At 43.8% G+C, this 70,695-nt stretch overlaps 5 protein-coding genes and 1 long non-coding RNA gene across 7 annotated transcripts in view; 3 read left to right on the forward strand and 3 right to left on the reverse strand.

Moving 5' to 3' along the window:
- Positions 1–6,964: 6,964 nt before the first annotated feature.
- On the reverse strand, positions 6,965–13,431 carry LOC100191974 (uncharacterized). 2 transcript variants are annotated; one of them, XR_002268596.2, is made up of 15 exons: positions 12,885–13,431; positions 12,103–12,225; positions 11,916–11,985; positions 11,604–11,714; positions 11,273–11,356; positions 10,566–10,616; positions 10,006–10,035; positions 9,102–9,164; positions 8,927–8,992; positions 8,656–8,772; positions 8,514–8,549; positions 8,084–8,203; positions 7,777–7,947; positions 7,583–7,677; positions 6,966–7,487 (listed from the first exon to the last, which is right to left on the reverse strand). XR_002268596.2 is itself a non-coding variant. In NM_001137398.1 (14 exons), exons 1-14 carry the CDS (start codon positions 13,193–13,195, stop codon positions 7,377–7,379), a joined length of 1,464 nt encoding a protein of 487 aa, NP_001130870.1. In that variant the 5' UTR covers positions 13,196–13,279; the 3' UTR covers positions 6,965–7,376. The 2 variants fall into 2 exon arrangements, 1 of the variants encoding a protein (NP_001130870.1); NM_001137398.1 differs by lacking the exon at positions 7,583–7,677 and having other exon boundaries at positions 6,965–7,487; positions 12,885–13,279.
- A 59-nt stretch (positions 13,432–13,490) lies between these two features.
- Positions 13,491–21,717, forward strand: LOC109943508 (cytochrome b5). Its single transcript, XM_020546725.3, has 4 exons — positions 13,491–13,730; positions 13,862–13,965; positions 20,981–21,047; positions 21,299–21,717. The coding sequence occupies exons 2-4, from the start codon at positions 13,879–13,881 to the stop codon at positions 21,547–21,549; spliced, it is 405 nt and encodes a 134-aa protein (XP_020402314.1). The 5' UTR covers positions 13,491–13,730; positions 13,862–13,878; the 3' UTR covers positions 21,550–21,717.
- Positions 21,718–36,382: 14,665 nt separating this feature from the next.
- On the forward strand, positions 36,383–37,429 carry LOC100276059 (uncharacterized). The gene has a single exon (NM_001149940.2). The coding sequence runs from the start codon at positions 36,470–36,472 to the stop codon at positions 37,022–37,024; it is 555 nt and encodes a 184-aa protein (NP_001143412.2). The 5' UTR covers positions 36,383–36,469; the 3' UTR covers positions 37,025–37,429.
- Positions 37,430–54,525: 17,096 nt separating this feature from the next.
- LOC103652530 (uncharacterized) lies at positions 54,526–55,113 on the reverse strand. Its single transcript, XR_002268478.1, has 2 exons — positions 54,812–55,113; positions 54,526–54,719 (listed from the first exon to the last, which is right to left on the reverse strand). It is a non-coding gene; the product is annotated as an uncharacterized lncRNA (long non-coding RNA).
- A 6,521-nt stretch (positions 55,114–61,634) lies between these two features.
- Positions 61,635–62,629, reverse strand: LOC103651298 (uncharacterized). The gene is made up of 5 exons (XM_008676918.1): positions 62,344–62,629; positions 62,172–62,256; positions 61,967–62,091; positions 61,805–61,876; positions 61,635–61,711 (listed from the first exon to the last, which is right to left on the reverse strand). Exons 1-5 carry the CDS (start codon positions 62,534–62,536, stop codon positions 61,635–61,637), a joined length of 552 nt encoding a protein of 183 aa, XP_008675140.1. The 5' UTR covers positions 62,537–62,629.
- Positions 62,630–65,577: 2,948 nt separating this feature from the next.
- The window catches only part of LOC118473163 (trifunctional UDP-glucose 4,6-dehydratase/UDP-4-keto-6-deoxy-D-glucose 3,5-epimerase/UDP-4-keto-L-rhamnose-reductase RHM1-like), a 5,310-nt gene continuing 192 nt past the window's right edge, over positions 65,578–70,695 (forward strand). The window contains exons 1-4 of the mRNA XM_035961894.1: positions 65,578–67,483; positions 67,574–67,999; positions 68,708–68,762; positions 70,634–70,695. The exon at positions 70,634–70,695 is cut by the window's right edge and continues 65 nt beyond it. Coding sequence (XP_035817787.1) covers positions 65,789–67,483; positions 67,574–67,999; positions 68,708–68,762; positions 70,634–70,695 — 2,238 coding nt within the window. The 5' untranslated portion in view covers positions 65,578–65,788. The remainder of the gene's footprint in view (positions 67,484–67,573; positions 68,000–68,707; positions 68,763–70,633) is intronic.

Consider the following 70,695-nt stretch of genomic DNA (forward strand, 5'->3'; position numbering starts at 1 on the left):
TGTCTTTAGAAGAAGTGATGATTCAATAGCCTTTAAGGGTGTGTTAGAGGGTCAGCTATACTTAGTAGATTTTGATAGAGCTGAACTCGACACATGCTTGATTGCTAAGACTAACATGGGTTGGCTCTGGCACCGCCGACTAGCCCATGTTGGGATGAAGAATCTTCATAAGCTTCTAAAGGGAGAGCACATTTTAGGACTAACCAATGTTCATTTTGAGAAAGACAGGGTTTGTAGCGCATGCCAAGCAGGAAAGCAAGTTGGTGCCCATCATCCACACAAGAACATCATGACGACCGACAGGCCGCTTGAGCTACTCCACATGGATCTATTCGGCCCGATTGCTTACATAAGCATCGACGGGAGTAAGTATTGTCTTGTAATAGTGGATGATTATTCTCGCTTCACTTGGGTATTCTTTTTGCAGGAAAAATCTCAAACCCAAGAAACCTTAAAGGGATTCTTGAGATGGGCTCAAAATGAGTTCAGCTTAAGGATCAAGAAAATTAGAAGCGACAACGGGACGGAGTTCAAGAACTCTCAAATTGAAGGCTTCCTTGAGGAGGAGGGCATCAAGCATGAGTTCTCCTCTCCCTACACGCCACAACAAAATGGTGTAGTGGAGAGGAAGAATAGAACTCTATTGGACATGGCAAGAACCATGCTTGATGAGTACAAGACTTCGGATCGGTTTTGGGCCGAGGCGGTCAACACCACCTGCTACGCCATCAACCGGTTATATCTACACCGAATCCTCAAGAAGACATCTTATGAACTCCTAACCGGTAAAAAGCCCAACATTTCATATTTTAGAGTCTTTGGTAGCAAATGCTTTATTCTTGTTAAAAGAGGTAGAAAATCTAAATTTGCTCCTAAGACTGTAGAAGGCTTTTTACTAGGATATGTTCAAACACAAGGGCATATAGAGTCTTTAACAAGTCCTCTGGACAAGTTGAAGTTTCTTGTGACGTTGTGTTTGATGAGACTAACGGCTCTCAAGTAGAGCAAGTTGATCTTGATGAGATAGGTATTGAAGAGGCTCCGTGCATCGCGCTAAGGAACATGTCCATTAGGGATGTGTGTCCTAAGGAATCCAAAGAGCCTCCAAATGCACAAGATCAACCATCCTCCTCCACGCAAGCATCTCCACCAACTCAAAATGAGGATGAAGCTCAAGTTGATGAAGTAGAAGATCAACCAAATGAGCCACCTCAAGATGATGGCAATGATCAAGGGGGAGATGCAAATGATCAAGACAAGCAGGATGAAGAAGCGAGGCCGCCACACCCAAGAGTCCACCAAGCAATCCAACGAGATCACCCCGTCGACACCATCCTCGGCGACATTCATAAGGGAGTAACTACTAGATCTCGTGTTGCACATTTTTGTGAGCATTACTCTTTTGTTTCCTCTATTGAGCCACACAGGGTAGAGGAAGCACTTCAAGATTCGGATTGGGTGGTGGCGATGCAAGAGGAGCTCAACAACTTCACTAGGAATGAGGTATGGCATTTAGTTCCACGTCCTAACCAAAATGTTGTAGGAACCAAATGGGTCTTCCGCAACAAGCAAGATGAGCATGGTGTGGTGACAAGGAACAAAGCTCGACTTGTGGCCAAGGGATACTCCCAAGTCGAAGGTTTGGATTTCGGTGAAACCTATGCACCCGTAGCTAGGCTTGAGTCAATTCGTATATTATTGGCCTATGCTACTTACCATGGCTTTAAGCTCTATCAAATGGACGTGAAAAGTGCCTTCCTCAATGGACCAATCAAGGAAGAGGTCTATGTTGAGCAACCTCCCGGCTTTGAAGATAGTGAGTACCCTAACCATGTCTATAAACTCTCTAAGGCGCTTTATGGGCTCAAGCAAGCCCCAAGAACATGGTATGAATGCCTTAGGGATTTCCTTATCACGAATGAATTCAAAGTCGAAAAGGCCGATCCTACACTCTTTACTAAAACACTTGAAAATGACTTGTTTGTATGCCAAATTTATGTTGATGATATTATATTTGGGTCTACTAACGAGTCTACATGTGAAGAATTTAGTAGGATCATGACACAAAAATTCGAGATGTCTATGATGGGGGAGTTGAAGTATTTCTTAGGATTTCAAGTGAAGCAACTCCAAGAAGGCACCTTCCTTAGCCAAACGAAGTATACTCAAGATATTCTAAGCAAGTTTGGAATGAAGGATGCCAAACCCATCAAGACACCCATGGGAACCAATGGGCATCTCGACCTCGACAAAGGAGGTAAATTCGTCGATCAAAAGGTATACCGGTCGATGATAGGTTCTTTTCTATATTTATGTGCATCTCGACCGGACATTATGCTTTCCGTATGCATGTGTGCAAGATTCCAAGCCGACCCTAAGGAAGCTCACCTTACGGCCGTAAAACGAATCTTGAGATATTTAGTTTATACTCCTAAGTTTGGGCTTTGGTATCCTAGAGGATCCACTTTTGATTTGATTGGTTATTCGGATGCCGATTGGGCGGGGTGTAAAATCAATAGAAAGAGCACATCAGGGACTTGCCAGTTCTTGGGAAGATCCTTGGTGTCTTGGGCTTCAAAGAAGCAAAATTCGGTTGCTCTTTCTACCGCCGAAGCCGAGTATATTGCCGCAGGCCATTGTTGCGCGCAACTACTTTGGATGAGGCAAACCCTTAGGGACTACGGTTACAAACTAACCAAAGTTCCTCTTCTATGTGATAATGAGAGTGCAATCCGCATGGCGGATAATCCCGTTGAGCATAGCCGCACTAAACACATAGTCATTCGGTATCACTTTTTAAGGGATCACCAACAAAAAGGAGATATCGAGATTTCTTACATTAATACTAAAGATCAATTAGCCGATATCTTTACCAAGCCTCTTGACGAACAAACTTTTAACAAACTTAGACATGAGCTAAATATTCTTGATTCAAGGAACTTCTTTTGTTAATTTGCACACATAGCTATTTTATATACCTTTGATCATGTCTCTTTCATGTGCTATGACTAATGTGGTTTCAAGTCTATTTCAAACCAAGTCATAGGTATATTGAAAGGGAATTGGAGTCTTCGGCGAAGACAAAGGCTTCCACTCCGTAACTCATCGTTCGCCGTCGCTCCGCGCATCTCTCCATATTTTGGGGAGAGTCAAAAGCAAAAGGACTCCAACTTTGGTATAATCTTCACTCATTTATTTATGCCCAAAGGAGGAGAGAGTAATTCCTAGGGCTCTAATGATTCCGTTTTTGGCGATTCATGCCAAAGGGGGAGAGAGTATGAGCCCAAAGCAAAAGGACCGCACCACCACCAATTTCTAAAAATTTTAGTTTTTCAAAGAGTATTTTCAAAATTGGTATCTTACTTGTGATATAATTTCAAATTGGTACACCCTCTTCAAAATTAATATCAAAACCCTCTTGAACACTAAGAGGAGGATTTCATTAAGGGGGAGTTTTGTTTAGTCAAAAGAAAAGCATTTGAAACAGGGGGAGAAAATTTCAAATCTTGAAAATGCTTTGCAAAATCTTATTCATTTACCTTTGACTATTTGCAAAAGAACTTTGAAAAGGATTTACAAAAGAATTTGCAAAAACAAAACATGTGGTGCAAGCGTGGTCCAAAATGTTAAAAACAAAGAAACAATCCATGCATATCTTATAAGTATTTATATTGGCTCAATTCCAAGCAACCTTTACACTTACATTATGCAAGCTAGTTCAATTATGCACTTCTATATTTGCTTTGGTTTGTGTTGGCATCAATCACCAAAAAGGGGGAGATTGAAAGGGAATTAGGCTTACACCTATTTCCTAAATGATTTTGGTGGTTGAATTGCCCAACACAAATAATTGGACTAACTAGTTTGCAATAGTGTATAAGTTATACAGGTGTCAAAGGTTCACACTTAGCCAATAAAAAGACCAAGTATTGGGTTCAACAAAAGAGCAAAGGGACAACCGAAGGCACCTCTGGTCTGGGGCACCGGACTGTCCGGTGCACCAGAGGACTCCAACTCAAACTCGTCACCTTCGGGAAAATCCTGAGGGGCTCCGCTATAATTCACCGGACTATCCGGTGTACACCGGACAGTGTCCGGTGCTCCAAGGAAGAGCGGCCTCAGGAACTCGCCAGCTTCGGGAAATCGTAACGGCTAGTCCGCTATAATTCACCGGACATGTCCGGTGTACACCGGACTGTCCGGTGTGTCAACGAAGCAACGGCTACTTCGGCGCCAACGGCTACCTGCAGCGCATTAAATGCGCGCCAGCGCGCGCAGAAGGCAGGCACGCCCATACTGGCGCACCGGACACTCTACAGTACATGTCCTGTGCGCCACCGGACATCCAGGGGGGGCCAGAAGACAGTGCTCCAACGGTCGAATCCCAACGGCTTTGGTGACGTGGCTGTCGCACCGGACATGTCCGGTGTACACCGGACTGTCCGGTGCACCATACGACAGTCAGCCCCACCAAACGGCTAGTTTGGTGGTTGGGGCTACAAATACCCCCAACCACCCACCATTCATTGCATCCAAGTTTTCACACTTCCAACCACTTACAAGAGCTAGGCATTCAATTCTAGACACACTCAAGAGATCAAATCCTCTCCCAACTCCACAAAAGCATTAGTGACTAGTGAGAGAGATTTGTCGTGTTCTTTTGAGCTCTTGTGCTTGGATCGCTTGCTTTCTTTCTTTGATTCCTCATTGTGATCAACTCACTTGTAATTGAGGCAAGAGACACCAATCTTGTGGTGGTCCTTGTAGGAACTTTGTGTTCCAAGTGATTGAGAAGAGAAAGCTCACTCGGTCCGGGGGATCGTTTGAGAGAGGGAAAGGGTTGAAAGAGACCCGGTCTTTGTGACCACCTCAACGGGGAGTAGGTTTGCAAGAACCGAACCTCGGTAAAACAAATCCTTGTGTCTCACCGCTTTACTTGCTCACGATTTGTTTTTACGCCCTCTCGCGGACTCGATTATATTTCTAACGCTAACCCGGCTTGTAGTTGTGATTATTTTTGAGAATTTCAGTTTCGCCCTATTCACCCCCCCCCCCTCTAGGCGACTATCACAACCCCTGCTCAGGAGAAGATGAAGCTGTGGAAGGAGACCATCAGGAGTTCCAAGATTACGACGAGTTCTACGCGTGGGTTAGCGGTAACCCCCAGTCGGCTGCCTGTGAAGGCCGCGTTTATCTACGTTTCTTTTACGCACTTTGATTTATTGTAAAGACTATGTGGATGTCTCAGACATATGATGTAATCGACTATTATTTCCCTTTTTAATACTATTTGAGCACTGTGTGATGATGTCCATGTTATGTAACTGATGTGTACGTGAATTGCTGATCCTGACACGTACATGGTTCGCATTCGGTTTGCCTTCTAAAACCGGGTGTGACAGCCCTTTGCTTCAGGGATGGTGGTGAGGCAAAGCACAACTTGATGCCCATGTTTTCACAATATTTCTTGAGCACCCCACTTGTAAATTAAGTGTCGTTATCATTAAATACTCTGTTCGGGATCCCAAAGTGGGCCACAATGCCCTAAAAACCTAGCATATCAGAGTTTCTATCAATCTTCGTTACGATAGTGGCCTTGGGCCACTTGGTGAATTTGTCAATAGCTACATATAAATACTTGTAGCCCTTGATCGCCCGGGGAAATGGCTCGAGAATGTCCATGCCCAGACTACAAATGGCCATGACAATAGGATGAGTTGCAATGCCTAAGCCAAGGCGTGTATTTCTTTGGCATGGAATTGCCATGTCTGGCATTTGTTCACTAGCTCAGTTGCGTCTTGGAAGGAGTTAGGATAGTATAAGCCTTTCTAAAAGGCTTTGCCGACCTTAGTTCGAGTTGGTAAGGGCTGTGACACTCACCCTCATGAATGTCCACAAGAATATATCGTTGCCTTCTCATCCAATAAATGTATTTTAGGAGGGTTCCATTGGAGCCAAACCGATAGAGGTCCCTTCTACTAGGATGTATCTCTTATCCAACCAAGGAATGTGTTATGTAGTGACATCATTGTTGTAGAGGGTGTTGTTATGCATATAGGCATGAATATCTAAGATCTACCTATTGGGGACTATCTACATGTCATGTTCTAGGGCTGGGCCCTAGTGGGCCTAGGCTAATGGTACTCGTGGACACGGGGTTTTATTGTGCCCTCAAGACGGACTACCTAGGCCACTAAGGTATTTGTGGTATTAGGGCCCTCATCACTAAGTCCCGAGACCTAAGTGGTGGGTTCAGGGCGTCTTAGCTCAAAGTAGCTCAAAGGCCTTGCGAGAGTTGGTGCCTGTGTCGATGTTAGGACAGACAATCCATCTACTATTGTATTTTTTACTCTATGGATGTGTCTATACTACCAATATCAAACCAGAGCTATAACTTTTTAACCTTCATATCATAGGACCATATGGTGCCAATTAAAGGTTGTTACATGCGTAGAGCCCACGAAACTAGTTAACCACCAATATAATGCGCATATGGATTTATATATTTAAATATCGTAGTCTTTTACCAACATTTAGTGTAGTTGCATATTGGATCTGTTGCACACGTATTTAGATATTCAAAGATCGTAATCTTGTACCAACATTTAGTGTAGTTGCACATTGGATTCGTTTGTAGGATCTATATAATGGCGAATTTTCTAAATCTTTTATAAGATGTTTTAGCTTTTCTATCTACATTATATTGAAGTGTATATAAAGAGTCATATATCGTGAAAATTTGTACTCCATCCTAATTTATAATTTGTTTGATTTTGTGTCACAAGTTTGACCTTTTCAAATTTTTTTTGCGAAAAATAAAAAAATTGAAGTCACACTTAAAGTATATTACATAATAAACGATATCACAGTAAAAACTAATAATAATAATTTAATAAGACGACCTGGTCCAATTTGGTGTAAAAAAAGTCACGGAGGGACTACCATATTTTGGAATGGAGAGTATATCTTGTAACCTCTCCGGATCCTTGGCTTGATACATGTTGAAGGCCCTGCAGCCCAGCACAGCAGCGCCGTCCCAAGCAGTAAATTTAAGCATAGACCATCGTGCCTTGATACATTGTTACAGAGAAACAAAATCAAAAACTTAAGAATGTCCGATACATCTTCTGTGAATGCACAATACAGTCACACGGCCACTTTTACAAAAGGAAAACGGACCTATCGCCAATCAGTGGAAAGTAGTTACAAATGAATATATATGATATACCCTAAATGGCTAAATCTAGGAAGACTGACATCACAGACGGGAAAAATAATAACACAAACCAAAGAGGGCATTCAACCGATAAGGCTGCCGCTGAATCTCCAAAACTTTGCGGCTCTTCGGTGGCAGTTTTGCATTTGCAGCAAGACATTTAACCAGTAATAATACCGGCAAGTACGTCGCTCTTCCCTCTTGCAAAAATAGTGTAGACAAGGCGTATGGCGTCTAGCCAACTTTCGAGAGCCTCCCAACTATCGGCAACCTGTCGGGGGAGAGAAAAGGAATGGGGTGAATTATGTACTCAACACCAGTTATTTCCTCTAGCGACCATCAAATTGATGATATAGGGAATTGCACCATGTTTGCCGCCCATTAAGTTCAAAAAGGTTGGCTGTTCATTTTGTTCAGTCAATCTATTGAAGACCAAGCGGATTTAAAAGTGTAACCCATGTCTAGATATTGAAGAACCAAATGTTATCCATTTCAGCACAACAAAATAAGATAAAAAGATATGAAAAACAAACGGTAACAATAAACTAGCAGGCACATACCAAGAATGTAGGACCAGAAATAGTTTCTATACAGAGGCCAGCGCCACTTGGTAAGGTTAAATCAGCACATGCTGACACTGAAACAATATCTGCAATGTTTATTCTGACAGGCTTTCTGCCCCTGTCCAAATGCCCTGGGGATTGTGATGGAGGCTGGTCAGAAGCATCAACCTGTAATTCACAGCAACATTTGTCAGTTAGATAAGGCCAAGACAGAAGATATCAGAAACATCAGTAACTTCAAACTAAACAGAGCAGCAATGGGGATAAGCATGCAAAAAGAAAAGAATCAACTTCGGCAAAATACCTGCTGGAGTCCCTCATGATTCAAAATGAACTGTGATCTCTCCCAATCTTTGTGTGGTGCAATGGAATTGTTAGCTGGAGGAGCCGTCAAATACCCAACTTTGAGATATGGCAGAGGTAACTGCATGGTATAAGATGCAATAAGAACAGAGGAACACTGTCATAATCAAGAATTAGACAAGAGAACATCTAAAGAACAGAAAAATGTGCTGAAAGACCAGCACACAGTACCGTTCAGAGAAAAAAAGTTTGAATACCATGAGGGTTGTCAGTTATTTTCCTCAAGAATATGGGTTGCTATAGAGTTCAACACACATGGATAACTGAACTGAAAAGCAGCTATCATATCCCAGCTACATGAACTATTAAGTAATAATATCAAACAGAATAAACTAACACAGTTTATCAGAAACAGAATAAATTAATTATACCATTGAGCGGACTAATCGCAAAGCACTCCGATAGACCTGCATTTGACAAAAGATCACAGTCAGCCAAGAAAGTTTGCAGGAAAAAAAGAGAGAAAGGTCTATGGCATATGGTAGGGAAAATAACAGATGCACATATAGATACCGAGTAATTTGGCTTTAGAGCATGAGCAGCAGCAACATAGATAGCAGACTGACTATAAAGCTCATTAGGAGAGACATCTGGCTTCCCAGATCTCACGGTATCCTCAGCTAAACCATACTGCAGCATTATAAAAGAAAATGTATGTGTGTCATTGTCATGGAACTTAAACTGTATAAAAATCTATTAGAAGTTTATATATAATATAATAAAACAAACTCATTAAGAAAAATATATATCGTTAAACAGGTCAATTATGAGGCAGGAAACATACCAAAACAGTTCCAAGGTTGTATATTGCCCGATGGAAATCAAATTGCAGCTGAATTGCAGCACGGAACTATGAATACAGTAGAAGTGGATGTCAGTGGTTCATGGAAGAGATAATTTTTACAAATCAATACCATAAAAAATAATTCCTAGGCACAGTAATGAGATAGTGTATCTACCTTACTGATAGCGGTTTTTATGATGGTCTGTTTATCCCGTGCAGGAACAATTGCACTCAGCTCCTGCATTGCAAATTCATATTCAGTAAACCGCTAGCATAGGCAGGTGGAACTCAAGAGCAAATAGTTAGGGCCTTTGGCAGAGCTCCTCTCCATGATTATCTAGCTGCGAGGGCTGATTCTCCAGTAGAATGATTCTGAGTGATTCTCTAGCAGGAGTGAATCTATCTGACGAAAAACATTTGGAAAACAGTCTGTGAAGTGATTCCTGAGGGGTTGGAGAGTGGGGAACAGTTTTTTTGCCTTTTTTTCTCGAATGCGCAGGAGAACTGCACATCATTATATTAAGAAAGAATAGTCCAAAATGGACTAGAACAACACAGACACAAAGCCAACTTACGGAGACCAAAAACAAAAATACACGAATAGATCCATATCACCTAAAGAAACACGACCCACAAAGACCTAGAGACCAGTAATGGGGGCTGTGAGGAGCAAAAGATCCCTAGCCCCAGCACGACTCCACATATCCTTTTCTTGATCAGCCTTATGAATTGCCTTTTCAATGTTGGGAGATTTTTTATCAAACACACAGCTATTTCTGTGTTTCCAGAGAGTCCAAGCTCCAAGAATAATTAGAGTGTTTAGACCTCGCCTAGCAACCCCACTGATCTGACCACCCACCAAACTCCACCAAACCACAAAGCGTTTTTTGGCTCTCACTATCTAGTGCAAAACGAAAACTAGATTCACTCCGCTCCCACCATTGAGCAGGTCAGATTTTTGCCGTTTGGCTGCACAGGACTGATTCTCGCTGGGAGCGGAGCTGCGGGAGCTCTGCCAAACGCCGTCTCAACCAAACTTCAGGAAAGAAGGCTAAGAAAATAAAATTGATGAGATATACCTGTAGCCCAAGACCCCAGTTATTGAGAGCCTGCAATAAAAAAGGCAATTAAGGAAGCAGCAACACTGGCTATTAAAAAATCAAGATTAGAAATTTCAAGTTGAAGTGATATCTGAACATCTCATTTCATGCATTTGGTCAAATGCTGGTGGAGAGAAATGGACCCAAAAACCAAGATCATTTCACACAAAAAAAATCCTTAGATTAGGTTATAATTTTTTTTGGTGAAGACCACAGGAATGTAAACAATAAGGATAAGTCATGGCAAGCTCTGGTTTCTTTATCAGCAACAAGTTTTTCTTCTTTAATTGATAAAGTAGAACAGAAAAACTATCACTACAAAAGGATGTCATTCTTATTGTTTAAAAATTGTGTGCAACATAACTCTACAAATTCATACTTAACTGTTAACTCTACTGAACCATGATGGTCCTAATATCAGTTATATGTGCACATTGATCGTCCACTTGACTCAAATTGAAGCCTTCTTTTTATTTTATCATACCATCTTCAGTTCTTCACTCAAGTACTCAAGATAAATACAAGGATTTAACACAAACCTGTGGGCTATTCCAATTAAGCTGGACTGCCTTCTCATAATTCAGTATTGCCTGTCAAAGGAAGAAAAGTGTAAATAACGGATGCAATCAAATTTAATCATAAACTAAAAACAACATCAGCATGATTGGCAAGGAAACATGGTAACATTTCAGCTTATTGGCAAGGAATGGAGATCTGTGGATTATTCAAACCCCTTGGGATTTATTGTTTCCCCCCAAATGCTAAGGTTAAAAAATGAAATCCTTTTGGTGAAACTAAACCTTGCAGAGTTGGAACAAGGTTTTCAAGAAAAGATAAGAAATATTGTCATGATATATCACAAAAAGTTCACCGGCTACCGGAGATTTTTTAATGGAAAAAAAACGGTGCCGAAACATGCTGCTTGATACCTGATTTGCTATTGGATAACTTGTGAGCTAGACAGTGAAGTATTATATATCATAATAGATATAACAAGAACAACTTAATATGTGCAACATATATTGCAAGTTCATGTTTATTTAAAAAATCATAAACCCACAATTTGGGTAAAATGTTGCACAGTTTTTTTTTATCAAACAACATAATTGATGAACTGCAGAGAACAGGCACCACAAGGAAACCAAAACAAGATTCAATATTTGACTAAACCTGTTTTACTTGCATTACTCACATAATAATAATTTGGTGTTCAACATAAACAAAGTATAAGAGACATCTCACTAACCTGTTTCCAGAGTTCTTCGGCTTCTTTTGTCCGACCTCGCATTTTAGCCCGATCAGCAATCGCAATAGCCCAGTTATAATATGCCTAAAATAAAAGAGGATGTGTCAAAGCAACATCAAAATATCTGAGACAATTAGAATGATCAACATTGAGCACTATACATTAGAACCATGAAGCTTCTGCAAGGTAAGTTCAATACTTTTCATAGACCATTTGAAAAGTGTGATTGTGATGTTTTTTATTTCTTTTTTTCTGAAAGGGACAAAAGCGCTTATAAACCTTCTATAAATTTGAATTATTTTGATCGGACATAACATAAGTGAGAACTCACATCATAAAGAGTTGGACAAAGCCGGGTAGCTTCAGCATACTTTTTGCAAGCCTCCTCAAGCAATGCATCTTTAGAGGAGCTAGAATTGGGATCCACATTGTCTGCACTCTCCTGAAATAACATTTCAAAAGAATAAGATACAGACTCGCTTAAATCCAAATAGCAATTTTGCAGTGTATATGTAACGTGCATGCTATAAACAACAGCATTCAATCATGGTTGATCACAGCTACGTGTTCACTATATATTAACATGTATAAAAGACCATCATAGTAGGAAAAAGGGAGGTACAAAAGGAATGCACATGTATACCTGGAGGACTAGAGCCCAATTATAATATGCATCAGGGTCATTAGGATTTCTTTCAATTGCATTTACATACCTGCATAACAGAACCTTAAACATGGCAGTAACAAGTAATATAGAGACAGAAAGAACTATATAATATGCAAGCTAATTGTAGCAACACAAAAACTTTAATCAGGCAAGCTAAGCAAACCTTTTGGCAGCAAAAGAAAGAATCCTTTGGCGAGAATGCCCTTCCTCATCAACTCCAGTTACACTATTTATCAAGTCCATCGCCACATCATGGTGGGATGAAAACTGTTGTGTGCTATCTTGGCTGAAATAAATTGAAGAAATCAATAAAAGTTACTGTTTGGGCCATTTCAGTAGGAATTTGTGCATAAGCCAATAAAATAAATGTGAACTAGTTACGTTGCAGCAGCTGTGAACTAATCGTGTACAGAATTACAGAATTTAAGCAGATACAATGATTAATATACCAACAGGTAACAACCATCTGATACCCATTATTCATTATAATGGCGGGAGAGATTTTTCACAGCTTTTCACAAGAAGAAAGGTGCTTCCATATCCATACCTAATAATATAACAATCCTATCCTACCAGAAGATGAGGTGTAGTAGGTTCGCATTAACACCAATTTTTTTCTTTGTTGAAGAAAGATCACCAAAATACCACAATCCATGGTAACAATTGTGCTTGCACATAACCATTCTAATGCAACCAGCATTCACAGCTCAACAATTGTGCTTGTATATAACCATTCTAATGCAACCAGCATTCACAGCTCAAAATATGACGATACAGCTCCACTAAGACAGCAGCTAAACCATCAAAATTAAGCCGCAGCTGCTTAATTCACGTAGCCAACACATCCGACACGAAGTGCTGCTAAAAATGCAATGTCGCAAACCTAACAAGCCACAGTGATCCAGTACACGTAGTGAGATCTAAATGACGCGAATGAGCACAAACCTGTAGAACGAGCCCTCGGCATCATCGGATCCGACCCTGTTCCCATCGCCGAACGCAGATCTCGCGCTGCTGCCGCCAGCAGCCGTCTCGCCATCCTCTTTGAGCTCGCCGAGGAGCTCCCGCATAGTGAACGGGCGGGACCCCTCCGACCCCAGCGCCGCCGTCGCCTCCTCCTGCTTTGCCGTCGCCGATCGCGGCGGCTCCTCCTCCACTTCCTCCTCCTCAACCTGCGGCGGAGGTCCCTCCCCGTCTCGCGCGCCGTTCGCGAGATCCTCCGCACCAGCTGGCCTGGTCTCCGTGGGCTCCTGCATGGTCACTCCTCGAAGCTTGCCCGCGCGGCGGGATCTGGGAGCGGAGCCGCGAGCGCCCGCACGGCCCGGTGGTCTGTCTCCGGCTCTCCGCACCGCAATGAACGGACGGAAACCAGCGCGGGCCGAGCCGCCGAGGTGGGCGTCGCGTCAGCGGAAGGGGAGGGGGAAAGCTTACGTGTCAACGCAGTGACAACCTCTCATAGCATTATGGGCCGAGCCGGGCCTGGAAGTCCAGCACGGGATGGAAAAAAGGCCCTGTCCAGCAGCTGGCTCTCGTCGAGGGGCATTTTGGAACGCCACACACTAGAGCCGTGTGCGGTGCAGACTGCAGCGTGCAGACGGATGGGGTCCAGGGGAATGGGATGGGACGCACCGGGCTCAAATGCCGCCATATCGGGGCCAGGCCACCGAGGGCGGAAGCTGTCCAGATCGCGTGATTCCGCATCCCGTTCGCGAGCGCGACACACGCTGACAGCTCACGGCTGACCTTCCCGACGGCCTCCAGCTCCATCTTGATTCTTGAGGCGAAGCCCCGGTGAGCCAAGCCCATCGGCCAACCACTAGCAATCCAGCTGCTTCCGCTTCAACGCTCCATGGCTCGATTCAGTACGGTTTCGGAATTTGGCTGCGAAGGACTAACTCTTTCGGAGGGGGATTTTGTCTCAGGTGCGTAAGAGTCTGCCATGGCCAGCGAGAATAAGGTCTTTGGGTTCGAGGAAGTCGCCAAGCACAACGTCACCAAGGACTGCTGGATCATCATCGCCGGCAAGGTGCAGTTTTTCTGCTCTGCTCCCATCCTCGGCTCCCCTTTGTGGTGGCATAGGATTTTGGATAACTGTTGGCATGCCTCTGGTGGTTTCATGTACGATACAGTTTTGTGAAATTGTTTGGTGTTCTTGTTGGTGGAATGGTAATCCCTTTCGTTTCCTCTTTGTTTGCAAAGGTTTTACGATCTAAGGAAAGCTTACGACGCTATCTGTTCGATGATAAGGTTCTTGATAAGGTTTTATGGAGAATAATTGATGGTAGACTTGGCTTCTTACAGCAGCAGAATTGAATCAGTTGTGCTGGCATTTATTTCGAATCAGATTTGCTCATTTGCTGAACCTAAACTGGCGTACTGGGGGTGTTTGAATGCACAAGAACTAATAGTTAGTTGGCTAAAAATTGTTAGTAGAATTATCTAGCTAACAAATAACTACCTAACTATTAACCAATTTACCAAAAATAGCTAATAGCTGAACTATTAACTAGGGTGTTTGGATGTCTCAACTAATTTTAGCCAATAATTATTATCTCTAGTGCATTCAAACACCCACTAAAGATGTTTTGGTTTGTCAAATAGCAGCCCTAGTTATTCATCAGTGGGTGACTCAATCCAGGTTCAGAAACCACCTTTTAGATCTAATCCATGTTCAATGATCAGTTAGGTTGATCGGATCTGAGGACCAGGAACTGCCTTTAGAGTTTAGATCAACTTCATCTTGCTCTGTATACTTGGATGACTGTAGGACAAAAGCTTATTACAATCCACACGAATGGCATGTTCAGAATTTACCACAAGGATAGTGCTTTAAATTGAGACCTTTCTGTATATTGAAATAACAATGCATGAGAAAACAGACAAAAATATGGCTTGTTTTTATTCGGTAAATCTATAATTCCTCAAAAAAAGTCCAAAATATAAACTACATAAATGATGATTCATGGTTGATATTTTCACATCCGAATAAACATGTGGTGTACTTACTACATGTGGGCCATTTTTTCTGTTTTCAATTATATGCCCTTGGATGTACTAGTATGCCCATATATTATATAGGTTTCCACTGCACCACGAAAATAAGTTACTCTAGAAGTAGTATATTTTCTTAGGTCCAATGTTTTCCCTTTAGAAAATTCTTAACCTTTTTTATGTAGAGGAGAGGTAGTAAAAGGAGACTCAAAAGAATGAACTATATTCAAAGATTTAGTCTTGAATAGGAGTGAATAGAAAACTTCTATTCACGTGCCTGAATTTTGATTTGTGTTTTTTTTTTAACTCTGGCCTATAACAACTTGCTTTGGGCTAAAAGTCTTTGTTGTTGTTTTTCCTGTTTTCTCCTATATACGAATCTTTTAAGTTATTATTATCATCAAACATTCTGCTGGAAAAATGTGTACCATGTGCTAATTCTACTGAACTTAATTGTTTTTATTAATAAAGAAAAGAAAATAGTAGCTTGCCTTACATTTGTTTGTGACAAATGGTTTGTCATTCTCGGTGTAGCTAATGCTTAATGGCCATGCTATTTCTGGAATTAGGATTTTTGGCCCTTAGTTTACTTTGAAGTCAACCACTATTCTTGCCCTCGTATTATTATCACAAGACTTGAACATTTGCAGAGCTTCCTGACATAAGCTAACTACATGTGCCGGCTTGTTCTCCACCTTTTCCACAAGTTAGGATTTGTTGACACCTTTTTGGAGGCGTCAATTACTCAAGAGAACCAGCGGCGGTGCTCTCTGGTCAGGCGCGGACGGTCCGCGGCCCAGGGCCGGACGGTCCGCGACCTGGCGCGAGGCGGCGGTGCTCTCTGGTCAGGCGCGGACGGTCCGCGGCACTGGGCCGAACGGTCCGCGGCCTGGTGCAGGAGCTCGGGTTCCCTGCCTGACGGCCGGACGGTCCGCGCCCTAGGGCCGGACGGTCCGCGCGTGCGCAGGGGCGGCGGGAGATCGCCGGCGGTGCCTAGATCTCGCTCCCGGGAGGGACCCCGTCGGGGAGGAGAGATCCTAGGATTTGTCTAGGCTCGGGTAGACCGACCTAGACTCCTCTAATCGACGTAGAGTCGAAGAGAGACAGAGAGTTTGGGGATTGGAAGGCTAAACTAGGGCTAAACTAGAACTACTCCTAAGATAAAATGCGAAATAGAAGTTGTATTGATTCGATTGATGATACAAATCGGCCGTATACCTCTCTATTTATAGAGGAGGGGGCTGGACCCTTTACAAACTAATTTCCGAGCGAATCCCACGAATTTAGCTAACAACCGTAGCACAAAACTCGGAACCCTAATCTGTTCTGCGCACGCGCGGACCGTCCGGCCCATAGGCGCGGACTGTCCGGACCGCGGACCGTCCGGCCCCAGGGCCGGACCGTCCGCGCACTCAAAATGGTGCTCAATATATGCCCCCCTGCCTTTTGGTGGAGCTGAGCGAACCAAAAGCAACTAACTCGATATGATCACATCGATTTTCTTAGGCATCTTGCCACTTACTAGGATGGTACGCAGTGGCCTTGGTCTCGATGGTTGACTCAACGGACGTGATCCCTTTAGCTTTGATCGAACTGTCAGTCCCAACACCGCTGAGCGTCATACTGGTCCTGACCAATTCGTCACCTTGCCTTCCTAATTCTCTAAGTGTTCTGGCGTAGCTCCGTAGTCGACCAGGTCTTCTCCTTGCAGGTCGTCTTCCTCCATGGGCGTCGGTACGTCGTCGGAGGTGTCTTGGTGTAGTGCGGATGGTTCGGCCTCAGGGGTCGGATGGTCCGCGTCCTGTGCAGATGATCCGGCCTTTATAGCCGGACAGTCTACCATACCTGTAGAGAGATGCACAGTTGTCGTTTTATTTTCTATCTTTGTGGCCGTTTGATTTTTCTCAACGGCCTTTGGTCTCCATCTCTTTTGTGGTGGCGGATACTGCGGATGCGTGTCATTGAATATTCTTTCTGCCTCCTTTTCCTGATTCTCCTTTGCTCTGAGGCGCTGTAATTTTCGCTTTTGCGATCGTGTCAATCCCGATGGACACCATCGGGGCATGGAGTATTTTGGATCGGCTGTTTTGTTGACAGTCGTACCTTCTTTTTTGTTTGTGTTGGCCGATTCACCAAAAATCATCGGCCCTTCGTTACTTTGTTGTACGACGACATCTGTCGTTCCTATTTTAAGACGTCTCCTTTTTTCGCATTGTTGGAGGTTGTAGCTGTATGCCCCCCTGCCGGATTAGTCAGCCTTTGGGGCCGAGTTGTTCGGCAATCTTGTTGGGCCTGTGCTCGTGGACCAAATTGAGGGGCTCTCAATCGGTCTTGTACTGGGGATATCAACCTATTGAATACAGATGTTTGAGGTGCCCCCCCAAGCGGGGTACTGTGGCATCCCAAATGGGTATGGTGGCATGCCCCACATTTGATTTGGGACATATGGTGGAGGTATGTATGTGTATGGATATGGCATGGGTGGATATGGTGGTGGAGGTGTCCATGCAGGTACGTTAGGTCTTAATTGAACATTATGACCTCCCGTCCTTTCCGATTGGTGTGGTGGTCCAATCGACCTAACCTGCCGTCGCACCTGGGTGGGTAAGCGAGGTCCCTTTAGTGGCCGGTCGCTGGGGCCAGCCTTCTTTTTCACATATTTAGACAATAATTGATCAAAGGCCGGGCTAGATTTTACCAACCGACCAGTTGCCTTGAACGTGTTAGTTTTCCACGTACCTATTTCTGGTCGTCGTGGTTTGAAGGCACGTGGTCGCCGCGGCTCTTCGGCGTTGCCGGACCGTCCGCTGGAACGCTCCGGACCGTCCGGTGATGTTACGGACCGTCCGCGCCTGGACACCGGACCGTCCGCGATGCGTAGTATGGGTTCTCGCACATATCCCCCGGTCTGCGCTTGCCCCCAGTGCCGGAGTTTGTGATGGTTACTTTCAGTGTCTCTCCTCCATCAGGAGTCTTCTCGGCCACCACTTTCCTGCAAGAAATTTTGTTGTCTCCATCGGCCTCCCGTGAGTTGCCGATGATGACTTCTTTGTCTTTGCCCTTATCGGTAGTGCTGGGCCGAATTAGGACCCTTTTGCCCTTGAAGTCGATCATATTCATTGGAAAGGGCTCCGTGTCCTCCTGAAATTTCAATCATCCTTCGTTAATGGCCGATTGGATTTGTCGTCGGAACACATTACAATCATTAGTGGCATGGGAGAATGAGTTGTGCCACTTGCAGTATGCGCGACGCTTTAGTTCGTCGGCAGGTGGAACGATATAATCAATTTTAATGTTACCATTTTTTAGTAATTCATCGAATATCTTATCACATTTGCCGACATTAAATGTAAACTTAATTTCCTCCTGCCGTTCATTCCGAACTGACTGCAAGGAGGAGCAAGCCGAAGATTTGGCCTGCTCGGGCCAAACTATTTCGGCAGTGTAAACTTTCTTTGGTTCATCGTCCGAACTACTTTGATTGTGTTCTACTATAGGGACATTATGATGAACCGTTCTAACTAGTTTTTTGCTTTGGCTTTCACAAGCCGAAGCTCTCTGATGTAATTGTGCTAGAGTAAAGAACTGAATGCCTTCTAATCTCTCTTTTAAATAATAGCGCAATCCATCAAAGGCTATTCCCGCCAGTTGTTTATCTGTTAAATGAATTTGAAAGCATCGGTTTCTCGTATCCTGGAATCTCCGGATATAATCACTAACCGATTCATCCTTTTCTTGTCGTAGGGTCACTAAGTCTACTAAATCTAGCTCATAATCACCAGAGAAGAAATGTTCATGAAATTTTTGCTCTAAGTCTCCCCATGACAAAATGGAATTAGGAGGGAGCGTGGCATACCATGTGAATGCAGTCCCTGTTAAGGATAATGAAAATAAACGCACACGGAATGCTTCGGTGTCGGCCAATTCTTCTAATTGTGCTAGGAACTGGCCTATGTGCTCACGTGTGTTCTTTCCTTGGTCACCCGAAAACTTTGCAAACTCGGGTATCCTGGTTCCCTGTGGGTATGGGTGGTGATCAAATCGGCTGTCATAAGGCTTCCGATATGATTGCCCCCCAGGGATCATGCTTACTCCGAGCTTATCTCGGAACGCCCCGGCTATTTCTTCCCTCACTATATCAATGGCAGCCGGTGCAAGACCACCGGCTCTCTGGTCAAACATAGGTGGGGTTGGTTGCAAGTTAGTATGTTGTCGTTCCCCCCATTGGTTTGAGCTACGTGGTGCATTTCCATTTGCCCTATATGGCTCATATGTTTGATCGTTTCTTTTCGGCCTTCTAGGTGGGGCCGGAAAGCTTTCCTGGGCTCTGGATCCTGAATTAATGGGCTGGTGCATTGCATAATGTGATGGGAAGTGTTGCTGGGACGGGCGAGGATTCAGGTAATAATCCCCCTCAAAAGACTCATGCGCGGACTGTCCGGATACGTACCCGGACCGTCCGTGATTATATGCGGACCGTCCGACTGGATAGTTTAAATTCGGTGCCCTATGTGGTGGCTCGGGTACGTGTCTAGGTAACTCATTAAAAATGGGCCCGGCTGTGGCTGACCCGGACGGTCCGGACATGTGTAGATCGGCTGGTTTACTGCCGATTTGCGTTTGCTCAGGGTACGTGTCCATCGGCATCTCATAAGGGGGTTGTGACTGGTCGTGACAACCTTTAACCGATGTATTACGTGTATTATCTCCTAATTCAACCTCGTGTGAAGGAAAATTTGCTATACTAGATTTATCAAATGCACGTACTAGTCTCCTACAATCGTTTTGCATAACCCCTATGATATTTTGCATCTGTTCTCGCTGTTCGTCTATGTAAGCTTTAAGAGATTGGAGTTCGTTGGTGCTACTTACATTTGGGGTAATCGTAGTAGGTCGGAGCGAAGCCAGATCTGTCGCCCGTTGCCGAACGACTTTGTTGTTTCTGTCCACTTTGAAGTCAGCCAGGAACTTCGCCTTTGCTTCTTAGATCAGCTGCTCCTGGCGCTCCTCGAACAGGAGCTGTTCTTCAGCCGGCAAGGCTTCCCATGTCGGTGTGATGATATTACTGGTGGAAACCTCAGAGCTATCTTTTGAACCGGCCATTGAGGGCCGATTTGATAGGTCTATATGTGTTGTCCCCAGCGGAGTCGTCAAAAAGTATGTTGACACCTTTTTGGAGGCGTCAATTACTCAAGAGAACCAGCGGCGGTGCTCTCTGGTCAGGCGCGGACGGTCCGCGGCCCAGGGCCGGACGGTCCGCGACCTGGCGCGAGGCGGCGGTGCTCTCTGGTCAGGCGCGGACGGTCCGCGACACAGGGCCGGACGGTCCGCGGCCTGGTGCAGGAGCTCGGGTTCCCTGCCTGACGGCCGGACGGTCCGCGCCCTAGGGCCGGACAGTCCGCGCGTGCGCAGGGGCGGCGGGAGATCGCCGGCGGTGCCTAGATCTCGCTCCCGGGAGGGACCCCGACGGGGAGGAGAGATCCTAGGATTTGTCTAGGCTCGGGTAGACCGACCTAGACTCCTCTAATCGACGTAGAGTCGAAGAGAGACAGAGAGTTTGGGGATTGGAAGGCTAAACTAGGGCTAAACTAGAACTACTCCTAAGATAAAATGCGAAATAGAAGTTGTATTGATTCGATTGATGATACAAATCGGTCGTATACCTCTCTATTTATAGAGGAGGGGGGCTGGACCCTTTACAAACTAATTTCCGAGCGAATCCCACGAATTTAGCTAACAACCGTAGCACAAAACTCGAAACCCTAATCTGTTTTGCGCACGCGCGGACCGTCCGGCCCATAGGCGCGGACCGTCCGGCCCCAGGGCCGGACCGTCCGCACACTCAAAATGGTGCTCAACAGGATTGGTAAACTATAAGTATATGTGGTGGTGTAAGATGTTGAAACATCAAAACCTATGCTTCTGTTGACTGTATTGTTCCTTGTTTCTTTTATTAATACTCAATAAAATGGAATAAATCATTGAAAATTTTCTGTCATCTTTTTTCCAATGTGTTTGGAACATCTCATCTCTTTCCATTAACATTTCAGGTGTATGACGTCACTCCGTTTATGGATGAGCATCCTGGTGGAGACGAGGTTTTGCTAGCTGTAACCGGTAAGCATACATCAATTGTATTTCTTAATAGTTAGCTGCTAAAATTAGCCGACACATACAAACAGTCTAGTTAATAGTTCAGCTATTAGCTACTTTTAGCAAATTAGCTAATATTTGTTAGCTAGCTAATTCCACTAGCAATTTTTAGCCAACTAACTATTATCTCTAATTCATTCAAGCACCCCCTTAGTTACAGTCTTTAACCATGACGTTTAAATGTTGGGCTGACCTCTACTCTTGAATGTAACCAGGGAAAGATGCTACAGCTGATTTCGAAGATATTGGCCACAGTGATTCCGCAAGGGACATGATGGAGAAGTACCACATCGGGCAGATAGATGCTTCAACAATCCCAGCAAAGCGTGCTCATGTGCAGCCCCAGCAAGCACCCAGCCATGCAGACAAGGATAATGACCTCCCCATCAAGATCCTACAGTTCCTTGTGCCCATTATGATCCTGGGCCTTGCATTTGGTATACGGCAGTACACCAAATCAGAGTAGTAACTATTCTTAGAGGCTTGCCTTTGGAGCCTGTCTTATGGTAATGGTTCGAATAAAAACAGTTCAATAATTGCGCATTGTATTTGTCAGGTCGATGTTGTCTCATTAGTCACATGCTACTCTGTATTATGGACATCCATGTTGAAATGTGCGCTTTTCCCCCATGAACTTAGGCATACAAAGCCCCGTTTGAACATAATTATTTGTCATTTTTTTGGTCAACATACATCCATGTAAGGGTGTATTTTGACAAAAAAAATGACAACAATTATTTTTTCTCTATATAACGAAACAAACCTGGATGATCATTATATCCATGAATGGTATCATTGCTATGGAGTGTGGTTTTAATATTTTGAAGTGTACGTAGTCCAAATACAGATAAAAAAATCAACCTACGGAGGTAAGACAACTCTCGAGTATTGTATTTTAGAATATCTTCTCATACAAGTCGAGAAAAACCCTGACCCATGCCCACCCATACATAACGCATCGAAGCCTATGTGAGAATGACTACGGTTGAGGTCGAGCTTTAGACCTATGTTTAGGAGTCGAACCTAAGACCTGAGGAGTGTTACTCAGACCACCTAACCAACTCAGCTAGGAGAAATTTGCTATTTTGACACTCTTAGTTCTAGCTTTATGTTATTATGTTATCTCGTGTCTATGACTGGTCGGACCATCTGTGTCTATGATTTGTGGGCCCGATGGCATACTGACGAAGCTCACAAATGATAATAGCAAAATTGTCAATGGTTCCTCAGCTAGAGGCTCTTTCGCCAGATACAGATAGAGGAAACGTTCTTCGAATACACGGCCAAGAAGATCAGATCCACCCATTTGCGTCGAACCCCAATCACACAATCTCCTCTTCTCTTCTCTTCTCTACTCCTATAAAACACCATAGTTTATATATTGTCTCTTTTACAAAAGAAGTCATTTTAATTCTTTTTAATCTAATCTACGGTCTAAACATATCTTTATATCCTTCTCTATCTTTTCTCTATACCTTTAAAACGCGAGTTTTCTGTCGTGCGTTGTGCTTAAAGTACATGTTTCTATCATGCGTCACGCTTCACGCGCGAAACACATGTTCTAATTGTGTGTCATGCTTCACATGCAAAATATGTAGATCTGTTTTTCTTCTCTATGTCTCGCCTCTCGCCTAACAACTAGGAAGCACATAGATCTGTCTTTTTTCTACGTCTCACCTAACAACTAGACATGATAAACCTTACCTTTTCCATGTAATCATTATGCGCTAATATTTTATCAAAATATTTATTTGTTGTCGCAGCGCACGGACATTATACTAGTATCCACATAAATTTGTCGTATGTAATGCGGGTACAACAAAAACAAAACAAGTAGCAACATATCATAATGATAGGCAATGATATGATTCAAGGGGCTCTTTGCCTAAGCTCAGTATTGGAGTTACACATGTGATATGTAGTATGTTACTTTGATATAAAGTTGGATATCATTTTTAATGATTTCGATGTGAGGATGTGTTTAATAATATGATATACTATAAAGTTTTGTGGATTTCTTCGAGCTCTGTGATTTTCATATAAACTTTATATTTATTCAAGTCCATACATAAAAGTTATGGTGTTATAAAAATATAATATAACGTAGAAAAAGGTACCCATATATGATCCAAATATTTGGATATTTACCAGATAGTCCTCGCTTCGAATCCAATTCAAACTGAAGTTGCACTATCTGAATACTACCCATATTTGTTCCAAGTAAAAATGTCTGAACTCGTATAAAAATAGGTATTTGTACTTAACTCGTTTCACCCCTAGTTGGGATGATCAGATCGAAGATGGCTAGGATGTCTCGTCCGGATCGAGTTTTGTCGGCAATACTATTGTCTTAGAGCGGTCTTTTAGGCCATAATCGAGTTTTGTCGGCATGCAATACTATTGTCTTAGAGTGTTTTTAGGCCATATTGAGGTACACTGGTATGGGTGCATGCCAATATGTTTTGCAGCTATACGGTATGGTAAGTCACAAAATGTAGGAAAATGGGCTCAAAAGTTTTCATGTTGAAAGGGAAATGTGTCCTTGGGTCATTTCTAAGTATTTTGGTGATTAAGTGTCCAACACAAGTGCCTAAGTGTTAAATTGTGCCAAGGACTCAAAAAGTGCAAATCAAGATTAAAGGTATGTTTCTAGACTTAGTACATTGTTTTCAAGACTAATGTATTGTGTCTAAGTGCTAGAAACAGGAGAAACAATTATAGAGAAGTTGGCTGTGTACAGCCAAAAGGCTGCTCGGTTTGGGTGCACCGGACAGTGTCCGGTGCGCCAGGCTGGCGTCTGTCAACTGGCTGCTCTCGGGACTTCGACGGTGGTGTACAGCTATAAATCACCGGACTGTCCGGTGGTGCACCGGACTGTCCGGTGAGCCAACAGTCGGCCCAGCCAACGGTCGGCCGCGTAATCCGCGCGCGACGCGTGGCAGAGCCAACGGTCAGAAGGGGGCCAACGGCTCTGAATTTCCAACGGTCGGCTTCGCCAAAGAAGGAAAGAAATCCGCACCGGACAGTGTCCGGTGTTGCACCGGACTGTCTGGTGCGTCAGGCGACAGAAGGCAAGAATTGCCTTCCTACAATGCTCTCAACGGCTCCTAGCTGCCTTGGGGCTATAAAAGGGACCCCTAGGCGCATGGAGGAGGATACCAAGCATTCTCTAAGCGTTCCTAAGCACCAAGACTTCAATTCCGCGCATTCGATTCTTTGTGATAGCAATTAGAGCTCCATTTGAGTAGAGAACTCTTTGAGTTGTGTTGAGAGCTCGTGTTGTGACTTGTGTGCGTATTGTCGCTCTGATTTTGTGTCTTGTGTGCGTTGCTCATCCCTCCCTTACTCTGTGCTTCTTTGTGAACATCAAAGTGTAAGGGCGAGAGGCTCCAAGTTGTGGAGATTCCCCGCGAGCGGGATAAAGTAAACAAAGCAAAACACCGTGGTATTCAAGTAGGCAAGTGTTGAACTTGGCCGAACCACGGGATAAACCACTGTGTCTATCTGTGATTGATCTTCTTGTGGTTATCGTGTCTTGCAAGAACTCCTCTCTAGCCACTTGGTTTTATTGTGCTAACTCCTAATCAAGTTTTGTGGCATTAAGTTTCAAGTTTCACAGGATCACCTATTCACCCCCCTCTAGGTGCTCTCAATTGGTATCAGAGTCGTTCTCTTCAAGAAAGGGACTAATCGCCCGAAGAGATGGATCCTAAGGGCAAGGGGATGGTGGTCAATGATAGGGAGAAGGAGTACTTCGTCAATGATCCAAAGGACGACAAGCCTACTGACTCAGGCTCGGGCCACAAAAGAAAAGACGAGAGGAAGAAGAAAACAAGGCGCATCAAGGAGATAGTCTACTACGACAGCGACGAATCTTCCTCTTCCCAAAAGGACGATGACAACGACTACGAGAAAAAGAAGACGGTTAATTCAAACTTTTCCTTTGATTATTCTCATATTCCGCAAAGTTCTAATGCTCATTTGCTTTCCATTCCCCTCGGTAAACCCCCCCCCCCACACTTTGATGGAGAGGACTACAGATTTTAGAGTCGCAAAATGTGTAGCCACTTGTTCTCTCTCCATCCAAGTATATGGGAGATAGTAGAAAATGGGATGCACTTTGATAGTACGGATAGTCCCATGTTCATTAATGAGCAAATTCACAAAAATGCACAAGCTACTACTGTTCTTCTAGCTTCATTGTGCAGGGATGAATACCATAAGGTGAGCGGCTTGGATAACGCCAAGCAGATTTAGGACACCCTCAAGATCTCTCATGAGGGGAACGACGTCACCATGCTCACCAAGATGGAGTTGGTGGAGGGCGAACTTGGGAGATTCGCAATGATCAGGGGCGAAGAACCAACCCAAACATACAACCGGCTCAAGACCCTCGTCAACAAAATAAGGAGCTATGGAAGCACGCGATGGACGGACCACGACGTCGTCCGCCTAATGCTAAGGTCTTTTACTGTCCTTGATCCACATCTTGTGAACAATATTCGTGTGAATCCTAGGTACACCAAGATGACGCCCGAGGAGATACTTGGAAAGTTCGTAAGCGGGCGGATGATGATCAAGGAGGCTAGATACGTTGATGATGCGTTGAATGGCCCAATCCAAGAGCCTCAAACCATTGCTCTCAAAGCAACGAGGAGCAAGGAGGCGCTACCTAGCAAGGTGGCACAAGTTGAGGCGGCCGGGCTTAATGATGAAGAAATGGCCCTCATCATCAAACATTTCAAGACGACGCTAAAGGGTCGTAAGGAGCATTCCAACAAGAACAAGACAAAAGGGAAACGCTCATGCTTCAAATGTGGTAAAATTGGTCATTTTATCGCTAATTGTCCCGATAATGATAGCGACCAGGAACAAGGGAACAAGAGGGAAAAGAAGAAGGCTTACAAGAAGGCTAAGGGTGAGGCACACCTTAGAAAGGAGTGGGACTCGGATTGTTCGTCGTCCGACTCCGACAACGAAGGACTCGCCGCCACCGCCTTCAACAAGTCGGCCCTCTTCCCCAACGAGCATCACACCTGCCTCATGGCAAGGGAAAAGAAGGTAAGCACTCATAATACTAGTACTTACGCTTCCTCAAGTAATGAAGAATCTAGCGATGATGAAATAGACTATTCATGTTTATTCAAGGGCCTAGATAGAATTAAGGTTGATAAGATTAATGAATTAATTGATGCATTGAATGATAAGAATAGGTTATTAGAAAAGCAAGAGGATCTCTTGTATGAAGAACATGATAAGTTTGTAGAGGCACAAAAATCCCTTGCTTTAGAAATTAAAAGGAATGAAATGCTTTCTTATGAATTGTCTACATGCCATGACTCTATTTCTAGCTTAAAGAGCATAAATGATGATTTGAATGCTAAGTTAGAAATAGCTAATAAATCAACATTTTGTGTAGAACATGTTGCAATTTGCAATAGGTGTAAAGATTTCAATGTTGATGCTTGTAGTGAACATCTAGTTTCAATTTCTAATTTGAATGATGAAGTGGCTAGTCGTAATGCCCAACTTAAGACTAGCAAGAGTGAATTTGACAAACTAAAATTTGCAAGGGATGCCTACACGATTGGTAGACACCCCTCAATTAAGGATGGTCTTGGCTTCAAGAGAGAAGTCAAGAACTTAACAAGCCATAAGGCTTCCATCTCCGCCAAGGAGAAAGGGAAGGCCCCTATGGCTAGTAGTGCTCAAAAGAACCATGCTTTCATGTATCATGATAGGAGACATTCTAGGAATGTTTATAAAAGTTATGATGCTTTTGATTCTCATGCCATGATTGCTTCTAGTTCTTCTATTATGCATGATAGAAATTTGGCTAGGAAAAATGTTATGCCTAGAAGAAATGTTGTTCATGTTCCTAGGAAAGTAAACTATGAATCTTCTACAATTTTTCATACTTGCAATGCTTCCTTCACTATTTGTAGAAAGGATAAGAAGGTGATTGCTAGGAAGTTAGGGGCAAGATGCAAGGGAGATAAAACTTGCATTTGGGTCCCTAAGACAATTGTCACTAACCTTGTAGGACCCAACAAGAGTTGGGTACCTAAGACCCAAGCCTAAATTTGCCTTGCAGGTTTATGCATCCGGGGGATCAAGCTGGATTATCGACAGCGGATGCACAAACCACATGACGGGGGAGAAGAAGATGTTCTCTTCTTACGTCAAGAACAAGGATTCCCAAGATTCAATCATATTCGGTGATGGGAACCAAGGCAAGGTGAAAGGACTAGGAAAAATTGCTATTTCATCCGAGCACTCTATTTCTAATGTATTCTTAGTTGAGTCGCTTGGATATAACTTGTTGTCTATGAGTCAACTTTGTAATATGGGATATAACTGTTTATTCACAAATGTAGATGTGTCTATCTTTAGAAGAAGTGATGGTTCATTAGCTTTTAAGGGTGTACTAGACGGCAAACTTTATTTAGTTGATTTTGTAAAAGAGGAGGCCGGTCTAGATGCATGCTTAATTGCTAAGACTAGCATGGGCTGGTTGTGGCATCGCCGCTTAGCACATATGGGGATGAAGAACCTTCACAAGCTTCTAAAGGGTGAACACGTAATAGGTCTAACCAATGTTACTTCTGAAAAAGATAGACCTTGTGCAGCTTGTCAAGCAGGCAAACAGGTGGGAAGCTCTCATCATACCAAAAATGTGATGACCACATCAAGACCTCTGGAGTTGCTTCATATGGATCTCTTCGGACTCGTCGCCTATCTAAGCATAGGAGGGAGTAAGTATGGTCTTGTTATAGTTGATGATTTTTCCCGCTTCACTTGGGTATTCTTTTTGCAGGATAAGTCTGAAACCCAAGGGACCCTCAAGCGCTTCCTAAGGAGAGCTCAAAATGAGTTTGAGCTCAAGGTGAAGAAGATAAGGAGCGACAACGGGTCCGAGTTCAAGAATCTTCAAGTGGAGGAGTACCTTGAGGAGGAAGGGATCAAGCACGAGTTCTCTACTCCGTATACACCACAGCAAAATGGTGTGGTAGAGAGGAAGAACATGATGCTACTAGACATGGCGAGGACGATGCTTGGTGAATTCAAGACATCCGAACGGTTTTGGACAGAAGCCATGAGCACGGCTTGCCACGCCATAAACCGGGTCTACCTTCATCGCCTCCTCAAGAAGACTTCATATGAGCTTCTAACCGGTAACAAACCCAATGTGTCTTACTTTCGTGTATTTGGGAGCAAATGTTACATTCTAGTGAAGAAAGGTAGGAATTCTAAGTTTGCTCCCAAAGTTGTAGAAGGTTTTTTGTTAGGTTATGACTCAAATACAAAGGCATATAGGGTCTTCAACAAATCATCGGGTTTGGTTGAAGTCTCTAGCGACATTGTATTTGATGAGACTAATGGCTCTCCAAGAGAGCAAGTTGTTGATCTTGATGATGTAGATGAAGAAGACGTTCCAACGGCCGCAATGCGCACCATGGCGATTGGAGATGTGAGGCCACTGGAACAAAAGGAGCAAGATCAACCTTCTTCCTCAACAACGGTGCATCCCCCAACTCAAGAAGATGAACAGGTTCATCAAGAGGAGGCGTGTGATCAAGGGGGAGCACAAGATGATCATTTAATGGAGGAAGAAGCACAACCGGCACCTCCAACCCAAGTTCGAACGACGATTCAAAGGAATCATCTCGTCGACCAAATATTGGGTGACATAAGCAAGGGAGTAACTACTCGTTCTAGATTAGTTAATTTTTGTGAGCATTACTCCTTTGTCTCTTCTATTGAGCCTTTCAGGGTAGAAGAGGCCTTGCTAGATCCGGACTGGGTGTTGGCCATGCAAGAGGAGCTCAACAACTTCAAGAGAAATGAAGTTTGGACACTGATGCCTCGTCCCAAGCAAAACGTTGTGGGAACCAAGTGGGTGTTCCGCAACAAACAAGACGAGCACGGGGTCGTGACAAGGAACAAGGCACGACTTGTGGCAAAAGGTTATGCCCAAGTCGCAGGTTTGGACTTTGAGGAGACTTTTGCTCCTGTGGCTAGGCTAGAGTCAATTCGCATATTGTTAGCCTATGCTACTCACCATTCTTTCAGGTTGTTCCAAATGGATGTGAAGAGCGCTTTCCTCAACGGGCCAATCAAGGAGGAGGTGTACGTGGAGCAACCCCCTGGCTTCGAGGATGAACGGTACCCCGACCACATGTGTAAGCTCTCTAAGGCGCTCTATGGACTTAAGCAAGCCTCAAGAGCATGGTATGAATGCCTTAGAGACTTTTTAATTGCTAATGCTTTCAAGGTTGGGAAAGCCGATCCAACGTTATTCACTAAGACTTGTGATGGTGATCTTTTTGTGTGCCAAATTTATGTCGATGACATAATATTTGGTTCTACTAACCAAAAGTCTTGTGAAGAGTTTAGCAGGGTGATGACTCAAAAGTTTGAGATGTCGATGATGGGCGAGTTGAGCTATTTCCTTAGGTTCCAAGTGAAGCAACTCAAGGATGGGACCTTCATATCCCAAACGAAGTACACACAAGACTTGATCAAGCGGTTTGGGATGAAGGACGCCAAGCCCGCAAAGACTCCAATGGGAACCGACGGACACACTGACCTCAACAAAGGAGGTAAGTCCGTTGATCAAAAGGCATACCGATCTATGATAGGGTCCTTACTTTATTTATGTGCTAGTAGACCGGATATTATGCTTAGCGTATGCATGTGTGCTAGATTTCAATCCGATCCAAGGGAGTGTCACTTAGTGGCCGTGAAGCAAATTCTTAGATATTTAGTCGCTACGCCTTGCTTCGGGATCTGGTATCCAAAGGGGTCTACCTTTGACTTAACTGGATATTCAGACTCCGACTATGCTGGATGTAAGATTGATAGGAAGAGTACATCGGGGATGTGCCAATTCTTAGGAAGGTTCCTGGTGTCGTGGAGTTCTAAGAAACAAACTTCTGTTGCCCTATCCACCGTTGAGGCCGAGTATGTTGCCGCAGGACAGTGTTGCGCGCAACTACTTTGGATGAGGCAAACCCTCAGGGACTTTGGCTACAATCTGAGCAAAGTCCCACTCCTATGTGATAATGAGAGTGCTATCCGCATGGTGGATAATCCTGTTGAACACAGCCGCACAAAGCACATTGACATCCGACATCACTTTTTGAGAGACCACCAGCAAAAGGGAGATATCGAAGTGTTTCATGTTAGCACCGAGAACCAGCTAGCCGATATCTTTACCAAGCCTCTAGATGAGTCGACCTTTTGCAGGCTGCATAGTGAGCTAAATGTCTTAGATTCGCGGAACTTGGATTGATTTATAGCATACATGTGTTTTATGCCTTGATCATGTTCCTTAATGCATTTTTTTGGTGCTCAAGTTGTATAAGCACTCCCCGGACCTCACAAGTCCATTTGCAAGTGATGCACATATTTAGGGGGAGATGTGCTACAACTTGACCCTTTGAGGCTAACTGTGTGCTTGAGTTTGCTTAATTTAGTCTCAAAGGAGGTTTGAAAGGGAAAAGGTGGACTTGGACCATGCAAGACTTCCACTGCACTCCAATGAAAGAGTAACTGATTCCAAGTTCATCTTTGCACTCTTCTTGCCTTTTTACTCTTCGTTGAAGATTTTGGTGAGGCAATGGGGTTAAAGGGCCAAAATTGATCCCGTTTTGGTGCTTGATGCCAAAGGGGGAGAAATTAAGGGGCAAAGCAACAAATGGATCAGCTACCACTTGAGAATTTTGAAAATAGTAGTGTTAGGACTTTTGATTTGTCAAACTTCTAAATGTCTCTTTTTGTCAAAAGTTGATCTCTTGAGGGGAGAATATTTGATTATGGGAAATAGGGGGAGTTTTTGAAATCTTTGAACAACTCTCTTTATGTCTCAACAAGTGTGTTTGACTTAGAGATAGGGAATTAAGTTTGATTTGCAAAAACAAAACCAAGTGGTGGCAAAGGATGATCCAAATGTGCCAAATTTGAATCAAAACAAATTTGAGTTTTCATTTGCATTGATATTGCACTTCTTTTCGTTGCTTTTTATTGTGTTGGCATAAATCACCAAAAAGGGGGAGATTGAAAGGGAAATGTGTCCTTGGGCCATTTCTAAGTATTTTGGTGATTAAGTGTCCAACACAAGTGCCTAAGTGTTAAATTGTGCCAAGGACTCAAGAAGTGCAAATCAAGATTAAAGGTATGTTTCTAGACTTAGTAAATTGTTTTCAAGACTAATGTATTGTGTCTAAGTGCTAGAAACAGGAGAAACAATTATAGAGAAGTTGGCTGTGTACAGCCAAAAGGCTGCTCGGTCTGGGTGCACCGGACTGTCCAGTGGTGCACCGGACAGTGTCCGGTGCGCCAGGCTGGCGTCTGTCAACTGGCTGCTCTCGGGACTTCGACGGCGGTGTACGACTATAAATCACCGGACTGTCCGGTGGTGCACCGGACTGTCCAGTGAGCCAACAGTCGGCCCAGCCAACGGTTGGCCGCGTAATCCGCGCGCGACGCGTGGCAGAGCCAACAGTCAGAAGGGGGCACCGGACTGTCTGGTGGGCACCGGACAGTGTCCGGTGCGCCAACGGCTCTGAATTTCCAACGGTCGGCTTCGCTAAAGAAGGAAAGAAATCCGCACCGGACAGTGTCCAGTGGTGCACCGGACTGTCCGGTGCGCCAGGCGACAGAAGGCAAGAATTGCCTTCCTGGAATGCTCTCAACGGCTCCTAGCTGCCTTGGGGCTATAAAAGGGACCCCTAGGCACATGGAGGAGGACACCAAGCATTCTCTAAGCATTCCTAAGCACCAAGACTTCAATTCCGCGCATTCGATTCTTTGTGATAGCAACTAGAGTTCCATTTGAGTAGAGAACTCTTTGAGTTGTGTTGAGAGCTCGTGTTGTGACTTGTGTGCGTATTGTCGCTCTGATTTTGTGTCTTGTGTGCGTTGCTCATCCCTCCCTTACTCCGTGCTTTTTTGTGAACATCAAAGTGTAAGGGCGAGAGGCTCCAAGTTGTGGAGATTCCTCACGAGCGGGATAAAGTAAACAAAGCAAAACACTGTGGTATTCAAGTGGGTCTTTGGACCGCTTGAGAGGGGTTGATTGCAACCCTCGTCCGTTGGGACGCCACAACGTGGAGTAGGCAAGTGTTGAACTTGGCCGAACCACGGGATAAACCACTGTGTCTATCTGTGATTGATCTTCTTGTGGTTATCGTGTCTTGCAAGAACTCCTCTCTAGCCACTTGGTTTTATTGTGCTAACTCTTAATCAAGTTTTGTGGCATTAAGTTTCAAGTTTCACAGGATCACCTATTCACCCCCCCTCTAGGTGCTCTCACATGTCCTAGTTGATGAAGCTCCATAGATGACTTAAAAGAAATGTCCAAAAGGGTTCAGAATCAGCTAGCTCTAATGGCAATGGAGAAGTTGGAGACTTAGATTAGTGAAAGGGCATTGATTTTCTTTTGGTTGTATAATAAAGAGGGAAGTGAGGAGTTCAATGAACTTTAGGAAATTTAGAGACTTGGTAACATTTGGATATATATATATATATATATATATATATATATATATATATATATATATATATATATCATGGGGTATATTACATTAGATCAAATCTATTCCTAAGTGTGATAGTGAAAACTATGGACCCAAATTCCCACCTATGATTAGGTAACTAGTTTTTAATCTTCTTAATGATATGCATATCTTACAAGGGTCTCTAGTTTACCTTATATATCTAGTTTTGCTATGCATTTTGTTTTAAATATTTAGGTATGCATATACTAAAATAATCATATGGTAGGATTGCTCGATCTCACTCATACCCATGGAACGAACCTATATGGTCTAAAAATGATTAGGAGCATGTCACATAGCTCTCTAAAATTCCTAACAAATGATATCATATTTTTACAAGTGTTTCTTAGATTCTATTAGTGGTATCATTTTGATTTATATGTGCTAAAGTTGAAATTATAGATGGCATAGCCCAAAATAGCACCTAAAGTAATGCTACACATGACATCATCCTTTATGTGGTATCTTGACATTAAAATTTCAAGTGTATGTCTCCTACACGTATTCCAAACTTGTATGCACACTTTTGGGGAGGTTACTCTATAAATTGGTCTCCTTGAGACTAACACTTTTGTAATCCTATAACAAGTGGCGGATCCAGAAATGAGATAAAGGGGGGGCTGACTTCCCAGTGACGAGTGACAGAAACAATACAAGCTTCTTTTTTATTCATTTTTTCTAATGGGACTACAAAATTAATCAAGAAGTTTATATGAGCTATTCAGATCTGAATTCTGAGCAAGGATAACCATAAGAGGGAATTGTATAGATGAGTTCAAGCTGGATTTAAAGGCGGATCAGTTAAAATTCATAGAAAAAATTCTAGAATTCCTCTACTTGGCATCTCATCAAATTTCCCCATATACTTGAATATTTCTGAATCCATTTGTTTGCATGATGCATCGTTATGCAAAACAAGAAAAAACTGTGTTCAAGCTGCGGATAACCACAACAGCTTAGCAACTAAAAAGAATGATAATTAACCAAAAACACTTCATGTTAGGCATGAGCACATGTCATATTTGTTTACCAAAGGGTATTGCTGCATAATCGAAGCCATACCCATTCGCAGTATCATGAGAATTGAGAAGGCATGAGTATCATGAAGTACCTTTGGATAGAGGCCATGTTTGTTTTCAGGGCAGTTCTTGCTCAAATGCCCTTGCTGATTGCAGATAAAGCAACTTGCAAAATCCGTACCCCCCTGCACGTAGAAACCACATAAGCGATGATAACACGGCTAGCAGGCATAGAGCACCTGGAATGTCTACAATAAGTGTGTGAGGATTACCATTCTCAATGGGCTTGGGGCACTTGGAAAGAGAGTGTCTAGATTCACCACAGTTATAGCAAAATTTCTTCAAATTTCCCTCGCTTTTGTCAGGACAGTTCTTCAGACTATGACCCCGCTCCCTGCAAAGCAAGCAAATCTGGAAAAAACTTGTATTAATATATTTTTCAAGGAAACCGAAAGAAAACACTTCAAATGGAGCTATTCTGACTCGGGCAGTCTGGCCTCGCCAGTGCTCCGGGTCCGGGCACCGGTGGGGCGAGCGTCGCTGCGGCCTCGGCGGTGAATGATACAGCCACCCAGTCGGGCGTCGGCGGGCGGCGGCTCCGGCCTCCAGCCGCTCCAGGCGAGCTGCGCTGCGCCGCTGCGTCTGCGTGCTGCGGCGGCGGTGCTCCGGGGCTCCGGGCGTGGGGCCGTCGACGTCGGCTGTCGGGGCGTGGGGCCATGGGCCGGTGGGCGCCTGGGTGGTGCCGCAGTGGCCGGTGCCGACGTCATGCTGCCGGTGCTGGATCTGGGTGGTTGTGGCTCCTCGGCGGTGGCTGGTTTAGGGTAGACGCGGGGCTGGGAATCATGGCACGAGGCAGAGCTCACACGGAATCGTGATGGGCCTATTACTCGTGTTACTGGGCCGCGACCGGGGCTGCAACCCAGGCATCCCCGGTCGTAAATCCGCCCTTGCCTATAATGTGTGTAGTACTCTCATTGAAGGAAAATAGAATCCTCGAATAAAAGCAATATGATTCAACTACGAGTGGTACAATTCATCGGTTGGTATCACATATAATGGTATCAAGTTCAATCGGTATCATTCATATTGATATCAAGATTCTTTATCGTTTTATATGCTTTATCCATTCATTATATAGACTTTATAGTATTTAGAGGACGTTGTTGGAGAGGAAGGAGGTATAGAGGATGAAATCTTTCAGAGAATAATGTAGATGATGGATATAGAGGATGTTGACGGAGACAACCTCAGTATTTAGCACATCCAACCAACCGTGCGTCGTAGTAGCTCCACAACCGTCACTTGCGTGCCATGTTGGAGCACACTAGAGAAAGTTTGGGATCCAATTGACACAACATGTCAAGTTCGGGAGCTCAAATGACACAACATTTTAATAAGTTCGGGGACCCAAGTAATGGCACACAATATCGACGTCTGATTTAAGCAAAACCCTATATTGAACGATTTTGAATAGCCCGCCAAGTTTCAGCACCTGTTTTTCTTCGGGTTTCAAGAGTTCAAGGACCGATGTGATACAACATGCCATGTTTAAGGACCATTGATGGATGTTACTTTTTGAAAAAAAAGTACTTCCATTGCCTCGTATCAATGCAAGTGGTATGGTGCGTATTTTTGTTCTAAATTATTTTTCTCTCTCTAATTAATAACATATTTAGTTCATATCCATAATTTGCTTGGAATGTCTAACATATTTAGTCCTAGTGAGCAACGTCGGTAGACGAAATCATTTGTAGTTAGGCTATTTCTTACTGTGTCCTGTTTTATCAAGTCGTTTAATTATTAAGAACATTATTTATGTAAGACGTATTATTATCATTCGGTTCTAAAAATATGGGTATGTATATGATTTGATACGGGTTAACTTAGATAGTGACCCTAGATGTCAAAAATTACAAGCTCCGTCACCAAAAGGAACCATGCCGGTGGAAGAGGCTCGTGTATGATGGAGCAGAGGACCTGGGGTCCGGGTGGACATGGTTTCTTGCGCGTTCAGAGTGAAAACGACCGCAATAGAAAATTTGAGGGACTCAAAGCAAGGCTAATAATATAGCTAATTGCTAATTGTAAAGATTTTTACAGCCTATCTTTTAGCACATCTGTATAGTAGTTAACTTTTCACTGTTAATATATGACTTATTTGTCTCTTTCACAAAGTTTATTGGTTCTTATGTCAAAGCCAGCTATAAATTTATAACTCGATCGCTTTTTGAGTTTTTTCTCCTCTTCTCTTCTCTACCTCAGTATTCAGAGTATGTTTACAACATATTATTCTACTTGCTCTTAAGGAGACTCCCAGACCGAGGAGAGATGTGAGGGTTCACTTAAATTTGATGGCTTTAGTAGAGATATTTATTGGATTTTTTTTTCTTTTGAGGGACTAGTTATTGACTTTGCAAGAGTTGCTCTTGTCACAAGCAGATCACTAGGGTCCGGAGAGCATGCATGTCCTCGTGCAGGACACAGGGCGGGTGGCAACTTCCATGTGGTGGGCGTTTAGGTGCACCCATTCGGCGCCAAACGTCATGTCTCGCGCTTTGTTGGTCAGCTAATAACAGAGCAACCCCCAACACGATCTGACTGACCAGTGCCTGTAGCTCAACGCCCAACCACCTACTACTATACTCACTCCGATCTTGTACCTCCCGTCCTCCCCTATAAAACACCCCTCCCACAAGCCTCACTTGCACCACGCAAAAAACAAACACACTCGAAGGCAGCGAAGCCCGAGCCTTCCCTTCCCTCCAATCGATCACCCGCTCCGATCCGCTAGCTAGCTAGCAGCGCGATGGCTTCCCTCACCGTGTCCACGAAGACCGCGGCGGCCGGCGGCAACAAGCAGCGCGAGGGCGCGGAGGTCATCACGGGCGCGGAGGCCTGCTTCGCGCACTCCAAGCAGATGCTCCAGGCGCTGGGCTTCCCGGGCGGCGTGATGCCGCTGCGGGGGCTGGAGGAGTGCGGCTGGGTGCGCGAGACCGGGTTCGTGTGGATGCGGCAGAAGGCCCCCTACGAGCACTACTTCCGCGGCACGGGCACGCGGGTGCGCTACGACGCCGAGGTCACCGCGTACGTGGAGGACGGCCGGATGAAGCGCATGACCGGGGTGCGCAGCAAGCAGGTCATGCTCTGGGTGCCCATCGTCGAGATGAGCCTCGACGGGGACAAGCGCGACAAGATCTACTTCAAGTCCAACGTCGGGATCGGCCGCTCGTTCCCCGCCTCCGCCTTCGCTGACGAGGACGAGCAAGCGGAGGAGGAGGAGAAGAAGAAGAAGAATGAGAACAAGGAGGAGGAGAACGGCGACAAGCCAGCCGCCGCCGCCGCCGATGCCGCCGGCAAGTGAGACGGAGACGCGAGCGCGCGCGTGTTGTCGTCGTGCCGGGTACTGTGCGCGGTTGCAGGGCACCGTTGCGCGACGCATCTCGCGCGTAACCACGCGTGAAGATGCACGTATCTATCGTCTTTCTCTGTGACTTTGTGTTGCTTGTCCTTTTTCCTCCTTTTTTTTCTTTCAAAAAAATGTATTATTACCTGTATCTATCGATCGTTGCATGTTTACCGCATTTGATACGCACGTGAATGATGTTTGCCATGCATGGGTGCCGGAGTTGAGACTAGTTGAGCAACGGACCAGCTGTCGACCTAACAAATTTATATAGGTTACTAGTTATATGTCAGTGCGTTGCGATGTAAGTACAAAATTTAAATAAAACATAGATACGGAACGACAAACATTATTGTGATATGCAAAATCCGTGTAGCAAATGTAGAATTGGTTAGCCGATCTGTCTGATCGGCGGAGTTGGGCACCTTTCGGAGCATTGCCTTAGATGCCCTCGGGCGAGTCGTGACTGTGTCTCCCACACAAGGGTGGCCTCCGGACGAGCCGCGACTGCATCTCCCGATCGAGGGCGCCCTCGGGCGAGCCGTGACTGTGTCTCCCGCCCGAGGGCGCCCGAGGGCGAGCCGTGACTATGTCTCCCGCCCCAGGGTGGCCTCGGGCTAGTGATTGTGTCTCTCGTGAAGGTTGGCCTCGGGCGAGATGTGATTGTGTCTCCCACCCGAGGGCGTCCTCAGGCGAGGTGTGACTGCGTCTCCCGCCCGAGGGCAGCCTCGGACGAGTCGTAACTGCGTCTCCTGAACCGTGACTGTGTCTCCCACCCGAGTGTGGCCTCAGGTGAGCCATGACTATGTCTCCCGGCCGAGGGAGGCCTCGAGCAAGACATGACCGTGTCTCCCACCCGAGGGTGGCCTCGGGCAAGCCGTGACTACGTCTCCTGTCCGAGGGTGGCCTCGGGCGAGTTGTGACTGAGTCTCCCGCCCGAGGACAGCCTCGAACGAGCCATGACTGAGTCTCCTGCCCGAGGGTGGCCTCGAGCGAGTTGTGACTGAGTCTCCCGCCCGAGGACGGCCTCGAACGAGCCATGACTGAGTCTCCTGCCCGAGGGTGGCCTCGAGCGAGTCGTAGCTTCGTCTCCCGCCCGGGGATGGCCTCAGGCGAGGCGTGACTGCGTATCCCATCCGAGGTTGGCCTCAGATGAGTCATGACTGAGATACAAGGCGATGAACTCATTGGGCCTAAATTACCGGGGAAGGGGAGCACCGACTTGGGGCCCATAGACCGGATCTAAGTCAATGAACTCGTCGATGTCAGTGTTGGACCACTTGAGGAGGGGCTCGACGTGGCCATATACCTTCTTGAAATAGTCGAGGACAACGACGGCGATGCTACGCTCTATCTCGGGGAGGGAACAATCTACATGGGGTACAGGGGGTATGGGCGCGGATCTCCGGTCGTCGCGGGCACGGATCTCTGGCCGTCGCGAGCGCGACAATCTTGGGGATCCTCCGGCCACAGTTGGACTCGACCTCAGATTCGACGACAACCGCCAAAGTCGTCGCGACATACATCTCGGTCGCACGCTATGTCGTCTTCACATGACACACACTCCACCTGGGTGCAGCAAAAATAACACGATTCTTTGCACCAATGTCGTCGTCCTGGGCGCTCTTGCGCATTTGGCGTGCGTAGATGTCGGCATGATTTGGAAGCTGCACTCGGTGAAAGTCGCCTAGAGGGGGTGGATAGGCGAAATCTAAAATTTATAAACTTAAGCACACACTACAAGCCGGGGTTAGCGTTAGAATTAAATCCGAGTCCGAAAGAGAGGGAAAACAAATCAACTAAGAAATAAAGCGGATGAACACGGTGATTTGTTTTACCGAGGTTCGATTCCAAAGAACCTAGTCCCCGTTGAGGTGGTCACAAAGACCGGGTCTCTTTCAACCCTTTCCCTCTCTCAAACGGTCACTTAGACCGAGTGAGCTTTCTCCTTAATCAAACGGGTCACTTAGACCCCGCAAGGACCACCACACACTTGGTGTCTCTTGCTTTGATTACAAGTCACTTGAGAATAAGAATGGGAAAAGAAAAAAGAACGATTGCAAAAGCCAAGCGACAAGAGCGACAAATAACACACAGATCACTCTCTCAAGTCACTAATCACTAATGATCACTTGTCTCAATTGTGGAACTTGGAGAGATTGGAAGCTTTGATTGTGTCTTTGAATGGATTGCTAGCTCTTATATTGAATGTGAAGGATTGGAGTGCTTGGGTATATTGAATGGAGGTGGTTGATGTTGTATTTATAGCCCCCGACCATTTCCTAGACGTTGCTCCCTTTCTGCCGACCGCGGACGGTCAGCGCCCTTGGTCCGGACGGTTCGCCCTTGCACATCAACGACTCAAATTGCAACGGTCAACAGTAACGGCTATATCAACGGCTACTATGCATTAAATGCATCATCAGATGTCAGATAAAGCAGTCGCGGACGGTCCGGTCGTGCACCCCGGACGGTCCGCGAGGACGCTAAAATTACATTTTACCGAACCCGTCACCTTCGGGTTTTTCTGGTTTTCACCGACCGGATGGTCCGCGCGTGAGGCCAGACGGTCCGCGCTTGGTCTCGGACGGTGCTCGCTTCTCCGTCAGACGGTCCGTAGTGTAGACTTGTGTTTTTGCAGTGTTCCTGTCCGAGGGTCACCTTGGTGCCGCGGACGGTCCGCGCGTAGGTATTTTTCCAAAAAGCTTCTCCTGTCCGGAATAATCTACGGTATTCCGGACAGTCGACTTAGAATGGTTGTAGATGAACTTATGCACCTATGAAATGATCAACTGGGCAAACTGGTCAGTCCACAAGGTTTGTGATGGTCGTCAAACACCAAAACCGATTATAGGAAATATTGAGACTATTTCCCTTTCACTCGGCATTATCAAATCAGCGTCGATCGTGGCATCGATCTCCAATTGCAAATTCGCGGGTAATGGGGAGCTAACAGTCGTGGAACAAGAAAGCCGGCGTTTCCAAATCGGAGAACGGAGCCGTGCGGGGCGAGCGGATTCTCGGTGCGACTAGGCGGCTTAGCGCCGATGGGGGAAGCATGGGTAGCGGCGCGTAGGATGGGAGCACCCTCGGAGAACAGGGTCGTGGAGCTTGGGGCGCGCGGATTCTCAGCGCTGACAGGCGACTCGGCACCGAGGCCGCGGGGAATGGGGGCGGGGGGAGCTGGGCGGCAGTCGCGCGGGACGAGCGGGCGAGAGCACGGTGAGGCGGGGCGCGCGGTGTGGGCAAGATCTGTGCCCAGGCGTTGGCATAGATCGATCGTACGGTGAGGGGGAGGGCTGGGCGGAGCCATGGTATCGCTAGGGCGGCAACATTAGGTTCATAATATAGTAGTATAGATTATTACACTTTTTGTGCCCCTAACTAAGAGCAACTCCAAAAGAAGTTGTAAATGTATCCCAAAACAAATATTAGAAAAGAAAATTATTTTCCTTACTCCAATAGCTTCCTAAAAGAAAATTATTTTCCTTACTCCAGCAGCTTCCTAAAAGAAAATTATTTTCCTTACTCCAGCATCTTCCTTATCCTTCCCTCAAAATTTCCGTGTCACGCATCTGGCTTCTCTCCTCCTGCATATTTACGTGTGTGCGATCCTCCCCAATCCGCTCGCGTCGTCGCACACGCATAGGTGGGTGAACCTAACTGTCTGGCGACGTGCAGCACATTGTGTGTCTAGAAGGGTGCATGGACGTTGCCAGACAAAGGCCCATTTATTAAAGATCATACACACAGCACAAAGAAGCGCAAAGGGGCCAAGATGAAGCTCATCTTTTAAAGTTTGACCTATTTTCAGTTTTTGTTTAAGGGAATTGTTGGAGTATGCACTATAATTCACCTCTAAAATTGTTTAGCTTGCCCTCAATAATATTTTTTTGGAAACTTTTTAGCATCCTTTTAGAGTTGCTCTAAAGGTCTGCTTGGTTTAGATTATAATCTATACAGATTATATAATCCAACTTAAATAATTTAGATGAGAAATAAGCAGACATGTTATTATGTTAGATTATACAATCTGGAGGTTCACTAGTACAAAACGGATCTATGTCTGCTCTGCGCACTAATTTCTACAAGCGGTTTCAGTTATCACGACGAGCAAATGAAAGTAAAATAACGGTCTCGACTCAAGAACCGCCAATGAAAACATATTTATATTGACGGTTCACATAATAAAACCGTCAATGCAAATTTTCCATTTTCACTGACAGTTAGCTTAAGGAACCGCGAGTGAAAAATAGATTTGCATTTGCGGTTCACTTAATAAAATTGCCAATGAAAATACACGATTTTCATTGGTGGTTTTATTAAGTGAATCGACAGTGCAAATCTATTTTTACTGACGATTCCTTAATAAAATCGCCAGTGATGGTTTTGGTACAAATACCCATTCTTCCTCCTAGAGCAATACTGTTTCTCGTGGCCACCTTCCATTGAAGGCCATTTTGGAGGTACATATTTCAGAAAATACAAGGGTAGAGTTTCTAATCTTCATTTTTGGAAGAAGTTTGCTAAGAAAGTTTGTTTTATGTTTTTCTTACCTATTTTTATTCATTCTTGCTTAATATTCAGTCCTTGCTCTAGTTTCACCTACTAGAGGCTAAGGCGTCACATCAAATAGACACTACTTTTATACTATAATATATGAAGAGCTAAAATGAAACATGAATGATAGTGGCACATCATAACTAATATTTGACATTCATTTCCTAAGTCAAAGAACAAGATTATGTACAAGGGCAAACTCAAATGCAAATTAAGTAAATGGAGATAGAGCAATAAGTCTAAATACCTCATGTGTATCTCAGCTGTTTGCTACAAGTTTATTGTCATTGTTTTCAAGAATTATATGTAGGAAAAGATTATTGGGGACATCCTTCACTATGCGCCACTTCACAGGAAATTGACCAGTCCACTTATCTTGCTGCCAGTAATCTACACTTTTCTCAAAGTCCACTGATTCAATCATCTCAGCAACACCATAAAATTGTGCACTGGCACTTCACCTCACCTCTATATATATTGTTCCAATTTTTAACATTAGCCAGGAAAACTACTTAGGGCTTGTTCGGTTTCATCTCAATCCATGTGGATTGGAGGAGATTGGATGGGTTTAAATCCATAGCAAGTCAAAATGTCTACTAAAATTTTCCAATCCCATCCAATCCATGTAGTGTAGGAATAACCGAACAAGCCCTTAGTAGATAACAGAAAAATGGGATAATGCTCTTCCTTCATAGCTTCATGATAGGCTGAGTCCAATTTCTTGTTTCCATTTGTGGTGCTAGCCAAAACAGAAAAACATGGCATTTGTGTACTCTGTAACAAAGTTAGGCTTGTTGTATAACTCAGGACCAACTCCTGTAGTAGGCTTGTTATCCTTTGGTTGCTTCTTAGACTTAGTTGTAAGAAAGTCAAGCGGACCATTATTGCAGCTGCAAATAAGTGCATTACCCCTTCCCCTTCTGTGCCCTTTCTAGATCAAGATAGAACTTCTACCGTTAAGGCCAAAGCTAGTGAAGGATCCCCCATAATTACTGGCATGTGGGAACATTCCACCACGAGAGAAAACCCTTCCATAGGAGTCAGTTGTGGATCCCAAACGACAGAACGACTTTTGGTGAGGCGATGGCTGAAATTGGGGGAGAAACAGATCAATATCAAAAGGCAGATCTACATGTAAATAAATTCAGTTATTTATGAAACTGTATATTTCTATCTTTTATTTCTTCAGAAGAAAAACAGAGAGTAAAACAAGGGAACAGAGTAGCAACACAAAGCCTATTATAGCCTTGATGCAATGCTGAACTGAACTTATACTCTGAAGAAACCAATGCAGTTGAACTAATGATGCTACTGAAAATTCGAGGAAGGAAACCAACTTCTCTGTAGAAGGACATGTAGGCACGGGTTCCATCGAACTGCATACTGACTTGATGTTGTAGTAGGACTACACGAGCTGCACTTTAAATGAACTAAAAGCCAACGCAGCTGTGCTATCACTGCTTCTGAAAACAGAAGTTTCAGAAGCGACACAGTACGCAGCCTGTAGACTCAGATAGAATACCAAAAAGAACCAAACTAAAACCAGATGAAGAGAGATTTGGATCACAACCTTCGAACAGGAACCATTAAGGAAGATTGAAAAGTTGTCATGAATTTTTAGAAATTCGAAAACCCATAGTGTTGGTTACCGTAATTAGGGGCACCTAGATTACGCCTCCTAAAACACGCTTAACCCTAAGACTGCTGTTGACACCTTTTTGGAGGCGCCAAACACTTCAAAAGAACCAGCGGCGGTGCTCTCTGGTCAGGCGCGGACGGTCCGCGGCACAGGGCCGGACGGTCCGCGACCTGGCGTGAGGCGGCGGTGCTCTCTGCACAGGCGCGGACGGTCCGCAACCAGGGACCGGACGGTCCGCGACCTAGAACAGAGGCTGGCGTTCCCTGCCTGACAGCCGGACGGTCCGCGCGTGCGCAGGGGGCGACGAAAGGTCGCCGGCGGCGCCTGGATCTCGCTCCCGGGAGGGACCCCGTCGGGGAGGAGAGATCCTAGGGGTTGTCTAGGCTCGGCAGGCCGACCTAGACTCTTCTAATCGACGTAGAGTCGAAGAGAAGCGGAGGATTTGAGGATTGAGAGGCTAACCTAGAACTAGACTAGAACTATTCCTAATGCGTAAGGTAAAAACGAGAAATAGACTTGATTTGTTCGATTGTTGGGGGTTCAATCGGCCGTAGCCCTTCATCTATATAAAGGGGGAGGTCTGGATCCGCTTCAAACTGATTTCCGAGTTAATCCCGCGGTTTTAGGTAACAAATCCCGCGAGAAACTAGGAACCCTAACTGATTCTGCGCACACGCGGACCGTCCGCGCCACCACCGCGGACAGTCCGGACCGCGGACCGTCCGGCCTCAGGGCCGGACCGTCCGCGAGACACATTTGGTGTCCAACATATGCCCCCCTGCCTTTTGGTGAAGGTTGACGAACCAAAAGCATATGAACTAAACCTGATGTAAGTCACCGACTTTTCAATATTGAGATCATTTAATAAAGCATCAATGTATAACGGCCGTTTCAGATTTTATCTTTCTCGGCCATGACCGTTTGATCACTGAATCAAAAGGAATAGAATGGAGGTGCCCCCCAGTATGGATAGACAAAGGGACTATACATGTACCATGGATTCATCATCGTACCATTCCATGTTTGAACAGGATAATATACTGACGATGAGTAAACGGGTGGAAAGTACCCTGGCCTCATAGGATGAATAGGCGATGCTTGTTGTGTCGCCTTTCGGGCCGTTTTGTTTACCCGTTTCGTTTTAGTAGGTGACCGAGGTTTCTTCGTTGACCGATCACGTAGAACGGTCTTCTCGCTAGTATTCTTGAAGAGCAACTGATCAACAGTAGAGTCAGCTTTGATCAGCCGACCATTTGTGCTTCGCCGTTGTGTCTCCTTCCCTTTTAAGGTTTTGTGTGGAGGCTGACACCTTTGGGCATAGGCGGACTGTCCGGCAGAGTTAGCCGAACCGTCTATCTGAACACCGGACCGTCCGCACGTAGGTGCCAGATCGTCCGTGATGCTCAGGACAGGCTGTCGTGCTTGACTCATTAATTGTGCCTGCCCCCCGGTGCCTCCGGACTTTTTTGCCTTATCATCCGGAACCTTTCGAACAATCTCCTTTTGTGATATATTCGACGTGCGAGGACTACCAATGATGATGTCTTTGCTTTTGCCTTTATCGGCCATTTCGGGCCGAACTAAGATCTTTTTGCATGCGATATCTATTGTATTAACAGGAAATGGTTGTGTGTCCACTTGCATTTCCTGAAAAGCCAATCGACCCTCATTTATGGCTGATTGTACCTGTCGACGAAAAACATTACAGTCATTGGTGGCATGAGAAAAAGAATTATGCCACTTACAATAAGCACATCTCTTTAATTCATCTATAGGAGGGATAGTATGAGTTAATTTAATGTTGCCATTTTTAAGTAGCTCATCAAATATCTTATCGCATTTGGCAACATTAAAGGTAAATTTAATCTCTTCTTGCCGATTCTTTTGAACCGGCTGTAAGGAAGAACATGCTGAAGATTTGGCCTTTGTTGGCCAAATAAACTCAGCGATATATACATCTGCGGATTCATCATCTGAACTATCACGCTCTATTAGATGTATAGTACGGGCGACCGATTTTGATGTCTCTTTAAATCGGCTTTCACAGGCTAAAGCCCGCTGATGTAGCTGGGCTATCGAAAAGAACTGGATCCCATCTAGTTTGTCTCTTAAGTAGGATAGCAACCCATTAAAAGCTAATCCTGCTAGCTCTTTGTCTGCGACATGGATCCGAAAGCATCGGTTTCTAGTGTCCCGGAACCTCCGGATATAATCATTAACCGATTCTTCGCGTCCTTGTCGAACTGAAGCTAAGTCAGCTAGTCCTAATTCATATTCCCCGGCAAAGAAATGTTCATGAAATTTACTTTCTAACTCATTCCAGGAATTAATGAAATTAGGAGGCAGGGCGGCGTACCATGCAAAAGCGGTACCAGTAAGGGATAGAGAAAATAACCGAACACGAAATGCTTCTCCATCGGCCAATTCACCTAGGTGTGCTAGGAACTGGCCTATGTGTTCGTGTGTGCTCCTCCCATTCTCACCAGAAAACTTGGAAAATTCTGGTATCCTTGCCCCTTGTGGATATGGGACATTGTCAAACCGGTGAGTATACCGCTTTTGGTATGATTGCCCTACTCTGGCTACACTAACTCCGAACTTATCTCGAAATAGTTCAGTCATCTCTTCCCTAATTTTTTCCATTGCATCCGGTGGCAGACCACCGGATCCTGGGCCATGGGGCTCATTTGGTCGGGTATTAGTATACCGACCTTCTTGCCGTGACCGATCGATAGTGTTGATCGGTCTGTGGTTGTATGGTACGTTATGGTTTAAATATGTAGAGGGCGAAACATACTGCTGCTGTGGTGTGTAATAATTTGGTGCATGGTGTGCAACAACAGGTTCTGCGTATGCATATCCAGCTTGCCCGGTGGTAAATCCGAACTGACCGGTTGCGTTCGCCATTATCGGGACGCCATGTGGTAGTCCTGGTGCGGGCCCGGACTGTCCGGCAGGGAAAGCCGGACGGTCCGCGTAAGGGCCGGACGGTCCGGGCAGAAGCTCGGACGGTCCGACCACGTCCAGGGTCACCGGTCTGCCAATCAGGGACGGCGGTGGTCCTAAGGCGGCCCCAGACTGTCCGGCAGAGCAAGCCGGACGGTCTTCATATGGGCCGAACGGTCCGGGCAGAAGCTCGGACGGTCCGACCGTGTTCATGGGTGCCGATCTACCAAGCAGGGATGGCGGTGGTGGTACTTGTCCTGTATATGAGTTCATCGGCATACCATATAATGGCTGGGGCTGCAAATCCCCATTTGTTGCCGATGTATTAGACATAGATATCCTGTTACTAGTCTCATATGATAGAAAACTAGGAGCAACAGACTTCTCCAACGTACGTGTTAATTTTCTAATTGACTCCTCTAACCCTACAATCTGTTGTTTCATTTGATCCTGCTGCTGATCTACATACTGTTTAATAAATTGGATGTCGTCGGGTTTACTTACGTTGGGGACTTGAAGCGAAGATAGAAGAGCTGCGACGTCGGTCTCTCCATGTTTGACAACTTTCTGGTGGCGATCCACCGTGTATTGTGATAAGAATTTCTCCCTCGCTTGACGCATGTAGTCCTCGTATTGCTGTTGCTCATCGGCCGTCAGACTTTCAACAGCCGGCTTCAGGATATTGTCCGGGGAGATATCGGTGTGATCTTTAGAACCGGCCATTTGAGGGCCTGATTTTTAGTAGATCTAAACACCTTCCCCAGCGGAGTCGCCAAAAAGTATGTTGACACCTTTTTGGAGGCGCCAAACACTTCAAAAGAACCAGTGGTGGTGCTCTCTGGTCAGGCGCGGACGGTCCGCGGCACAGGGCCGGACGGTCCGCGACCTGGCGTGAGGCGGCGGTGCTCTCTGCACAGGCGCGGACGGTCCGCAACTAGGGACCGGACGGTCCGCGACCTAGAACAGAGGCTGGCGTTCCCTTCCTGACAGCCGGACGGTCCGCGCCCTAGGGCCGGACGGTCCGCGCGTGCGCAGGGGGCGGCGAAAGGTCGCCGGCGGCGCCTGGATCTCGCTCCCGGGAGGGACCCCGTCGGGGAGGAGAGATCCTAGGGGTTGTCTAGGCTCGGCAGGCCAACCTAGACTCTTCTAATCGACGTAGAGTCGAAGAGAAGCGGAGGATTTGAGGATTGAGAGGCTAACCTAGAACTAGACTAGAACTATTCCTAATGCGTAAGGTAAAAACGAGAAATAGACTTGATTTGTTCGATTGTTGGGGGTTCAATCGGCCGTAGCCCTTCATCTATATAAAGGGGGAGGTCTAGATCCGCTTCAAACTGATTTCCGAGTTAACCCCGCGGTTTTAGGTAACAAATCCCGCGAGAAACTAGGAACCCTAACTGATTCTGCGCACACGCGGACCGTCCGCGCCACCACCGCGGACAGTCCGGACCGCGGACCGTCCGGCCTCAGGGCCGGACCGTCCGCGAGACACATTTGGTGTCCAACAACTGCCATCAAGACACATTCCCCGAGTACAAAGGATCATAAACCGCGCTTCGCCCGAGACTCCTCTCAGGGGTCACCATAGCTCCGCCTCGCCCGAGCCTGCCCTCGGACAGGGTGTGTTCTCAGGAGAATACTCGTCCTAGCCGAGGTCCCCTCTCCCCCTGAACCGTTGTATCTGCCTCGCCCGAGCACGTCTAGGGTAAGGAAGACAACCCCGAGGTAGGACTCAGCCGAAGTCCACAGAGGACAGGAGCATTCAATGCATATACCTACCCCACGCAGAGTTGCAGATGAACAGAAGCAACAAGACCGCGGTCCTGTCAAGCTTCTACATATCTTTTATGTCTTTAGATATTGCATCCTCAGTGTTTTAGTCCAATTCTATTCGCATCCTGTGAACTATAAATACAAACACTACCAAACGCATTAGTTCACAGGTTATGTTGATTATCAAACACCAAAATCCTTTTAGCCAAATAGCCCGGGTCCATTTTCCTCACACCCCAAGGAGTCACATGGCCCACCTCAAGCAGCTCCACGAACTACACGCCAAACTCGGGGAGGAACAACAACGGCTGCAACAGCTTCGGCAAGTTCTCGAGCGGGAAGCAGCGGGTAAGGCTCTCGACGAGGGAGCACGCGCCAAGGCACGCGACATCCATCATCGCATCATGGAAGATGTCGAGGCTGAAGCCCCTCTGTCATTTCACAGGGCCAGTCAGAACCTCAGCGCAACAACAATCTTACTCTGCACCATGCCGGAGCCATCCACCACCAAGGGACGCCGAATCCACGGTGAGATCCGAGGACTCCTAGAGGGTGCTACGGTCCAGTAGACCGAGAGCTCTGCCTCTCGACTTCGGGATCCCGCCTCGGAGCACCGAGTGGGACCCTCTCGCCTAGAGAGGGAGGCCTATATGTGGAACAAATTGGAATAAGGATTAACATGTGAATACATTGTATCAAGTGTTTGAACGTACTAAACACATACCGAAATATAGTAATCGGCAAGCCTAGTACATGATTTAACCAATCTGTGGACATACTCCCTGCTTGCTCTGAAACGAAGTTTCTCATGCTAGATATGGTGGGTGTAAGTGCAGTCACTGCATGGCTGGATCCCAATGCAGTGGGGCCTTGTATCCAAGGGGAGTGGGCCTGATATGCGACGTGGGAATCGATGGGAACGATTGATGTGGGTGGGGGCCGAGTGCCCTGACATGTCGTGTGTTTAGGTTTACCTTGCAAGGTTAAAACTCGATTTGAATCGTCTACTTCTCGTAGCTAATGAGACTACTTGATCAATGTACTACATTGAGTAAGAAGTATAATGAGATTTATTGCAATAACTGTTGAATGACTAAATGCTTGTCGCTGTGTGTGATTGGAAGGATGCTTACCTAGAATGAACACTAAACTAGAACCTAAAAGCTAAATTTGAATTAGACCTAGTAATTTCTTTTAGCAAACCAAACCCCTGAGGCAAAGAGCCTCATGTGTCTAGAGGTAGTGGAGTAGCCTTCACACACCAGATACGTCTAGTTGAGTATTAGTGTACTCATCATTGCTTGTGGCACCCTATTTTTTAGATACTTCCTTTGAAGAAATTGTTGCTAGTGTGACTTGGCCCTCCACCCTGCCACCGGGATGGACAGTTGAGTGTGATGCAACCTTTGCAGGAGAGGATCAAGAGGAATAAACATGGTCAGGCTTCACCATACTCCTCTTTTATCATCGTTAGTTATTACACTGCAATGAATAAACTATTATTTTCATGATTTCCAAACTTCTTATGACTTGTTGTATTTATCTGGTCTCATCTTAGAGTGAGAGGTGGTTATTGATATGGTGTTAGTGGTTAATCGTACTAGATCCGATGGACTGAAAGTTTAATCTGATTTAAATGTGTCATCGTCCTTGTGGTGAGACCTGAGCACTTAAGTTGGATTAATTTGGGCGGTTCCGCCACATGTATGATATATGAAAATTTAGTTAATGTTTATGTCTATATATATATAGCTCAATAAGTTCTTCAAACAAGGACCAATGGTTAGTATCCACCACATGGACCAGAGTGTTTTGCAAGACAAGGCCACCAAATTGATGGTAAAGGATACCAAATCCTTAGCGACCCTGATTCTAGCGTAGATAGGGCCTCTCGTCGTGAATTGCAACATGACCCTAATTATGATCCATGAGAAGATGAGGTAAAGTACGCATCCATGATTATGTGTGTGTACCTAATAGCTTATTTCACAACGTGAATTACACGTGCATGATTTCTTATGTACTTTATTACATAAATATGAGGTATTGTCTCATTTTTGTGATATAATGGCTGAAGAAGTGCCACACGAAGACGCACCAGAACCGACCGAGACGACCACCGAGAGTTTAAGAAAAAGGAAGCAGAGTGATTGAAAACGAGGTGACAGAGGACTGAACAGGTGGCCATACAACACATATAGAGTCTCAGAAGTGAGCCTGAAAGGTCACCCTAGCTCCTGAACAAAGCCTAACTAAGTTTTGAAATGCATTTGGTGTCTTAGTTCAGGATAATCTTGACATCACAATCCGATAGTGGAAAGATGTGTCGGCCGATGTCAATAATCTAATTTCGGATAAGCTACTAACAATGTTCATTCCTCCTCGGGTTTAAAAAGAACTTGTAAAGCATTATGTAATCGATAAGTGTACAATCATGTTCCAAAATTAAAGGTCTAAGATGAATACCAAGTGGGCGAAGAGAGACTTAAACACGACAAATAGGTACAAAATTTCAACAGGTCAATGGACAGTCTTTCTAGATCAGAGGAGTAACCTAAAGTTCTTAGCTTCAACCGAAGCCAATTCAGATCTCGTAAAGAAAAACAAGTACCACCACTACCAAGGCACAAATGGTTACCAGCGCCAGGTTCCACAGATGGAGCAAGAAGATGCTGTGAACAAGGTCACATGGTTGTCGGCGTTATCTAAGCAACTTGGCAAAGGATTGTGAATTAGATCCGTGCTAAAAAACCAAGAGAAACCGAGACTGTTTTGTCGTTTGATGATCCAATAGTTGAAGAAGCAGTGATAGCTAAGCAGAGGGAAGCATCATTCAAGCCACAAAAAGAGAGGGACACCCTTACAACTAGTCTAGGTAATCCCGAGCATCCTGGTTATGTACGGGGCATCTTGTCCAAAGAAGGACGGAAATAAGGATTCAAACCATATTGGGAAGCTATGTACAAGAATCACGTTCAATACAAGAAAGCGACGACAAATTATTTTAAGGAGGAGGCCAAGAAAGACTTCAAAGACATGATGTCTCAAATGCTATCCAATCCTTCTCTTGAATTGATGCATCAATTGACGAGTGCGATGTCTATTCAACAAATGGCCACTCAAGCTCCCCAGATGCAGCTAGTTCTAACAACACAACCATTGGTCATAGCTCATAGAGTGTCCAACCATTCCAAGCGGTGTCACATCTATGACAAATAAGGTCCGCTATCCAGTTGACGACATCAATATGCCTGTGTCGTGCTCGCTAGTCACAAGATATGGTATTAATAATATTCATACAAGAAAAATAGCCACAGTCTTTCGATCCGGGATGTTAATATCATGGTCGCGATATTCCAGCAAAGTACTACATGGTAGAAGTGTCGACAATCGTTCAAGGATACGAGAAGGACATGCTAGACATTCCTTGTTTCGAGGGGATTGAGAAACTTGGACGGACTATCAAAAATTTCATTCTTTAGCCTCGACGGGACATTCAATTGAGCGAGCCACCACATCCTTTCCATCCCTTTATATTACCTTCATAAACTTTCACTAGGTGGATGCCCGTGCGTTGCAACGGGAAGATAAAATATCACAATAACTCATGTACAAATGTGTTATAATATTATAGAAAAAGGTTACAAATGTGTTATAATGTTTAGGAAAAAAAACAAAGCCACTGCCTGTGCATTCACTGGGACCTGAAAACATTAGGTGGACTAACCTCTCCACAGGACGAAAAGGCAATATAGTTGCAATTGCAAGCACACAAAAAAGTGGTCTGCACAAGAAAGTGTATATCATGGCAGATGTTCTTCGGACTTGAAAAATAATACACAAGAAAAAGAAGACATGGAAAATATGTAGTTCTACACGCATATTGTTGATGCACCATCGGTATTGCACGAATCAACTTGTCTTACAATTTCTAATAATAGTCAAATATGTCGACAACCGTACATTAATCTAATCTTTTTTAGCGATACTGATAAGTCGTTGTTGTATGTTTGGAGGGATAGCATAGCGGCATGAATTCTCCTCGTAACTTAATAGATCAATTACAAAGTTTCTTCGAAGAATCTTTGTATCCTACACACAAAGACATAAGAGAACAATACGTCAAATTTATATTATGTAACTGAAATGTATGTTTGAACATGAACCAAACGTACTCCACTCACCCTATTAAATTCCATTCGTCTACCACTCCCCCACATGACCATAGCTTGTAGAACGAAGTAGCTTGTATTAACCCTACAGAATAATGTTTGGCCAACTATATTATATACAATGGTTATCATAGAAAAAATTTAAACTGTTGAGAACATGGTATTAAGAAAATACCCTTTTAAGTCCAATGGAAGACCAGACCGAATTGTATGTTCCCACTTAAAAATATCATGTGCCCATCCAGAACGTTTCTTATTGTAGGCAATCTTATATTTCTTAGAGGCCATGATAATTGCTTCTGCAAACCTCTTGTATGGCATGTGTTTACACCAATCTTCAGTGGGTGTAAAGTCCATAAAAGTTACGTGCTTTTTACCATGATCGATTATGAAAAGTGCGTAGCATCCGTTGAATTTCCATGGCATAAGAACCTACAAAATACCAGTCATTAGGATTGCAACGAAGTGCCTTTTATAAATACATTCGAAATGAACACATACTTACATATTTACAACCAGTGATATAATAGTTCAATGAAGGCCAACAGTCGAGTGTTTTGGCTAACTCTTCTGCTGTAGGATCCTGATGGTACTTTGCAAGTTTACCAAAACCAACCATTCTCTAGATAAATATATATACATGTCCACATTAGGATTATATGTATAGATACAATATATTACTACATTATTGATTGGAAACAAACTTACCCAGAAGCGCATGTCCATATAATGTTTTTTATCCTTTATCATTTCATCTTTCGACATATGTGACTCTTTAATGGCCAACAATCGAACAGCCATGTCAAAACATTTTAGAGTCATATCTAGATTTACCCTTAATACGTTTTGCAGGTCTTTGACAGATATTTCTATCTTAAAAGGGTTGAAACTTCGCACCCATGTCATCCTGTAATGCAACATGACAAAAGTATATATCAAAACTTTACGTAGTTAGTACATATAAAATAGATAAAAAAATGAGCACTTACTCTAATGTCGTATCATCTTGGATTGTCATGATGTAATCACATAGAACATCTATTAAATCGGCTTTGGTCACTGGCATGTCCTTTGTGGAAAGGCCACTCAGTAAAAACTCATTAGTGCACTCATCGGTCGGGATTTTTATAGGAGTTCTTTTATCCCAATCATGAACAAACCACCTTTCTAAGTCTGCTTGAGTGATGGGGCCATCACCATCTTCCATCAATACTTTGTTTTCTTCAGATACACAAGGTAGTTTCCTCTTCTTAGGATTTGTGGGACTATCTAATATCTGAACATCAGAGGAGCATCCAGCATCGACTTCTTTGTCATACTTGTATAACGGACACCCCTTTCTCTTGTTTATATCTGAGGATAGTAATATAGCAGCCAATTTTTTCCTAAAGTGTGACATGTCGTCCTGCAAATAAGAAACAATTTATTTAGCAATTATATGTATCAATTGGATTGACATAATAATAACAGAAGACAGCAAACAGATATTCATGTTATAGCCACATGTAATGTCATAGTAGTAATAATATACCTGGGTAAAATTATCAGATAGTTCATCCCCTGTCCAGTACTCGATATAGTTTAGTAGAAAGAGGCCACACGAGGAGCTACATCAACCAGATGATAAAATGTCAAGATTAACAACAATGAATATTAATAGCAACACATAAGAATATATGGTGTACCTATCTGTTTGCTTTGCATATTCCATTTCTATTTCTTTAAGTGGCCAAGAAGCAACTCGGAGGTCTGGCCACCTATGATCTTTTAACTCCTTACGCTGAGATACCATATCAATTTGTCTTTGGAGTCCTTTTATCTTTATTATTATTATAAAAACATAGAATTAGAAGTTGAGAGTTTAAGTTAATAAGGGAGTCGTAATTGTTGAGTTTGTATAAACTCACAGTGGCAATGAGGTCATTGCGACCGGATGATGTACCAAGTGAGTCGAGCACTTGTATCTCCATATTTCTTGCATTGATCACAGCAAGATACCAGTGCATTTCTCGGATATTTATTGGAATAAACACCTACAAGTCAATTATAAATATTGCATAATAATACATGTAAACACTAACCGTGTAGATTGCAATCTCGTATTTACCATGTCATGGTCTAGATAAAGTAAAACTCTTCTTTCAGCGCTAGATATTTGTGCCATGTCTTTACTTGGATATAACTCATCTGTTTTAGTTTCAACATCACCGTCTCGCTTTAGAAAGTTGAACTGAAAAGCATTTTCTATATGTACACGACCTCCAGATCGGCATTTTAGATGCTCTTGAGCTTTTATTAAATTTATGTAACAGTCTATCACCTGCAAGTATGTAAGTTATGGTTTAAAATACCAGGCTGAGTATCTTGGAAGTGTGGTGCTCCTAGCTAGTTGAATTATCATGAATTACCTCATCACCTAGATATGCGTCCGGTTGAAATAGGCATTCCATCCACTTCCTTTCCACAAAAGCATCATCAATAAGCACGACTTCTACCCTTGGTTCACAAGGGATTTCTTTAATCCAATCGATGAGTGCAAGATCACCCTGCGTGCAAATATAATCTACGAACGAAACAGTCATGAGATCAAACATGAATCACTTGCAATAAAAACAATACAAATTGATGCAGACGATAGTATGGAAGTTATCATACCTTTCGGAACTATTGTAGTAGTCACCGATTTTTTTGGCTTGTTATGAGACAAGGACATTAGTAGAGATTCATCTATAGATAATGTATTATCTCTTTGGATGATTGTAAGTGCAACATTTTCCTCTTTAGATTCCATCCACAGGAGACAAAAACCTATAATCATTGTTACTATGTATTATTTGATACACGATTCAAATGTTTCTACTATAACCAGCTAAACAATTTTACATGCATTAGTGATAACATAATAATGAAAAATTAATATTGCAAATAAAATGATATAAACATATTGTAGAGGGGAGGCGCCGGTAGTCTACAGTTTCATTACGTTTGTATGGTCAGTGTCATTACTCATTAGCACGCAGTCCTCTTGCATATGTTCATTAAAAAGATGCTCACGACATCCGATACCAGCACACACATCTTTAGAAATATAGTGTTCACATACAGTGTTGGCCGAGTTCACAGACATTATACCAACAGAAATAAATTCACAGTACAGCTACGGCGTAAGGACCTCCTTATAGACAATATTCTTTGTGTATGTTACGCCATTTATTGTTGACTTCTTTTCCACCCCCTTCTTCATTTTATCATCAGTGACTGGAATTACAAGTACCTTCACATTCAATCGAGTTGTGGCCCTTGAGAGAGCAACATATAGCTGGCCATGAGAGAATACTGGTTCGGGCAAGTACACAGCAACATTAGGAATCGTCTGTCCCTGGGACTTGTTAACAGTCATGGCGAAACTTAGTCTTACCGGAAACTGCTTCCTTTTAAAATGGAAAGGGAACATCTCGTCATCAGAAGGGCACAGGGGTATACGAGGCAAGAAAACCCGCATTCCAGCATGCTGACCAAGGACAATTTCAGCATCGATACTATTTTTTTGGAAACCACGTACCACCAGCCGTGTACCGTTGCAAAGTCCGTTAGCAGGGTCTATATTCCTAAGCAACATGACTGGGCACCCAATTTTGAGCTTCAGAACGTGCGGGGGTAGTCCATTAGGAGTCAGCGTGTTTAGGAATTCCGATGGATAATAGTTATTAGGATCGTCCACCGCGGTGTCAAAGCTATGGTACATCATCTGCTCCCGTTGGAAACGATCGATCATCCTCATATTTATCATATCAACCCAGTCGTTCCGAGTAGTCAATATTGCTCTTGAAGTGATGTAGCTTGTATTAGACATGTTTTCGTTTAGACTGGGGTAAATGTCATCTATCAATCTGTCAAGGTCGCGGTCATCACCGGTATATGGCACACATACCTCATCTGGAAGACGAACATCACCATCGTTGTTCACTTCCTCAGTTCCACCACCGACACGCAACAAATATTCTGCAAACCACGGGTCGCTCTTTGCTCTCATGTTGCGAACAAGCTTTAGGTGGCACATTGATTCCCATAGGTAAGAACTCCGTAGAGAGGCAGCAACTATCTGAGCCCTTGACCCTTTACGTACAACAGGGAGTACTTGTCTAAAATCTCCCCCAAACACAATAGTCTTCCCACCAAAGGGCAGATCAGGGCGTCCCATGATATCACGCATGCTGTTGTCCAACGCTTCAATTGATTGTCTCTTAGCCATTGAAGCCTCGTCCCAAATAATGAGCGACGCTTTCTGTAGCAACTTTGATGTCCCACTTTGTTTCGTGAAGGTACATATAGCACCATCATCAATAGTAAGTGGTATCTTGAAGCGTGAATGGGCAGTTCTCCCACCAGGCATTATGGAAGCCGCAACCCCAGATGTAGCTGTTGCAACTGCAATCTTGTCCTGACTACGTAGCACCGCAAGCAATGCCTTATACAGATAAGTCTTTCCAGTACCACCAGGCCCATCCACAAAGAACACACCGCCATTACTGGTGTCAACAACAGATAAGATCTTTTCATAGGCAGACTTCTGCTCCTCATTTAGGGTTTCTTGCAAAGCAACATCTTCTGCCGTCGCCTCGATAATTTCCTCCTCGTAAATCTCTCTATCAATACCTTGTGAATCGTCATATCTATCGATGATAGCAGGTAGAGGGAATGTCTTTATGTCTTTACCCATTGACTGCAACATGTTTCTAATGTCAATCAAGACCATCTGCTGCAAATGGCTTTTGCTCTGAGTAATACGATGATAATCCTCGGACATTTTGTCAAGGTGTCTCTGCCACAATTCGGCCACATCATTCGGCTCGCAGAAAACCAGTATCGTTGCAAACAACCTCCGTAGCGCTGATGGCATTTGGTAAAGAGCAGCTTCATTGAGACACTCATCTATTGTGTTGTCTGCTTCAAGTAATCCCCTTCTTTGTGCTGCCTCACGAAACGATGGTAGTGTGTCACCGTCTACTGTCCTTAGATCCACATAGGAGGTAGCACCAGTAACATGATTTAGGAGGAGCCGAAGATAGAAGCGCTCCCCCTCAGATGGTAGAGCAGAGACGATTCTACCGACTTGTCCACCTGTATTCCGTTTCCTCCTTTGCCACACTTTGCCCTGCTGCCAAGTGTACCACTCAGGGAAGTCACGATACAGGATGCCCCGAGCCTCCTCGTACAGCTTATTCGCTTCAAAATATGCTGTAATCATTGACCTATCAGCACCTGGACGGTTGACGACTCGCTCGACCATTTGTCGCTCGTGAAACGTCACCATGTGCATGTTTGGAAGATGGAGTTGCAGCTGCATCACAGATGGAGAGTTCTGACTAAGCTCAAATCCATATATCCTCCATAAGGCTTCCGGAGGAGTCACCCACCTTGCATCTCTATACTGCTGGATCTCATCTACATCACCATTTTCCTTACTCGCATCTCTCATAACAACAGACGCACGATCATGGCCTTTGTATATGTACTTGAACAGGTACTTAACAGCCTTGATGCTCCCACACGCCTCAACATTGATGTGACAGTTGAAGAGCCGAAGCAGGTAAGGGTTGTAAGGGACAACCCATCTATTGTCCAATTCACATCCTCGAACCTTTTCCTTACGCCCATCATCACGACGTCTGTAATTAGGATATGAATCCTTCCCTTGCATGGTTGCCTCATGGAAATGCCGGGGGTATTGATTCTTGCACGATGCACGACCCTTAGTGCATGGGCAGTTAGGGTTTAGCGACCCGCACGGGCCATGCATCATATGCTTGATAACCATCTTTCGCAGTTCAGGGTACTTGTTGGACGGGATCTCAGCTGAGATCAAAAGGTCATACTGTTCAGGGCACGTGAGCTTGTACTTCCTTTGCATGATGAGTAGAAAATGGGCATGTGGCAACCCTCGTTTCTGAAATTCCACGACATAGACGTAGGCTCGGACTTTACCGAGTATATCCTGTTTAGTCAACCTATGCTTTAGCTCCTGTAGTTTCGCATGAAAGACACGCACTACAAGATCAGGACGATCTTGCGGTGTCTGTCCAGGTAAAAGCTCTCTCTTTATCTCATCCCAGTTAGGGTTACATGTCATGGTAAGAAAGATGTCTGGTTTACCAAACTTCCGCACCAGAGCCATAGCATCCATATATCGACGTCTCATGTCACGAGGACCGCCAATAAACGACGGTGACAACACAGTTCGCTTTCCAACCTTCTCTCCTCTAACATCTCCATCTAACATGCTATCCACCAAGCCCTGGTATAGGTCTGCCCTTAACCGATCCTGGTTCTTACGTATGAAATCTAAACGGGAGCTCTCAATCTTAATGTATGTGTCGACCGCGAACTGCTGGAAAAGTCGTTTACCATGAAGTATCGGATTGAATACCCCTGGACGTATCTGAAATTTGTAGCAGTAGTAATCACGCACGGACACACATAGATGGGTAGGAGGTTCTGCATACGCAAGAATCGATTATTTAGTGATGCCAAAAACATATTTAATAATGTGAACAACGTAGAAATTACAAAGAAACAACTAACCCGCATCTTCATCATTTCCATTACTTGCCCTATGCGTCGCCCGGTATGCATCCACTTCGTCCATGGATACACCAACCTTTGGGATATTTGCATGCCATCCAAGCTCACCTCTAGGGAAGAACAGTGGATATGATAGCGCATCGTAGCATCCATGGTATGAGCGGATGCCGTGGCTTGACCTATCCTTCCCATGTAGCATAACACTCTTGCTGAACTGGCCTCGTCGTTCGCTCCCCTCGATCCAGACAGCGGCCACCTCCGAAGTGAGAGGTGTGTTATATGTCTTCTGGTTCAACGTCTGGTCAAGGTTCAATGCGATGTGATAGTCAGCAAGGTTCTCAACATGACCCATGCTCCTTAGGTGCTCAGAGTACGGATTTCCACGAAGTATGCCAACTATCTGTTTAATAACCTCTTGGTCTTTCTGAATCTGATCTTCACGACACTTACGGTATCGATGCTCGAGACTGGGATCATCATCGTAAAAGTAAAGCTCCAGGTGTTTGTGCTCTGCCCCACATTCACTACCGAATGACTTGATATTATGGTACATCATGCCTTGTGCACGGAATGTGTATATACCAGAATCCCTCATATTAGTTGTCATACTGTCGAGGCAACAGTACAGGGAAGTGAAAGAAAAATGGCCATTAAAAAACCTGATGTTATCACGAAAGTGCCTAGCATCAGAGTCTGCACTATCCCACAACCTCCTGAGCTGGGGAGGGGTCTCTAGTGGGGCTAGCTCAACCTTCCCACCTCGACAGCAAAACCCAGGCGGCTCATACTCAAACTTCTTCGCAGTGCAATAACCACAGTCGGGAACGTGCTTCAGCATATGTGTTTCTTCAGGGATGTTACTGTAGACCTTGTCGTACGGGTCAGGCACATCAGTGACAACAGATTGATCTTGAGTACCATCTATCTCGAAGTCCTCGTTAGTGTCCTCATCTGATATTTGTTTTGGAAAAGAACGATTAAGACATTTGAATTTAGATACACATTGTTATTGTAATAGAAATTGACATAAGTACAATTACCAGCGAATAGATATCCCTCGTTCTCATCATTATCCTCTCCGAATATGACACCCTCATCATCGTCATCAACTGGATCGTGAAAATACAATCCAAGTAAAAGACATGACATTCAGGGTTGAGAAAATATATAACCTCAATAAAGATTTTTAACAATTACCATTGGAAATGAACCTTGGGATCGACTGACTGTGCTCCAACACACTTCTTTGTTCGACCATGTTTGCACTCCCGTTTGTTGCCACGATCGCACTTTGGCATGTCTTCCTATATTGTACTGATGGAAACACACGTTTAGTCGGACTACATTTTATCGTCGTCGTGCAAGATCCATTTACAATTGGTTAGTATAATTACCAGTGTTGTTGATCTCTATAGTTGAACCGGGTTGTGTCGAATCATCCATTTGTCCGACGTCACTAATAGTATCCTCAGTCAAAGTAGCCACGTTACGTGCAATGTTTGCTTCAAATTTCTTGTTTTGACGGGCTAAGATAGCTTGTCTTTCACCAGGCAGAACATGATGTTTACGTCGGAGTGGCTCAGTAGACATATCGGGTGAACCGACATCCTCAGTTTGTGTTGAAGCTGGCATGAAAGGTGTACTGGTGTATTCAGGGATAACCCAGTCGCATGCGTTATCAGAGGATGAATCAGGTTCCGATACATCTGCTGTAGAGTGTACAACCTCAGAGGTATATGTTGGGACCTCCATGGCGATGGACCCCTGATTCAAAGTGCTAGCTTGCAGTGCTCTACGTTTTCTTATGTACTCTAACTTTCCCTCTTTCCGCCTTGGTGTCTGATTATACAACCTAAGCTGTTCATTTTGGTCACCTATAAAATATGAACACAATTAATTTCCAATTGTAGGTTTATGCGTAGATTTATTAATTAAAATTGGACATTTTTCATCACCTCCTGACACATTGGGTATCACATTGTGTCCCTTGTTTCGTTGACGTGCTTCACGACGCTTCCTATTCTTCTCGTTTTTTTGTTCAACGGACATCGCTGCATATCTTTCCCTATCCCTTTTTCGCTTACGCTCCTTAGCATCGAGCATTGGTCCGAGCAATTCATTTTGATCACCTATAATGTAAGTTTGTGTATTAGTGTTCCATACTTATTACGTTTCGACGATGTATGGTCAGTTTGTGTATTGACCTTTACCTCTAATGATATTGCTAGAGATGTCTGTGAATGGTTTGCGATCGACATTATGTCCCATCTGATCTATAACAACAACAGTACCCGAGAAAACATGAGCATAAAAATAATATGCTGCAAGAACTAAGGGTGAAATGATATGACTGCAATAAACCAAGCGGATAGAAGATCAAAAAAGATGCCCTTGGTAATAGAGGTTATAGAAACAAGCATCATAACCGAGAGTAAAGAGATAAGACCTAGAGAGAGGTGATAAGAGAACGATGTTGGTGTCTGTATAAGATAGTGTATTATATTCCAAGTTTGAACTGCATAGATGGATATGGGTGACGCGCTAAGTAATTGTTTTCATAACTCTGGTGATGTGGAATATCTTCCTGTAGCATGCCTAGCTCCTATAGATGGGCTTTGGTATACCGAATGTACATTAAAATTGTTCCGAATTTGATCTGTATATTTGACGTAATTTCACGAGCGAAGTTACGATTTGAATGTCAAAAATGACACAACATTAAACCAATATAATGTTGTAAATGGAAAACGTACGGGCTAAACGATTTGATGTTCCACGTATTCATTGATATGTCCCAGTAGAACAAAATGTTTTACAAATATTGACACATGTAAGTAGCATCAATAACGGTACATGTATTCCATCATAAAATTCAGATTTGCAAAAGTTACAGACTCTATCTACGCCTTTGGTCGTCAAGATATCTAACGGCAAACTGACGATCGTTCCGCGCCACCAAAGCCTTTTGAATTGCTGCAATGAGTGCAACATTTAATCACATGTATACTCAGTTCACAATATAATAATGAAAATAAGTACATAATTTTGATGTAGGTAATTACTTACGTTCAAAATAATGGGTGTTGTGATGGAACGGTTTGAAGTGTATTGTTGTATGGTCAGTTGATTCGAGACACTCTAGAATAGCATATTTAATATTCAATAAGAATCATTATAAAAGAAACAATAGTGAATAATGTGTTAGCAAGGTGTAAACATATGTTGTACCTTGTTTTCTGAACCGCCGAAACATGGTCCCAATTATGATGCTATAATTCTCATTAGCCAACGCCCAACGGAGTGCATTTTTGTTTAGTAAATCGCCCCAAACTTTAATGGTATGTAAAGACCACCTTGTGCCATTGATTTTGTGAAGAATCTATTAGTACTAATAGATTTAACATCATATTGGTAATATATTAATGGAATATACCTAGCATCCATTATAACAATCTTCCTGAATGTACCCCACATTGTGCGATGGATTGTATCCAAGTGGACTACAATAGCCATAATGTCTACAAAAAGCACAATTAAATATGGATTAATACTCAATTTTGTGTAAAGGAATTTTTAATAGGGTTAGTAGATCGATATATTCTTACCAACTAAAGTCCTGTTTGGCAGCTCGGCAATATCATCAAGGTTCAAGAATATATGTTTTGGAAATGGCGGCATTTGAACTGGGACAGTGTATGGCTCTACGACAGTTTGGTGGGTGAAATACAACTCCATGGTACCATTTAGATGTCGAAAATTAAATGCACCCGGATTAAGACCAAACCATACGTTGTGCATCTTGTAGACATGCTTTTCATGGAGCAAACTGTTGAAGTATTTGACTATCTCATACCGAGTTGCAATGGCCTCGATCTTGGCTCCCTAATTTGATTTCAGCACAAAATAGATTGTGGTACGAACATTAGATATAGTTATGTAAATGAAACCTAAAGAGGGGTTGTCTTACATTGATGTCAGACAAAATGTAATGTTGCCTGTCACGATAACGTGGTTCAATAGGGAATTTAACTTCAACTCGAGCGACAATACTATACTTCCGTTGTGCCCCATAAAAATCTTCATCGCTATAGTCGTCGAACAACCTGAAGCTATATTAAACATGCGACTAAATAACGTTCATAAATTTGATAGCGAAATCTTGTGTTAACTATTGTTTATAATATAACTTACACAGGCATCTTGTTTTTCTTGTCCAATGCAACTCTTTCACGGTTCAATACGGCTGGCTCCATCAAAACCTATTATCATTTGACAATAGTTTAAAGTAAATTGTAAAATAGTCCAATGCATTGATGTAGCACGACATAGGAGCAGTGTGGGTTGGTTGGTTGAGCACTTATTTTCGACTGTAGGTGTGACTGTAATTAAGGCTTGTAGTTCACGAGTATGCAGCTCATGCAGAGGTGGATGGCATGCATGATAGCGTATGACGGAGTTGTATTGCCCAGTTGGTGCTCAAGTACGGCGTCTGCAGCTCATACTTCTGTTGAATAGAATTTTATTGATAGCATATGCAGAGTATTAACTTGTTGGTGCTCAAGTATGAATAGAATTTGTATTAACCAGTTGGTGCTCGAGTATGCATGATAGCGTATGCAGAGGTGAATTTTATTGATGCACAAATTTGGTAGTTAGATGGTGGGTTTTTGATGAGGATGAATAGAATCCTTACAAACAAACATGAAGGTTTGGTACAAAAGCTGATTGATAGATTACTTCTGTTGAGTTGCTAACCTACTAAAATGCACCACGTATGCTAATCAAACTGGCATTGTTTCGGCAGCGGCACAACGCCATGCCGATGCGGTTGGCATTGTTACCGCCTCCAGCTACATAGGCAGAGATCATACGGACAGTCGTGGCCTTGAGCTGAGCATGGAGTCAGCAGTCAACACAACAGTGTGCCGGAGTACCCCAGTTCGGCGGACGGGCAGAGGCAAAGGCACGTCAAGTCTTCAATTCTTGCACACAGCCCTTTCAACGGATGCAGATTCTTTTAGCCTGTACAGTAGAGATCAACTGTGTAAAGCTCTACTACGACTACGCTACAGCTGGGGCTTTTGTATGTCGCGGTGGCGGCCAAGCGGTGGCAGGCTGTCATCATCTTCACCATAAATCGAAGATTCAGAGAGGGTTCAGAAGGGGATTCAGTTCAGTGAAGTAAGGTCGCGTTTAGATGAGTTAAACGTATTAAACATCCTGGATTATGCTCTTATACGAATTATGCATTATCTCTCAAGTTACGGTGGAATCTTTCTCCACAACACTTCCTTTCTTCTGAAGTCTGCTTGTATAGGAAAGTTGTATCATATATGTTTCTAGGGGTTAAACATGAATTTACTTGGAGGCACGGAAGAATTTCATGCCTGTGCAGTTCTGAAACTGTGATGTACATAGGATGAAGTAACCCTATCATGCAGTGAGTAGGCCACTGACATTTCACTACTCTGCAGATATTGCGGGATCTAGGAGTCCGTTCAATGAATCTGATGACTAATAACCCTGCGAAATATAGTGGTGTCAAGGGCTATGGATTGAGCATTGCGGGCAGGGTGCCCTTGATTACGCCAATTACCAGTGAGAACTGTAAGTACCTGGAGACTAAAAGAACAAAGATGGGACATATATATGGGTTGGGCAATGCGCTGGCCAACCAACCAAATGGCAGCTAGAGCACAGAAGAGAATCATTAGACCCCCAAGCATGTCTCCATTATTATTCCAGAAATCCAGCTTGGTGGCACAAAAGAGTGATATTATTATTTCCGATCCATCACACCGCATTTTCAGTATACATAGTGAAGGATAATTAAATGGTGTATCCAATCAAAGTATTGTATATAACAATGTTACTCTTCTGCATGTCATCTGATATTTGTATAGCGTCTTATGACAAGGACTGTGACCTCTGTTCTGGATAGTGTGGTTCTATATATAAATGACTGATTAAACATAACAGGAGGGGAAGGATTTGTGCTTTCTTCTGCACTTGTTTGGACTGCACTCTGAACTGGACACGTTATGATGGGGGGTTTAAACTGGGCTTATGAATTTTACCCCTGGTTACATCGATGATTTGTTTCAATCTAATGTGCCTCCTTACATTGTTTTTGCTTAGGTAAGGGCAGAGTTTCTCGCCGCCGATGGCAAAGTGATCTCAACTTCAAGTCATGTTCTTTTAGTTGAGAGCATTCTGGTTGTTGATAAGTACAAGGTAAATTGTGATACATTGCAGTTGTCTATATAGTGTTCATTCTGTGTTGCTCCTCTTTGTTAGGTTCTCAGTCTGTTTTCTCCTTTACAATTTTCAGTTATTTCTTAAAAACTTGGAACCAGACTGCCTGTCACTGAAATGTGGCGAGCTGGGTATGCAAAGTTGCTGCTTTGCTAAAGGTTCCAGCCCCCTTGTTTCTCAGATGCTCCAACCTTGTTATCTTGCACTGTGTACGCGCTAGGTAGGCCCTATACAACTGCCTAGCACCTAGGAAGATTAAACTTAGATTAAACATGAGTTAGCGTCTGCTATTTTATTTTTTATTCATCTTTCTGCTGGGAGCAAGATGAGGAAGTGCCAGTCAGGAGCCATCTTTCAAGGTGGCTAATGAGTAATGAGCCTAATAATGAACGGTTGGTTTCAAGATGGCCAGTAACGATATACACGGATTATACTCCCTCCACTCCAAATCATTAGAGATTTTGGCTTTTCTAGACGGTAGTTTTTTGGGCTATGCACTTAAATATACACAATGGTTAGGTATATAGTAAAATCAGTGTTTCTAACAGTCACTCATTTATTCAGAACTTCTGTTGGTAACACTATATGCTTACTTGTAGTATATATATAATAAATGATTCTTACTGGTAATGTTAATTGTGTAGCATACAAAGCTTTTAGGCAAGAGCATGGTACCCACGTATCTGGAATTATATGGATTTTGTATAGTGTTCCAGATTAGATCCGATCATCCGAGTACTACATTTTACTACAGTATTACTTAATTGTGTCCATGTTTAAAATAATTCCCCTGTGATGGCAACCAGATCTCTTTTTTGTTTTGTTTTCTCTAATGTCATTCCTCAACTTGTCCTTGTGAGAGTACTCATGATCTCATTGTGTTTGCTAGCATATTATAACAGGTCACAGAACTATCAGACAAGGATGGCGACTTACGAGCCCAAGAACATTCTCATCACCGGTGCTGCTGGTTTTATTGCATCGCATGTCACCAACTGTCTGGTTAGGAACTACCCGCACTACAAGATTGTTGTCCTCGACAAGCTCGATTACTGCTCCAGCCTAAAGAACCTCAACCCCTCACGGGCTTCACCAAATTTGAAGTTTGTCAAGGGTGACATTGCAAGTGCTGATCTGGTGAACCACCTTCTGGTCACAGAGTCGATTGACACCATCATGCACTTTGTTGCTCAGACTCATGTAGATAATTCATTTGGCAATTCATTTGAGTTCACAAAAAATAATATATATGGTACCCACGTCCTTCTTGAGGCTTGCAAGGTCACTGGCCAGATCAGGAGGTTTATTCATGTCAGTACTGATGAGGTCTATGGAGAAACTGATGAAGATGCTGTGGTTGGTAATCATGAGGCCTCACAGCTGCTTCCAACAAATCCGTATTCAGCTACAAAAGCTGGGGCTGAAATGCTTGTGATGGCATATGGAAGATCTTATGGTCTTCCTGTGATAACCACTCGGGGCAACAACGTGTATGGGCCAAATCAGTTCCCTGAGAAACTTATTCCCAAATTCATTCTTTTGGCCATGAGAGGTCTGCCTCTTCCAATTCATGGAGATGGTTCCAATGTCAGGAGCTACCTATATTGTGAGGATGTGGCTGAAGCTTTTGAGGTTGTTCTTCACAAAGGGGAGGTTGGACATGTGTATAATATTGGTACTGTGAAGGAGAGGAGGGTGATTGATGTGGCCAAAGACATTTGCAGGCTCTTTGGCTTGGATACTGAAAAAGTAATCATGTTTGTTGAGAACAGGCCCTTCAATGACCAGAGGTACTTCTTGGATGATCAGAAGCTTAAGAGACTGGGATGGGCAGAGCGCACACCATGGGAAGAGGGCTTGAAGAAGACAATCGAGTGGTACACCACCAATCCTGATTACTGGGGAGATGTCACTGGTGCTTTGCTCCCTCACCCAAGGATGTTGATGATTCCTGGAGTTGAAAGGCATAACTGGACTGAGGATATCAAATCTCTGACTTCTTCACCAGCTGAAGCTAGCACAACAGCTCCTGCAACCAGTGCCAAAAGGACCACTGCTGCCCCTCAAAAGCCTTTGTACAAGTTCTTAATCTATGGCAGGACTGGATGGATTGGTGGCCTCCTTGGGAAGATTTGTGACAAGCAAGGGATACCATATGAATATGGGAAAGGACGCTTGGAGGAGCGCTCTCAGCTGTTGGAGGACATTAGAAATGTGAAGCCAACTCAAGTTTTTAATGCTGCCGGAGTCACTGGGAGACCAAATGTTGATTGGTGTGAGACCCATAAACAGGACACCATCCGCACCAATGTTGTAGGCATATTGAATCTTGCTGATGTCTGTCGCGAGCAGGGTCTGCTAATGATTAATTATGCTACAGGTTGTATATTTGAGTATGATGCCAAGCACCCCGAAGGGTCTGGTATTGGCTTTAAAGAGGAAGACACACCCAACTTTACGGGTTCCTTTTATTCCAAAACAAAAGCAATGGTAAGTTCGGGATGTTCTTTTTTTGTCAAGCATTTTTCTTTTACTTCATTATGCCTGAAGCTAATTTCTGTGCTGTTCATCATGGTGCAGGTGGAAGAGCTGTTGAAGGAGTATGATAATGTCTGTACTCTTAGGGTCAGGATGCCTATATCATCAGATCTAAACAATCCTCGTAACTTCATCACAAAGATAGCTCGTTACGACAAGGTGGTGAACATTCCCAACAGCATGACAATTTTGGATGAGCTTCTGCCCATCTCCATTGAGATGGCAAAACGGGACTGCAGGGGCATATGGAACTTCACCAACCCTGGCGTTGTCAGCCACAATGAGATTCTGGAGATGTACAAGAAATACATCAATCCTGATTTTAAGTGGACCAACTTCACACTCGAAGAGCAATCCAAGGTCATAGTCGCACCTAGAAGCAACAATGAGATGGATGCGTCGAAATTGAAGGCCGAGTTCTCTCAACTGATGTCCATCAAGGATTCTTTGATCAAATATGTCTGTGAGGTAATTAATTTCCTTCGACACACACATACTTCTCATTACACAAGTATCAGTTGTCTAACTTGGTTCGTTGGTGTACCCTTTACCTAAAACATTGCTTGTTGATATTATCGGGATGGTCTCAATTTTACAAGAACTAAGCTGATTGTAGATGATAGTGCTAAATTTCTAGATGCAGTTTAACTCATTGATGGTAGTCCTGTTGAAAGTTTCCTTTCTTCTGTACATAGAGCCAATCTGGTTTGTGATTGAACTGGTGCACATGTTTACTTGCAACCTTGTTGGATTCTATATGACATTTCTTTTTTTTTACTTTGCATTACATAGCTTGAGATGGACAATCAATATCCTTGGTTCTCAGTTACTGGTATTTGGTGGAGATGCCTCTGCTTATCTAAGGAGCAGATTGTTACAATTATATGAATTTAAAATGTTTCCTTGTTTTGCTTAATTGGTCTATATATTAAAAAGACCAATAATTGGACCAGGCAACAGATCACCATAGATATGATCACAGGGCCATACAAACTCATTCGACGGTGTGAAGTGACTGCAATTCTTATACTGTACGAGCTGCCAAGGTGATTTCATTCTTATTATTTAACACACTAATTACAATTGATTTAGTTTCCCTTCGACGAACATTGATTCTACTACCAATCCGTCAGAATGCTTGCACGTTTTAATTTTCATTTATTTAATTGCATGTAGGCTGCTGGCTCGATTCTAGCGCATGAGATGGTGCATGCTTACCTCCTACTTACAGGTATTCTGGTTGTGCTTGTTTATCTTCATCTGCAACTTCCACTTCATTCTTCGATACCATTATATGTTTGCAGTACAACAATATTTACTATCTTAATGTCTTTTTTGGGGGTAGGATACTGAACCCTGAGTCCAGAGGTTGAAGAAGGTAACTGTCAGGTTCTAGCTCATCTTTGGCTTGAGTCAGAAATCACATTAGGTTCTGGTAGCATGGCAACAACCTCAGATGCGTCGTCATCATCTTCTACATCTTCCTCAATGAAAAGGGTGCAAAGACGGAATTCGAAAAAAAGACTTGGCGAGTTCTTCAAGCACCAAATCGAAACAGATTCTTCTGTGGCTTATGGAGATGGGTTTCGAGCACTACACGTTGTAAGCATGTGGTCGACCCTATTCGACTGCTTGCATCTGTCAATTCTGATCGCAGTGGCGCAACTATAAGACGAGTGGTTAAATTTAAGATTAGAAAAGTTAAACGAACTATAAATTAGGACAGTGCACTTGCTTCTTGTTTCTGGTTCCACGTTATTACGGTAAATTTGGACTTAACGGATCAACCGTGCACATCTACAGGTTGAAGTTATAGATACTGCTCTTCTTGCTCTCATTGAAACTGAGGAATCTGGTAGTGGTGAATTTTATTGAAGCAGAAATTTGATAGTTAGATGGTGTTATCTATTTGAGCAGTAAATGGTGTTTGTTCTTGTACGTAATGGCAGATCCAAAATCCAAGGAAGAGAAGCATGTGATAAAGAGAATTGTGAACGGATGCAACTCACCGTACACAAATCATAATATTAGCTAAGCCTTACCAATATCATTACATAAATAGCATCAACCTCTGTATACAGGAAGTATGCATATAAACTTTACACCACCCCAATAAATACCCGAAATACACACAAGTTGGGAATATTATACTATAGAAAAGCCAAAGTGACCAATAATTAGGAACACAGGGAGTAGATAATAACGTTAATAACAAAAATCACCTCACATGGTGCAGGATAGATACAGTAGTTTTACATGTTATAGTATTAAGAAAAATCGTTTTAAGAAATAAATGGAATCAAAAATAAAATTAACAATAGCATAATATTGTGTGAACTGGGAGCACTTTAATGCTTAACACATGTATAAATTAGTGAATAGTGAACAGATCAATGTATTACGTATTCCTATTTATGAAAGCACTAAAAACTCAATCAGTAAAATTAAACAAAGCCAACCAGCAGACAGCTTGATACCTTCACCGCAAGGGGGCACACGAGTGGTGATGTGGAGAACCTTAGTAGGGATCCTGACAAGTCTCTTAACCCTCAAATGCTTGTCCTTGGCTCCCTTTACCAAATCCGCACAATCTGAAAAGTATCAGTAATCGCACAAATTTGTCACTTCAATAATTCATTGAAAATAACTATGCAACGGCAGTCCAATACTCTGGTGTAGCTTGCATCATAGCCAATGAACAAATGCATAATAATCAGAACAATAGTTTTAGTATCAAAAGCTGTTAAATTTAGCAGAATATAGATGCAATTAGCAAGACCAATTGGACAAAATTCTAATCCGTAAATTCAGATCAAGAGCAGGACAACTTGTAATGAAACCGCTAACAGAAGGCACCACAAAGGTATGAGCAGGTGCTTACTAAACTGAGATAGACAACAAATATGTAGAAACGGAGATTGGCATACCATATTAAAAAGAAATATGCAGTGAAGTAACTCACATAGATCAGCACCTATTTGTTTCAATATTAACCTCCCTGTCTATAACAGTACTTTATGTTACAACTAAATGAGGGTTAATGTCAAATATCTGTTAAGTATTGTTCAGTACTTCTAGTTTTTAGTGGCTATTATTCTTCAGGATCAGATCAGCCGGGGAGTCGCAACAAGTGTTTTGGTGCTATTATTCTTCAGGATCAGATC

The sequence above is a fragment of the Zea mays genome, chromosome 1 (genome assembly GCF_902167145.1).
Source record: "Zea mays cultivar B73 chromosome 1, Zm-B73-REFERENCE-NAM-5.0, whole genome shotgun sequence".
NCBI classification, from domain to species: domain Eukaryota; kingdom Viridiplantae; phylum Streptophyta; class Magnoliopsida; order Poales; family Poaceae; genus Zea; species Zea mays.

What these genes read in the sequence shown, in the direction of transcription:
- LOC109943508 (XM_020546725.3), top strand. Translation starts at nt 13,879, where the DNA reads ATGGCCAGCGAGAATAAGGTCTTTGGGTTCGAGGAAGTCGCCAAGCAC. An exon ending in GGATCATCATCGCCGGCAAG is followed by an intron (nt 13,966 to 20,980) that starts GTGCAGTTTTTC and finishes TTAACATTTCAG; the next exon opens with GTGTATGACGTCACTCCGTT. An exon ending in GGTTTTGCTAGCTGTAACCG is followed by an intron (nt 21,048 to 21,298) that starts GTAAGCATACAT and finishes GAATGTAACCAG; the next exon opens with GGAAAGATGCTACAGCTGAT.
- LOC100191974 (NM_001137398.1), bottom strand. Translation starts at nt 13,195, where the DNA reads ATGCAGGAGCCCACGGAGACCAGGCCAGCTGGTGCGGAGGATCTCGCG. An exon ending in ATTGGGCTCTAGTCCTCCAG is followed by an intron (nt 11,715 to 11,915) that starts GTATACATGTGC and finishes ATGTTATTTCAG; the next exon opens with GAGAGTGCAGACAATGTGGA. An exon ending in ACTGGGGTCTTGGGCTACAG is followed by an intron (nt 9,165 to 10,005) that starts GTATATCTCATC and finishes TTTGCAATGCAG; the next exon opens with GAGCTGAGTGCAATTGTTCC.
- LOC100276059 (NM_001149940.2), top strand. Translation starts at nt 36,470, where the DNA reads ATGGCTTCCCTCACCGTGTCCACGAAGACCGCGGCGGCCGGCGGCAAC.
- LOC103651298 (XM_008676918.1), bottom strand. Translation starts at nt 62,536, where the DNA reads ATGCACAACGTATGGTTTGGTCTTAATCCGGGTGCATTTAATTTTCGA. An exon ending in TCGGCGGTTCAGAAAACAAG is followed by an intron (nt 61,877 to 61,966) that starts GTACAACATATG and finishes ATGCTATTCTAG; the next exon opens with AGTGTCTCGAATCAACTGAC. An exon ending in CAACACCCATTATTTTGAAC is followed by an intron (nt 61,712 to 61,804) that starts GTAAGTAATTAC and finishes CACTCATTGCAG; the next exon opens with CAATTCAAAAGGCTTTGGTG.